Source organism: Zea mays, chromosome 1, assembly GCF_902167145.1.
Source record: "Zea mays cultivar B73 chromosome 1, Zm-B73-REFERENCE-NAM-5.0, whole genome shotgun sequence".
NCBI lineage: Eukaryota > Viridiplantae > Streptophyta > Magnoliopsida > Poales > Poaceae > Zea > Zea mays.
Window position 1 is genome coordinate 177,714,891 of NC_050096.1, and position 71,926 is coordinate 177,786,816.

At 45.7% G+C, this 71,926-nt stretch overlaps 2 protein-coding genes, 1 long non-coding RNA gene and 1 other non-coding gene across 11 annotated transcripts; 1 reads left to right on the forward strand and 3 right to left on the reverse strand.

Annotated features, from left to right (window-relative positions):
* The first annotated feature begins 22,626 nt into the window (after positions 1-22,626).
* On the forward strand, positions 22,627-49,136 carry LOC100193821 (uncharacterized). 8 transcript variants are annotated; one of them, XR_004853056.1, is made up of 7 exons: positions 22,627-22,891; positions 25,047-25,114; positions 26,212-26,498; positions 26,585-26,779; positions 26,872-26,931; positions 27,026-27,165; positions 48,664-49,136. XR_004853056.1 is itself a non-coding variant. In XM_008658828.3 (6 exons), the coding sequence occupies exons 2-6, from the start codon at positions 25,084-25,086 to the stop codon at positions 27,068-27,070; spliced, it is 618 nt and encodes a 205-aa protein (XP_008657050.1). In that variant the 5' UTR covers positions 22,627-22,891; positions 25,047-25,083; the 3' UTR covers positions 27,071-27,311. The 8 variants fall into 8 exon arrangements, 3 of the variants coding, with proteins under 3 accessions (XP_008657050.1, XP_008656915.1, NP_001353968.1); XR_004853058.1 differs by lacking the exon at positions 48,664-49,136 and adding an exon at positions 31,851-32,198; XR_004853062.1 differs by lacking the exon at positions 48,664-49,136 and adding an exon at positions 28,424-30,860.
* A 576-nt stretch (positions 49,137-49,712) lies between these two features.
* On the reverse strand, positions 49,713-51,091 carry LOC100273941 (uncharacterized). Its single transcript, NM_001148332.1, is given in 1 exon segment — positions 49,713-51,091. A coding segment is annotated over 1 exon segment (1,002 nt). The 5' UTR covers positions 51,033-51,091; the 3' UTR covers positions 49,713-50,030.
* A 1,089-nt stretch (positions 51,092-52,180) lies between these two features.
* On the reverse strand, positions 52,181-52,368 carry LOC111590625 (U2 spliceosomal RNA). Its single transcript, XR_004855694.1, has one exon. It is a non-coding gene; the product is annotated as a U2 spliceosomal RNA (small nuclear RNA).
* Positions 52,369-54,400: 2,032 nt separating this feature from the next.
* LOC118476079 (uncharacterized) lies at positions 54,401-57,066 on the reverse strand. Its single transcript, XR_004855396.1, has 2 exons — positions 54,957-57,066; positions 54,401-54,680 (listed from the first exon to the last, which is right to left on the reverse strand). It is a non-coding gene; the product is annotated as an uncharacterized lncRNA (long non-coding RNA).
* Between the last annotated feature and the right edge of the window lie 14,860 nt (positions 57,067-71,926).

Genomic DNA, 71,926 nt, shown 5'->3' on the forward strand with positions numbered 1-71,926 from the left:
GAGAGGTGAACTGTGTTCCTCTGTCTGACACTATCTTCTTTGGCACACCATGAAGACAAACGATCCAAGACATGTACAACTCTGCCAATACTGCACTGCTATAGTTGGTCTTGACAGGTATGAAGTGGGCTGACTTGGTTAACCGGTCCACTACTACCCAGATGGAATCGTAGCCGGCTCGAGTGCGAGGCAATCCGACTATGAAATCCATACCGATTTCATCCCATTTCCACTGAGGGATCTGCAATGGTTGCAACAATCCAGCTGGTCTCTGGTGCTCTGCCTTAATTCTTCGGCAACTATCGCACATAGCCACATGCTCTGCGATTTCCCTCTTCATTCCGTACCACCAGAATTTCTTCTTCAGATCCTGATACATCTTCTCACTACCAGGGTGAATCGAATAAGCTGTCTCATGAGCTTCCTTAAGGATCAACTCCCGAATGGATTGGACATTGGGAACACACAAGCGGTCTTTGAACCATATCACACCTTCTGCATCTTCTCGAAAATCTTTGCCTTTGCCTTCTAGAATCAGTCGCCGGATCTCACTGATCTTCTCATCATTCTTCTGCGCTTCTTTGATTTCGCGCTCCAAGGTAGGTTCCAACTCGACTGTGACTCCTCACGAATTGTTCAGAAATCCGAGACTCAACCTGTCAAACTCCTTGGCCAAGTCATAAGGCATCGGACGAGCGACCATCAGATTGACTTGACTCTTCCTGCTCAAAGCATCTGCCACTACGTTTGCTTTGCCTGGATGGTAATGGATCTCCAACTCATAGTCTTTGATCAGCTCTAATCATCTTCGCTGCCTCATATTCAACTCTGACTGAGTGAATATGTACTTCAGACTCTTGTGGTCTGTGTAAACATCGCATTTCCGTCCATACAGGTAGTGCCTCCATGTCTTCAGTGCGTGAACCACTGCTGCCAACTCTAAGTCATGGATTGGGTAATTCTTCTCATGAACCTTCAACTGTCGGGACGAGTAAGCCACAACTCTTCCCTCTTGCATCAACACACATCCCAAACTTGTGTAACAAGCATCACAATACACCGAAAAGGGCTTGTGCACATCAGGCAAGACTAGGACAGACGCTGTTGTCAACTTCTCTTTCAGCGCTTCAAAGGCCTCTTGACATTTCTGGGTCCACTTGAACTCAACTTTGTTGCCTAGCAACGCTGTCATTGGTTTCACAATCTTCGAAAACCTTTCAATGAATCACCGATAATATCCGACCATTCCAATGAAACTCTTGATTCCTCGAGCATCTGTTGGCGCTTTCCAGTTCAGAATGTCTGCCACTTTCTTCGGATCCACGACCAATCCTTCTTTGTTGATTATGTGACCCAAGAACAGGACTTCATTGATCCAGAATTCACATTTGCTCAACTTTGCATACAACTGGTGCTCTCGCAATCTCCGCAATACCATCCTCAAATGATCTGCATGCTCTTCTTCGCTTTGAGAATAAATCAGAATGTCATCAATGAATACCACCACAAACTTATCGAGATAGTCCATGAATACACTATTCATCAAGTTCATGAAGAACGCTGGCGCATTGGTCAAACCAAAAGACATCACAGTGAACTCATACAAACCATACTTGGTAATGAATGTTGTCTTCGGAATGTCCGAAGGTCGGATCCTGAGCTGATGATAACCTGACCTCAAATCAATCTTGGAGAACACACTGGCTCCTCTCAACTGGTCGAACAGATCTTCTATTCTGGGCAAAGGGTACTTGTTCTTGATCGTGACTTCATTCAAAGCTCGATAATCGATACACATCCTTTTGGTGCCATCTTTCTTTTCCACAAACAAGACAGGAGCGGCCCAAGGCGAGGTGCTTGGCCGAATGTAACCTTTCTCTGACAGCTCATCAATCTGCTCCTTAAGTTCAACCAACTCTGGTCCAGATATTCTGTAAGCTCTCTTAAAGATAGGGGCGGTTCCAGGAAGAAGCTCTATGACAAACTCAACTTTCCGCTCTGGTGGCATACCCGGTAAGTCCCTTGGAAATACATCTGGGAACTCGGACACAACCTTGATACTCTCAATGGGGTCTGCTTCACTGCTATCGACAGCTATCTGATAACAACTTCCTTTCTTTGGCTCAGGCGGGACTAACTCGGTCACCACTTCCTCTCCTAGTGGGGACACCAACTTGATCGTCCTCTTATCACAACTGATAACTGCCTGATACTTATCTAGCCAATTCATCCCTAGGATGACATCTATTCCCTGAGTACCCATTACTATAAGGTTAGCGGGAAACGCTATCCCCCTTATTTCCACACTTACATTCAAACAAATGCTATCGGCTCGAATTCTACCACCGGCTGAGTCAATTTGAATGGGGGTTGACATGGTAGTAATTGGAAGATTATGTACTTCTACTCATGATGCAGTAATGAAAGAATGCGTTGCTCCAGTATCAAATAACACTTCTGCAATATGGGAGTCGACTGGGAACATACCTACTATCATGCTGGGGGTCTCCTGAACTGCTTCAGCCTCCAAGTGGTTCAGTCTTCCATGATTATAACGCGGCTAAGAGCGGTTGCGTGCTCCAGGCTGAGACACGTTCTGCTTTGTTGGGGCATTGGGGCCTAATTGCTGCTGGGCTGCCTTCTTCGGACATTGCATCACCCAGTGGCCTTGCTCTCCACAGTGGAAACATGCTCTGTTTCCAACCTGAGCTGGTGCTGCCTGACTGCTCTGCTGGTTTGCTGGGGCAGGAAGACGAAGTCCATGCTGATTCTGCCTCTGAAACTGACCTCCTGACTGATTGCTCTGACGGTTCTGATACTGGTGCTGAGGATACTGCCTTTGGAACTGCTGATGTTGTTGAGGTGGACGCTGGTTCTGCCTGAACTGCTGAGGTTGATTGCCTGAGAAACGAGGACGGTTGCTGCTTCTAGGCTGGGGTCCACTGATCTTACGCTTACGATCCTCCATCTCCTTACGCTTCCTCTCTGTCATGATTGCTCTATCAATCAGGTGCTAGAATGTCGGGAAGGTGTGATTCATCAGTTGGTACTGAAGAGGGTCGACCAAGCCTCTCAGGAAACGGTACTGTCGCTTGGCGTCAGTGTTGACATCTTTAGGAGCATAGCGAGACAACTGCAGAAACCTGTCCCGGTACTCACTGACAGACAATGGCCCTTGCTTGAGGGCCAGGAACTCCTCCTTCTTCACTGTCATCAGACCTGCAGGAACATGGTACTGACGAAAGCTTCCTCTGAACTCTTCCCAGGTGATGGTGTCGGGGTGGGCATGGGTGGCGAGGTAAGACTCCCACCATGACTGAGCTGCTCCTCTCAACAGACGGGGACCATACAGGACTTTCTCCCTGTCATCGCACTGAGCGGTGTGCAACTCCCGCTCCACAGTGCGCAGCCAGTCTTCAGCATCCATGGGGTCAGAAGAATGAGCAAACGTTGGTGGATGACCTCTCATGAATTCAGTACGCTTGTCTCTGGGCATCTGAGGCATCTGAGGCTGAGGTGGGGCCTGCTGCTGCTGCTGCTGAATGGCGGCCAGAGTCTGATCGATGGCTTGAACTGCCTGAGTCTACATCAGAAACATCTGCTCGATCGACATCGGGGGCGGGGGCGGCAGGTGCTGTTGCTGGGGCACCTCATCCTGCTGAGCGGCTCGCTCCTGCTGAGCGGCTCGCTCCTGCTGAGCACGCCTTCCTCCTTTGCGCCTGTTCTCTGACATCTGCAGAATGCAACCACACATTAGAACTGATCTGGCAAATCTTGCAGCATGAGAAAAGAGTATAGAATCCTTCAACAGCACTGAACAGATGAGCATCTTCACTGATCTCTAACACAGACCACACAGCTTCCCAGATAAAGAGGAAAGTGGAATAAAAGGTTTCCCAGCTATATAACTAACTCCTTTAACATATAACAGGTAAACCAAAATGCAGGGGATACCCACACTCTGGTGACAGTCATTACAAAGATCCAAACCAAACATAGTTCATCATGACAAACATAAATGCACAGGATATAGCAAACTACCCTGTCTAACTAAGACGTAACTAAGAGCGAGACTAACTGAAAGTCGCCTAGAGGGGGGGGGTGAATAGGGCGAAACTGAAATTTACAAATATAAACACAACTACAAGCCGGGGTTAGCGTTAGTAATAAAGAAACGAGTCCACGAGAGAGGGCGCAAAACAAATCCCAAGCGAATAATCAAGTGAGACACGGAGATTTGTTTTACCGAGGTTCGGTTCTTGCAAACCTACTCCCCGTTGAGGAAGCCACAAAGGCCGGGTCTCTTTCAACCCTTCCCTCTCTCACACGATCCACGGATCGAGTGAGCTTTCTCTTCTCAATCACTTGGAACACAAAGTTCCCACAAGGACCACCACAAGATTGGTGTCTCTTGCCTCAAATTACAAGTGAGTTTGATTGCAAAGAAAGGATCAAGAAAGAAGAAAGCAATCCAAGCGCAAGAGCTCGAAAGAACACAAGCAAATCACTCTCTCTAGTCACTATGGCGTTGTGTGGAGTTTGGAGAGGATTTGATCTCTTTGGTGTGTCTAGAATTGAATGCTAGAGCTCTTGTAGTAGTTGGGAAGTGGAAAACTTGGATGCAATGAATGGTGGGGTGGTTGGGGTATTTATAGCCCCAACCACCAAAAGTGGCCGTTGGGAGGCTGTCTGTTCGATGGCGCACCGGACAGTCCGGTGCACACCGGACAGTCCGGTGCCCCCTGCCACGTCATCACTGCCGTTGGATTCTGACCGTTGGAGCTTCTGACTTGTGGGTCCGCCTGGGTGTCCGGTGCACACCGGACCGGTACTGTTTGCTGTCCGGTGTGCCAGTATGGGCGCGCCTGACTTCTGCGCGCGCTGCGCGCGCATTTAATGCGCTGCAGGTAGCCGTTGGCGCGGAGGTAGCCGTTGCTCCGGAGTTGCACCGGACAGTCCGGTGCACACCGGACAGTCCGGTGAATTATAGTGGACTAGCCGTTGGAGTTTCCCGAAGCTGGCGAGTTCCTGAGGCCGACCTCCCTTGGCGCACCGGACACTGTCCGGTGTACACCGGACAGTCCGGTGAATTATAGCGGAGTCGCCCCTGGAAATTCCCGAAGGTGACGAGTTTGAGCTGGAGTCCTCTGGTGCACCGGACACTGTCCGGTGGTGCACCGGACACTGTCCGGTGGTGCACCGGACACTGTCCGGTGTACACCGGACAGTCCGGTGATCCCAGACCAGAGGGCCTTCGGTTCCCACTTTGCTCCTTTGTTGAATCCAAAACATGGTCTTTTTATTGGCTGAGAGTGAACCTTTTACACCTGTATAATCTATACACTCCGGCAAACTTAGTTAGTCTAAATGTTTGTGTTGGGCAATTCAACCACCAAAATTATATAGGGACTAGGTGTAAGCCTAATTCCCTTTCAATCTCCCCCTTTTTGGTGATTGATGCCAACACAAACCAAAGCAAATAGAGAAGTGCATAATTGAACTAGTTTGCATAATGTAAGTGTAAAGGTTGCTTGGAATTGAGCCAATATAAATACTTACACGATATGCATGAATTGCTTCTTTCTTATATAACATTTTGGACCACGTTTGCACCACATGTTTTGTTTTTGCAAACTCTTTTGTAAATCTTTTTCAAAGTTCTTTTGCAAATAGTCAAGGGTAAATGAATAAGATTTTCCTTTTGAAATTTTCAAGATTTGAAATTTTCTCCCCTTATTTCAAATGCTTTTCCTTTGACTAAACAAAACTCCCCCTAAATGAGATCCTCCTCTTAGTGTTCAAGAGGGTTTTGATATATCATTTTTGAAATACTACTTTCTCCCCCTTTTGAGCACAATAGGATATCAATTGAAAAATATTCAACACTTAAGTTTTTGAAATTGGTGGTGGTGCGGTCCTCTTGCTTTGGGCTCATTTCTCCCCCTTTTTGGCATGAATCGCCAAAAACGGAATCATTAGAGCCGTCGAAGTGCTTTCTTCCTCTTTGGTCAAAATAAAAGAGTTAAGATTATACCAAAGACGAAGTCCGGTCCTTTTGCTTTGGGCTCTTAGTTTCTCCCCCAAAGACAAAGTCCTTTTCTTTGATGCTCATGCTTTTCTCCCCCTAGAACGGAGAGTTGCTTGGAGCGACGGCGAAGGATGAGTTACGTAGTGGAAGCCTTTGTCTTCGCCGAAGACTCCAATTCCCTTTCAATACACCTATGACTTGGTTTGAAATAGACTTGAAAACACATTAGTCATAGCATATGAAAGAGATATGATCAAAGGTATATAAATGAGTTATGTGTGCAAGTTAACAAAAGAAATTCCTAGAATCAAGAATATTTAGCTCATGCCTAAGTTTGGTAAAAGTTTGTTCATCAAGTGGCTTGGTAAAGATATCGGCTAATTGATCTTTAGTGTTAATGTAAGAAATCTCGATATCTCCTTTTTGTTGGTGATCCCTTAAAAAGTGATACCGAATGGCTATGTGCTTAGTGCGGCTATGCTCGACGGGATTGTCGGCCATTTTGATTGCACTCTCATTGTCACATAGCAAAGGGACCTTGGTTAATTTGTAACCGTAGTCCCGCAGGGTTTGCCTCATCCAAAGCAATTGCGCGCAACAGTGGCCTGCGGCAATATACTCGGCTTCGGCGGTGGAAAGAGCGACCGAATTTTGCTTCTTTGAAGCCCAAGACACCAAGGATCTTCCCAAGAACTGGCAAGTCCCCGATGTGCTCTTCCTATTGATTTTGCACCCCGCCCAATCGGCATCCGAATAACCAATCAAATCAAATGTGGATCCCCGAGGGTACCAGAGCCCAAACTTAGGAGTATAAGCTAAATATCTCAAGATTCGTTTTACGGCCGTAAGGTGGGATTCCTTAGGGTCGGATTGGAATCTTGCACACATGCAAACGGAAAGCATAATGTCCGGTCGAGATGCACATAAATATAGCAAAGATCCTATCATCGATCGGTATACCTTTTGATCCACGGACTTACCTCCCGTGTCGAGGTCGAGATGCCCATTAGTTCCCATGGGTGTTTTGATGGGCTTGGCATCCTTCATCCCAAATTTGGTTAGAATGTCTTGAGTGTACTTCGTTTGGCTGATGAAGGTGCCCTCTTGGAGTTGTTTGACTTGGAATCCTAGAAAATACTTCAACTCCCCCATCATTGACATCTCGAATTTCTGAGTCATGATCCTACTAAACTCTTCACATGTAGACTCGTTAGTAGACCCAAATATAATATCATCAACATAAATTTGGCATACAAACAAGTCATTTTCAAGAGTTTTAGTAAAGAGTGTAGGATCGGCTTTTCCGACTTTGAATCCATTAGCAATAAGGAAATCTCTAAGGCATTCATACCATGCTCTTGGGGCTTGCTTGAGCCCATAAAGCGCCTTAGAGAGCCTATAAACATGGTTAGGGTACTCACTGTCTTCAAAGCCGGGAGGTTGCTCAACATAGACCTCTTCCTTGCTTGGTCCATTGAGGAAGGCACTTTTCACGTCCATTTGATAAAGCTTAAAGCCATGGTAAGTAGCATAGGCTAATAATATGCGAATTGACTCAAGCCTAGCTACGGGTGCATAGGTTTCACCAAAATCCAAACCTTCGACTTGTGAATACCCCTTGGCCACTAGTCGAGCTTTGTTCCTTGTCACCACACCATGCTCATCTTGCTTGTTGCGGAAGACCCATTTGGTTCCTACAACATTTTGATTAGGACGTGGAACTAAATGCCATACCTCATTCCTAGTGAAGTTGTTGAGCTCCTCTTGCATCGCCACCACCCAATCCGAATCTTGGAGTGCTTCCTCTACCCTGTGTGGCTCAATAGAGGAAACAAACGAGTAATGTTCACAAAAATGTGCAACACGAGATCGAGTAGTTACCCCCTTATGAATGTCGCCGAGGATGGTGTCGACGGGGTGATCTCGTTGGATTGCTTGGTGGACTCTTGGGTGTGGTGGCCTTTGCTTTTGCTCATCCTCCTTTTCTTGAACATTTGCATCTCCCCCTTGATCTATGCCGTCATCTTGAGGTGGCTCATTTGATTGATCTTTTTCTTCATCAACTTGAGTCTCATCCTCATTTTGAGTAGGTGGAGATGCTTGCATGGAGGAGGATGGTTGATCTTGTGCACTTGGAGGCTCTTCGGATTCCTTAGGACACACATCCCCAATGGACATGTTCCTTAGCGTAATGCATGGAGCCTCTTCTTCACCTATCTCATCAAGATCAACTTGCTCTACTTGAGAGCCGTTAGTTTCATCAAACACAACGTCACATGAGACTTCAACTAGTCCAGTGGACTTGTTAAAGACCCTATATGCCCTTGTGTTTGAGTCATAACCAAGTAAAAAGCCTTCTACAGTCTTAGGAGCAAATTTAGATTTTCTACCTCTTTTAACAAGAATAAAGCATTTGCTACCAAAGACTCTAAAATATGAAATGTTGGGCTTTTTACCGGTTAGGAGTTCATAGGATGTCTTCTTGAGGATTCGGTGTAGATACAACCGGTTGATGGCGTAGCAAGCGGTGTTGACCGCCTCCGCCCAAAACCGATCCGAGGTCTTGTACTCATCAAGCATGGTCCTTGCCATGTCCAGTAGAGTTCGATTCTTCCTCTCCACTACACCATTTTGTTGAGGGGTGTAGGGAGAAGAGAACTCATGCTTGATGCCCTCCTCCTCAAGAAAGCCTTCGATTTGAGAGTTCTTGAACTCCGTCCCGTTGTCGCTTCTTATTTTCTTGATCCTTAAGCCGAACTCATTTTGAGCCCGTCTTAAGAATCCCTTTAAGGTCTCTTGGGTTTGAGATTTTTCCTGTAAAAAGAATACCCAAGTGAAGCGAGAATAATCATCCACAATAACTAGACAGTACTTACTCCCACCGATGCTTATGTAAGCGATCGGGCCGAATAGATCCATGTGTAGGAGCTCCAGTGGCCTGTCGGTCGTCATTATGTTTTTATGCGGATGATGAGTGCCAACTTGCTTTCCTGCTTGGCATGCGCTACAAATCCTGTCTTTCTCAAAATGAACATTTGTTAGTCCTAAAATGTGTTCTCCCTTTAGAAGCTTATGAAGATTCTTCATCCCAACATGAGCTAGTCGGCGGTGCCAGAGCCAACCCATGTTAGTCTTAGCAATTAAGCAAGTGTCGAGTTCAGCTCTATCAAAATCTACCAAGTATAGCTGACCCTCTAACACTCCCTTAAATGCTATTGAATCATCACTTCTTCTAAAGACAGTGACACCAATATCAGTAAAAAGACAGTTGTAGCCCATTTGACATAATTGAGAAACAGAAAGCAAATTGTAATCTAGAGAATCTACAAGAAAAACATTGGAAATAGAATGGTCAGGAGATATAGCTATTTTACCAAGACCTTTGACCAAACCTTGATTTCCATCCCCGAATGTGATAGCTCGTTGGGGATCCTGGTTTTTCTCATAGGAAGAGAACATCTTCTTCTCCCCTGTCATGTGGTTTGTGCACCCGCTGTCGAGTATCCAACTTGATCCCCCGGATGCATAAACCTACAAAACAAGTTTAGTTCTTGACTTTAGGTACCCAAATGGTTTTGGGTCCTTTGGCATTAGACACAAGAACTTTGGGTACCCAAACACAAGTCTTTGACCCCTTGTGTTTGCCCCCAACATATTTGGCAACTACCTTGCCGGATTTGTTAGTTAAAACATAAGATGCATCAAAAGTTTTAAATGAAATGTCATGATCATTTGATGCACTAGGAGTTTTCTTTCTAGGCAACTTAGCACGGGTTGGTTGCCTAGAGCTAGATGTCTCACCCTTATACATAAAAGCATGGTTAGGGCCAGAGTGAGACTTCCTAGAGTGAATTCTCCTAATTTTGCTCTCAGGATAACCGGCAGGGTATAAAATGTAACCCTCGTTATCCTGAGGCATGGGAGCCTTGCCCTTAACAAAGTTGGACAATCTCTTAGGTGGGGCACTAAGTTTGACATTGTCTCCCCTTTGGAAGCCAATGCCATCCTTGATGCCCGGGCGTCTCCCATTATAAAGCATGCTACGAGCAAATTTAAATTTCTCATTTTCTAAGTTGTGCTCGGCAATTTTAGCATCTAGTTTTGCTATATGATCATTTTGTTGTTTAATTAAAGCCATATGATCATGAATAGCATTAACATCAATATCTCTACATCTAGTGCAAATAGACACATGCTCAACGATAGATGTAGAGGGTTTGCAAGAATTAAGTTCAACAATCTTAGCATGTAGAATATCATTTTTATCTCTAAGATCGGAAATTGTAACTTTGCAAACATCAAAATCTTTAGCCTTAGCAAGCAAGTTTTCATTTTCATTTCTAAGGCTAGCAAGAGAAATGTTTAATTCTTCAATCCTAGCAAGCAAATCATCATTATTATCTCTAGGATTGGGAATTGAAACATTACAAACATGTGAATCAACCTTAGCATTTAAACTAGCATTTTCATGTCTAAGGTTGTCAATCATCTCACGGCAAGTGCTTAGCTCACTAGATAACTTTTCACATTTCTCAATTTCAAGAGCATAAGCCTTTTTAACCTTAACATGCTTCTTATTTTCCTTAATAAGGAGGTCCTCTTGGGAATCCAAGAGGTCATCCTTTTCATGAATAGCACTAACCAACTCATTTAATTTCTCCTTTTGAGCTATGTTAAGGTTGGCAAAAAGGGAACGCAAATTATCCTCCTCATCACTAGCATTATCATCACTAGAAGATTCATATTTAGTGGAGGAGTTAGATTTAACCTTCTTCCGTTTGCCGTCCTTTGCCATGAGACATTTGTGGCCGACGTTGGGGAAGAGGAGTCCCTTGGTGATGGCGATGTTGGCGGCGTCCTCGTCGTCGGAGGAGTCGCTTGAGCTTTCGTCGGAATCCCACTCCCGACAAACATGGGCATCACCGCCCTTCTTCTTGTAGTACCTCTTCTTTTCCTTTCTTCTCCCCTTCTTGTCGTCGCCTCGGTCACTGTCACTAGATATAGGACATTTAGCAATAAGATGACCGGGCTTACCACACTTGTAGCAAACCTTCTTGGAGCGGGACTTGTAGTCTTTCCCTCTCCTTTGCTTGAGGATTTGGCGGAAGCTCTTGATGACGAGCGCCATTTCCTCATTGTCGAGCTTGGAGGCGTCTATTGGTTGTCTACTTGGTGTAGACTCCTCCTTCTTTTCCCTCGTCGCCTTGAATGCGACCGGTTGAGCTTCGGATGTGGTGGGTTCGTCAAGCTCGTTGATTTTCCTCGAGCCTTCGATCATGCACTCAAAACTTACAAAATGCCCGATTACTTCCTCGGGGGTCATTTTAGTATATCTAGGATTACCACGAATTAATTGAACTTGAGTAGGGTTAAGGAAAATAAGAGATCTTAGAATAACCTTAACCACTTCGTGGTCATCCCACTTTACGCTCCCGAGGTTGCGCACTTGGTTCACCAAGGTCTTGAGCCGGTTGTACATGTGTTGTGGCTCCTCCCCTTTGCGAAGCCGGAACCGACCAAGCTCCCCCTCGATCGTTTCCCGCTTGGTGATCTTGGTGAGCTCATCTCCCTCGTGCGCGGTTTTGAGCACATCCCAAACCTCCTTGGCGCTTTTCAACCCTTGCACTTTGTTATACTCCTCTCTACTTAAAGAGGCGAGGAGTATCGTTGTCGCTTGAGAGTTGAAGTGCTCGATTTGGGCCACCTCATCCTCATCATAATCCTTATCCCCTACGGACGGTACCTGTGCACCAAACTCAACAACATCCCATATACTTTTGTGGAGTGAGGTTAGATGAAATCGCATTAAATCACTCCACCTAGCATAATCTTCACCATCAAAAGTTGGTGGTTTGCCTAATGGGACGGAAAGTAAAGGTGCATGTTTAGAAATGCGAGGGTAGTGTAGGGGGATCTTACTAAACTTCTTACGCTCTTGGTGTTTAGAAGTTACGGAGGGTGCATCGGAGTCGGAGGTTGATGTTGATGAAGTGTCAGTCTCGTAGTAGACCACTTTCCTCATCCTCTTTTGCTTGTCTCCGCTTCGATGCGGCTTGTGGGAAGAAGATTTTTCCTTCTTCTCTTTGTGGTGAGAAGAAGATTTCTTCTCCTTCCCTTTGTTGGAGGAGCTCTTCTTTTTCTCCCTCCGTTTGGTGCGGGACTCTTCCGATGAAGTGCTCCCGTTGCTTGTAGTGGGCTTTTCGCCGGTCTCCATCTCCTTCTTGGCGTGATCTCCCGACATTACTTCGAGCGGTTAGGCTCTAATGAAGCACCGGGCTTTGATACCAATTGAAAGTCGCCTAGAGGGGGGGGTGAATAGGGCGAAACTGAAATTTACAAATATAAACACAACTACAAGCCGGGGTTAGCGTTAGTAATAAAGAAACGAGTCCGCGAGAGAGGGCGCAAAACAAATCCCAAGCGAATAATCAAGTGAGACACGGAGATTTGTTTTACCGAGGTTCGGTTCTTGCAAACCTACTCCCCGTTGAGGAAGCCACAAAGGCCGGGTCTCTTTCAACCCTTCCCTCTCTCACACGATCCACGGATCGAGTGAGCTTTCTCTTCTCAATCACTTGGAACACAAAGTTCCCACAAGGACCACCACAAGATTGGTGTCTCTTGCCTCAAATTACAAGTGAGTTTGATTGCAAAGAAAGGATCAAGAAAGAAGAAAGCAATCCAAGCGCAAGAGCTCGAAAGAACACAAGCAAATCACTCTCTCTAGTCACTATGGCGTTGTGTGGAGTTTGGAGAGGATTTGATCTCTTTGGTGTGTCTAGAATTGAATGCTAGAGCTCTTGTAGTAGTTGGGAAGTGGAAAACTTGGATGCAATGAATGGTGGGGTGGTTGGGGTATTTATAGCCCCAACCACCAAAAGTGGCCGTTGGGAGGCTGTCTGTTCGATGGCGCACCGGACAGTCCGGTGCACACCGGACAGTCCGGTGCCCCCTGCCACGTCATCACTGCCGTTGGATTCTGACCGTTGGAGCTTCTGACTTGTGGGTCCGCCTGGGTGTCCGGTGCACACCGGACCGGTACTGTTTGCTGTCCGGTGTGCCAGTATGGGCGCGCCTGACTTCTGCGCGCGCTGCGCGCGCATTTAATGCGCTGCAGGTAGCCGTTGGCGCGGAGGTAGCCGTTGCTCCGGAGTTGCACCGGACAGTCCGGTGCACACCGGACAGTCCGGTGAATTATAGTGGACTAGCCGTTGGAGTTTCCCGAAGCTGGCGAGTTCCTGAGGCCGACCTCCCTTGGCGCACCGGACACTGTCCGGTGTACACCGGACAGTCCGGTGAATTATAGCGGAGTCGCCCCTGGAAATTCCCGAAGGTGACGAGTTTGAGCTGGAGTCCTCTGGTGCACCGGACACTGTCCGGTGTACACCGGACAGTCCGGTGATCCCAGACCAGAGGGCCTTCGGTTCCCACTTTGCTCCTTTGTTGAATCCAAAACATGGTCTTTTTATTGGCTGAGAGTGAACCTTTTACACCTGTGTAATCTATACACTCGGGCAAACTTAGTTAGTCTAAATGTTTGTGTTGGGCAATTCAACCACCAAAATTATATAGGGACTAGGTGTAAGCCTAATTCCCTTTCACTAACGCTAAGACTGTAGCTTTTACATATATATATTTTGTATTAATTACAAGGCCCAACTCCAACGATCTATGGTTCTAGATTTATCTTGGTCTTGTAGTTGGGGTTGCCATAAGACTGGTGTCCACGCCGAGGTGAGCGGTACGGGTGCTGAGTCCCGACGGGAGCGGGGGAACCATCATCTAGGTGACGACGTTCCGCGCGCTCAGCCCACAGCAGGGCGATCTCAGCACGAGCTCTACTCAGCTCGTCTAATGCATGGTCCAGCTCCGTGTTTAGCACAGCGACTAGGTTGACTGTGCTGCTCAACCTAGGATTGTCCTCACCGACAGGTGAAACAATCACGCCTCCTGTGCTGCCAGATGGACGGCGGGGGTAATACTTCAGGTCAAGACCGTCAGCTACCCCACCGAGAACCGAGCAGTAGTGCGAAAGCGCACGCCGTGCAGCATCTTGCATGGCCGCCTCAGCTGAGTCCTGCTCAGAGATAGAATAGTGCTCTGAGCAGGCCTCTGCACCCTGGAGACTGTTCTTCGGACGGCGCACCAAGCAGGTCGCCTCCCAGCGGTTCGGGTAGACCCCGCGACTATGCTGGTAGACCACACAGCGATACTCGATGGACCAAGTACGCCGGTTAAGTGCTCGGCGTAGCAGGGTGTCGAGCGCATCGTGGAAGTGACACCCGCGAGCAACGTCGCGAGTGATGGGTCGAGCAACCCATCCTTCCGGCTCCTGGTCGGCAGAGAAGTCGGTGTCGTGGCTCGAGCTGTCGTCGCCACCTCCGTCGTCTGGGTCTCCTCCAGCAGTTACTCCAGAGGCTAGGGCGCCCAGTGGTGGTGCAGGGGGTGCCTCCAGGGGAAGCACAGGGGAGCAGCTCCTCATAGACTCTATCTCCTGGTGGAGCGAGAAAGAAGAGCCCTGCTGCTCCTGTCGTCGACGTTCCTGCTCCTCATGCAGGCGGTGGCGCAGTCTCTCCAAGTGGCTGGACTGTCCGGCCACGGGACGGCGAAGCGGACGCTCAGCAAGGCGGGAGGGTAAGAAGGGGATGACGGACTTTCGTGCAGTGTGTCTAAGTCGAGCCATCTACAAAAGACACCGCAAGCAAAAGAGTGAGAACAGAATCAATATGACCAGCAAGTAATGAACCATAAATAAATGAAGGATTAGAATAAAACATAATTTTCAGCAAGGTATAATATATAGTAGAACATAGGTTTGGTCGGTATGACCAACTTTTGAAGGGATATCAAAGTCAAGGCAGGGACAGAGGTCTATAGTCCTTAAAACGACCATTCTATTCTAGGCTAGCGGTCCTACAGTCAGCACGGCTTTGATACCACTTATGTCACACCCGGTTTTAGAAGGCAAACCGAATGCGAACCATGTACGTGCCAGGATCAGTTATTCACGTACACAGCAGTTACATAACATGGACATCATCACACAGTGCTCAAATAGTATTAAAAAGGGAAATAATAGTCGATTACATCATACGTCTGAGACGTCCATATAGTCCTTACAATAAATCAAAGTGCGGAAAAGAAACGTAGATAAACGCGGCCTTCACAGGCAGCCGACTGGGGGTTGCCGCTAACCCACACCTAGAACTCGTCGTAGTCTTGGAACTCCTGAAGGTCTCCTTCCACAGCTTCATCTTCTCCTGAGCAGTGGTTGCAATGCTGACAACCTGGGGATGGGGGGTTTGGTGTGTAGAGCAAGGGTGAGTACACATCAACATACTCAGCAAGTATCCTGTTTGGCTGTAGTGGACTAGCTTTATGTGGGGATAAGTCAAGCAGTTGCTTTTAGTTGGTCAGATTATTATTTACTAATAGAAAGCCAGGTTTTAGCATTAACCCAAGTTATTAGCCCGATGTACCCTTTCCAAACGGAAAGAATACCACTTACCAGCACCATAGTCATAACCAGAACCATCGATCTCATAGCCACCTGTACCATAATGTCTCTGATCAAGTACCACTAATCACTAGAGCTCCCTTGGCCGCTCATAACCGCGAGCACGGCTGATATATCAGTTTTCAAACACTCTGCAGAGGTTATGCACTTTACCCACAAGCCGTGATTCCCTTTCTGTCCGGAGAGAGCTACTCCCCATTAACCACTACCTAGGTGGCCTAGCAGGGCATCACTACGTAGCCTTTACAAAGATTCCCCGGGGTTGTAGCCACCCGTTAGGTTTCCTAAATGCACCGCACTCCTCCCCAAGGGGCGAACCCAAACTTGGCAGAGCGAGCCGCATACACCGAGCCCCATTGACGGCACGACGGCTAAGTGAACTACACCCCGGATCCTCTAATTATTCAGCTAAGGGCATCCCATTCCACCCTCATGGTTGCATTGTTTTCCTGGGCGGTCATCCAAAGAACAGGTCCTTACGGAGAGGCACTCCAGAAACCGCTCGAGCCCCCTTGAAGACCACAAGTACAACATCATAATAAGAGAAGGGAAAACAGCGTATCATAGATAATCTCATCATGTTCATTGATTAGAGTTTGAGCAATAGCATAAAGCTAAACCATAATAATCCAACCCAAATAGGTGAACAAGGACATGGATCACAAAACTAGTCAATCCTTAGGCATAAATGTGTAATGCGGGAGGTGAATTAAAGAATGAATAGGACAGAGATAGGTCAAGGGACACTTGCCTCCACCAACCGACTGCTGCTCAGGGGCTTCTCCTGCGAGTTCCTCGGGCTCTTCAACCAGATCGTTCTCTATGCGATTGCAAGCATACATACATCCATCCATTCAAATTAGGGAACAAACAGTACACCATACAAGAGAACAAATGAAGTAAATATGCATAGAATATCACATACGATAATGAACTTACCATGGTTAGAAAGAAATGGGGAAAGGTCTCGCGAGAGTTAAAGCTTATGCCCGAGACGCACTATGGGTTGATGAATAACTAGACGTCACATGTTCTAATTCCAATTGGTTCTAACAAAAGAACTAGCTACATGCACTAATGTAAACGTGACCACTTTTAGTAGATTATCATTGAATGAGATAGATGATTAGCTATACAAATTAACTAACGTAACCAATTTCCAAATTGAGACTCCTATCTTATTAATATAAACACGTGATTAGCGCACGTAGGACACGGGGGGTAGACGGGGCGTCTGGGGTAGACGGGGACACGACGGGTCGTGCCAAGGCACTGCGCACTACGCGAGCACGCGCGCGAGGCCGCACGCACACGCCACGAACTAGCCGTGCGCACGTCGGGGCTGAGTGCTAGCCGAGCTCAAAGCCGCGCGCTAAAGGCACGCTAGGCCGAGCTCGAGGCCATGCCGGGGCCGTCACGACGCGAGCAAGGCACGGCGGGGCGAGCGGGCAAGCGCGCCGGGGCAAGCGAGCACGGGCGAGCGAGGACGCGGCCGGGCGTGGGGGCGGGCGGAGCTCACCGGAGCGAGGACGGGCGCGAGCCCGGGGCGGCGCGCTGGCCGAGCGGGGCCGAGCGCGGCTCGCCGGGGGTGGCCGGGCACGGGGCGGCGCGGGTCGCCGGGGCGGGGCGGGCTCGCCGGAGCGAGGCCGGGCGAGGGCGGGGAAGGGGCGGGCTCGCCGGAGCGGACCGAGCACGGGGCGGGGCCGAGCTCGCCGGGGACGGGCGCGGCGAGGCGGGGCCGGCCGAGGTCGGGGGGCGGGCTTGCCGGAGCGCCGAGCGGACGGGGCGGGGTGGGGCGCGGGCGGCCAAAGGGCGGTGCGCCGGGGCCGGGCGGGGAACGCCGGGGGCGGCCGAGCCGGGGCAGTCCTATGGGCTCTGATACCACCTGAAGCGTCCCGATCCTTTGGGACTCAAATGTGATACAATTACTAGTCCCAAGAGGCTAGTAAACACATTCCTTACTTCAAATAGTACAGAGTTTAGATAAAAAAAATTATTACAATACCGGGGTACAAGCTCTAGAGAGCCAAATTAAGAAGCGCAGTAGGAAAAATATACTAGCCCAAACCACAGGCAGAACTGGGTGCAGACGCAGCCCTCTCAATCAAGCATAGCGGAAAAGAAGTCTTCGGCTGCTGAAAAACATAAATAAATCTGGGTGAATACACTAGGTATTCCGCAAGCCCACCCCGCTCCCGTAGAGAGAAAGAGACCTATAAGATACATGCTTTATTTGGTGTAGTTGAAGTCACTCATCATTTTCTTAGAGAAAGGCAGTTGCTGTAAGGTTTTTCCCATAGTCTTAAAAGTAACCAAAACTCAACCACCACTAAGCTTCCCGCTCCCGTGGCCTTAGTTTCTTACCCACTTCACCACACTTTTCCCTTTTTATGAACTCATAGAAAAAAAATCTCTAATTGTCATGCCATACCAGACTCGTCCATACCAGTGGACACAGACTATTCGAATAGGTTTTCAACTCTGCGCAGAGGGGTACACTTTACCCACTAGCCCGGTTTTTGCGATCTCACCGTCGCGAGACCCGAATGCCGAATCTCTTTCCTTCCTCGCAGGTCCTAACCTTAACGGTTATCCGGAAGGAGTCAGGCCACCACCATGTCCAAACCGGACAAAACTTTCCCCCTTCTTATCCTCCCGGTGCTCCCCAGCCTTCATAACCCTGAGGTTGGACCGCACGAGTTTGGATTGAGTGACTACCCACACAGTCTCAAGTGTTTGTACTATAAAGGAGTACAGGTAGTGAAAATGACAAGCCGGTCCTTATATAAGGGGACAATCCTTCTGCTCACGCCTAAACCAGCTGAGCCAACACCTTAGGCCCTCCCCTAAACCAGGGAGTCCCTGATCATCCCACTCCCAAGGTGATGAGGGTGAGTACCCTTCATCGCATAACTTTTCAAAAGGAGACTTTATTTGAAGAAACACATTGCCCTTCTTCCCGATCCACATTTCGTATCTAGAAAGTATATGCCAATGCGGGCCATCTCTCACTCACAATGCAATATTCCCCCTGAATTCCCGGCCTAGGCAGTGGTAGAGAGAATAGGTAATTTATGCATCAAGGGAAGGATGGACTTGCCTTCGTCGAAGCTTTCCTGGCACAGAAGATCTACTTCCGGAAGTTCGGGCTCCGGCCCTTCTTCCGGGGCTACGGGTTCCGGATCCGCGGTCCCTGCTTCTTCTATTAAAACAGACAATAAACAATACATCAACAGTGGTCTACTAATTGTAGTGTGTCATTTACCAACATTATTATCACTTAGGACTTTTTAGAAATTATTTGGGTAATTTTTGGTGCATAAAATATTGAAGAAAACTAATTAAATGAGAAAAAGGGTGGAAAAAGAAAAATAAAAAGAGATCTCTTCTTTTGCTGGGCTGGGGGAAGGGTTTTTGGCCCACCCCGGGCGCGAGCGCGCGCGCTTACGGCCCAGCGGCGGCCCACGAGCGAGGGGAGACGGCGCGAGTGCGCGAGGACGACGACGTCGCTGCGGGCCCACTCGTCAGCGAGAGCGGAGGGGGGGAAACGGCGTTGCGGCCAGACGGCGTGGGCGAACCGGCCGAGCGAGGGAGAAGGGCCGGTCGCCGGTGGGCTCGACGGCGGTTTGCCGCCGGTGGCCCGGTTCTCGGTCCAAGGGAGGGTGGTTTAGCACGGGCAGAGGCTGGCGATTCTAAGGGTAGGCTCAATTCGGCCAGAGGGGGTTGGGAGGGGGCTGTCCACGGGGAGGTGGCGGAGTCCCGCGACGGGGATCGCCGCCGATGGGCTCTGGGTGAGGGACTGGGGCTGGGAAGTGGTGCTTTGGGTTCGTGGCCTCGTGAGGGAGCTGCTCGGCTTACTTAATTTCTTGCTGGACCAACAGAGAGGGAGAGGGAGGAGGGGGGAGGAGGACTCACCGGAGAGGGGGAAGACGGCGGCGCTTCGCGAATTACGCTCGGGCGAGGGGAGGAGGAGAGTGGCCATTCCGGTGCAGGGAAGGAGGTGCCCGGGGCAGCCTTTTTATAGGCGCCCGAGGGGAGGGGAGCGACAGAGCTCGGCGGGCGCCGGTGAGGTGCACAGCGCCGGCATTAATGCCGCACAACGCCGCCGATGAGACTCCACGGCGGGGCGGTACCGGGCAAGGACGTTGGTCAAGGGGGGGAGGACGGGGCGGTGCCGAACTCTTCCTGTGCGGCGAGGGGACGGTGATGGAGGGGACGGCGGTGAAGGGACGGCGGTGAAGGGACGGCGGAGCGTCGTACGCGGGGAAGACGACGCGGCTGACCGGTGGATATTCTAGGTGTTGGAAAATAAAATCTAAGTGAGGTGCTTGTGATCAAACAAAGTGTATGCATACGATGAAAGAAAATCTAAGGGAGTTTTTGGAATTAGAGGATGAAAAGAGGGGAGGGGTAGATTAGGGTTTCAAACCTAGGTTAGGATTTTGGGATGTTACACTATCTCAAGAGGTGGCGATGACCTCGTCTGCGTTGGGCCAAACCTCTCGACATGGGGAGGGCCGACCCTAATGGGGATGTCCACCGAGGGCAACCCCTACTTCGTCCTTGATGACACGGAGGAGCGGGAGATGTGGGCGCAGCACCGGGCGATGACTCGGGTAAGGGGGTGTTTCCTTGTGTTAGGGATCCCTTATTTTCCATGGTGTCGTGATGTGACCTTCTTTCTTAGCAGGCGCTTATGGCGAAGTCGATGGCCAAGTCGATCTTCGTTTGTCGTGAACGCGACGTCTGGGCCGTGCTGTAGTGCCATCAGGTCATGCTGCGTCGTGTTAACGAGCAGTTGGTGCGTAAGAGTGCTGAGGCGGCAGACTTGACGGTGGACATACGTCACCGCTAGATTATGTCAAAATCTTCTAGGAGCAGGTTGAAAAGTCATTTGAGTTGATTACTTGAAATCAATTCAAAGCTCGGGTGCTACACCCATTGGGTGCACCACCCAACAGATTCAGGAAAGCCCAGGGAAGAACACTAAACTCAAAAGCGAACAATAATAACATTTGAGTTGATTACTCAAAATCAATTCAAAGCTCAGGGGCTACATCCATTGGGTGCATCTTCGGTGCACCCAACAGACTCAGGAAAGCCCAGGGAAGAATACTAAACTCAAAAGCAAACAATAATGGCCTTTGAGTTGATTACTCAAAATCAATTCAAAGCTCGGAGGCTACACCCATTGGGTGCACCTTCGGTGCACCCAACGGACTCAGGGAAGCCCAGGGAAGAACGCTAAACTTAAAAGCGAACAATAAACTCTTTTGAGTCGATTACTCAAAATCAATTTAAATCTCGGGGGCTACACCCAGGTGCACCCAATGGACTCAGGGAAGCCTAGGGAAGAACGCCAAACCCAAAAGCGCTCAGTAATGACCTTTGATTTGATTACTCAAAATCAATCCAAAGCTCGGGGGCTTGTGGGGATGGATATCCCCCGGGTCCACATGCGTATGGAAACACGTCCGGGGCCACCTAGCAGACACCCTTAGGGTGTCCTACGGTGGGCCGACCGAGAGTAACCAAGCAAAGCAAGCCCATTCTGATACAACAAAGGCCCACGTCCGAGTTAGGCGCCACGAGAGCACGAGTATGTCGGGCGTGACGGTTGTGCCCACCCGACAGGTTGAGCCTCCAGCGATAACTCGGGCGGATGAGCGCAGGAATTTCCCAAGATGTAGGAGGACGGTTCACTACAAACCGGGAGATAGGCGAATGGATTACTTTTGTCATCTGTGCGGGGATAGATATCATTGGTCGTGTATATAAGGCCAAGAGGTACCCCTACCATTTTCATCTCACCTTAGCCCACCATTCTCAAAGTCCACAACTTGTAATCTCATCCCAATACCAAAACCATCACAGGACGTAGGGTGTTACGCCTCTCGCGCGGCCCGAACCTGAACAAGCTTGTGTGTTTCTCCTGTCGTGCCACCGCACGAACCATCGAGTCATGATCGACGACGCCGTCCTGCCCTAAAAGCATCACGAGGGTTACCCCATGGTGTGCGGTCGGGTAACAAACACCGACACGGGTCAGCCCTTTCCTTTTGCGGGTTTGGTCGTCAGAGACGCAGGCGTCCGTTCCGTCTCGCTGGGTTGCTCGGCGGGGACTTGACCATCCGTCCCGCTTCGTTGGGTTGCTCGACAGGTCTTGGTCGTCCGTCCCGTCTCACTGGTTTGTTCGATGGGGGCCTTGGTCGTCCATCCCGCCTTGCTGGTTGCTCGATGAGGTCTCCTTAAGATACTCGGTTCCTTGGTACTCGTCAATTTTCGCATTCGATTTTAATATAGATATCAAATATATGTATGGGAATTCAACTTTCAATATTTTTCTCTAACCAACTATAGATTTGTATTCAACGAAACCGTGGAATATCCAACACTATCTATACTCGTAAAAAAAAAATCGACGAAACCATTTAAAATGTATTATTATCACTAACAACAAATGATTTTAATTTTAAAAACGCTACCAGAAAAAAATATGTACATTATTCAGAATACTACACAATGATAAATTTAATTTAATTTTAAAAGACTAATTATAATCACATTAGATTACCTATGTAATAAATACGTTATATCTATATGCATTAATGTATTTATTTTCATTGCTAAAGAATATATCTTCATTTATTAATCATATATGCTTATAACATATATATATATATACATACAATATAGTTATAATTTACTTGAAATATAAATTTTTATTGACTATAAATTCGTCGATGAAACAAAATTATTATATATTGCGACACTATGTTCCAAGATGGAAACTTAAATTTAAACTATTTATTTTATATTCATATTATTATATTTATATTTGATATTACCTTCGTTCTCGAATATTTGTCGTCGATTTGTTTATTTTTAAACTAAAACATGACAAATAAAAAAGAATAAAAAGAATGGATAAAGTAGTATTTATACTCGTATTCTAGTTAAAATTATTTGTATATGATAATATTTATAATAATATTCAAGTTAGAATATGATAAATAATAACATCCGAATTTCAATTTTATTTCTAAAATTCTTTTGGAAAAATGGAGAAGAAGCCACATCTGGGCAAGTGCGGGGGTCGTAGGGGTTCCCGATCCTTCCTTTCCCACTTCCCCTTTTTTGCCCGCCCGCTACCCAACCGCCGCCGCGGTTCTCGCTGCCAGCGACGGACGGGCCACACCGCGCAGGGGCTCAGCCCCGCCACCCACCTTAACCCCGCCGTCGGGAGGCGTCGTCCCCGGCCCGGCCCGGCCCGGCCCTCGCCCTCTACTGCAACTGGACTGGCGCGTAGACCTGTCCCCGCCACGAGATCGTTCCGCCCTATGTCGGTGAGTTACCCAAGCTTGCTCCGGTGTGCGGGGCTTCCTCACTGCTGCGGCAGTTTGAATTGAGAACCCTAATAACCTCCGGTCACTCAGGCGCGCCCGCTTCGTGGCGCTGCTGCGGTGCTCCCCTACTTAGCGCGCTCGAGTGCTCCACCCGCCTCTAATGTGATTACTGATTAGGCTCGTAGTATCCAGCGTGCAGGCGCAGCCGGGCAGGCTCACTTTATCTGCCTTCGGTGCATCCTGGCTGGCTGCACGGGTGTTCTCTATAATCAGTGCCCCGACTCGATCCCCATGCCCTGCATCCCGGATACACTGGTGTTTCCAGGGGGAGGGGCTGTCTTGGACACACTGCTGTTCCAGGGGTTGTTTCTGGACCAACTGAGTTCATGTGTTGCAACTGAGCTTCTAGCCATGCTTCCTGCCAGTTGCGGATCCAGGATTCATAAAGAGCCTAGGCTAGTCTATGACCAACCAATAACTACGAACAACTGCATATATACAATGACATGCATAAATTTGTTTGACGCCGACAAATATTTTTCTGAATGTATTACCTAATACGTATGCAAACATTTAAAATAAACTATAAAGAGATAACAAAAAAGTGTTCACAAAAATAGAAGATATTAAATGGTTTGCATTCCGAGATGTAACGATAGATAATATATCATAATTCATAATAGGCTGGATTGGTCCTTCAATATGTATGATCTTCTAATTCGGTCTACAATTTGAGGAGGATAGTCACATATTTGTAACAAGGCTTCATGTCCCAATCACTTGATGTCAATATAAAAAAATATTGAACAGTCTAAATCTTCCGGACTAACAAGTAATAACGCTACAATACTATAATTAGTTAATAAGAACAAAAATGCACATTACATAAGTTTAGATTGAGAAATTGAGAAACGATAGCAGTGTTGGGCTGGGAGCGTCACGTAATTTGCATGTCACGTTTGGGCCACGGTCTTTTCCTAGGTCTGGACCGTAAGTCCATGATCAGAAGCAGACCCACGAGGAGACAGATCAACAAGCTGTTGATGTCCACTTGATCCCGTGCAGAAGTGGCATCACTTGATCCACCTATGCACGAACCTACTCGATGTGCAGCACCGGCACAAACCAGAGCCCGGGCACACGCCTGCCCTGCCCAGGAGCTCTATCCGCCTCTGCTTCCTGCCTATTGCCATTGGTTGCGATGCTGGGTTCTGGTCGTAGTAGTTATGATTGCCTGGTATCCTACGTACATTGTCAGAATCATTTTGTATTGGTCAGTGATCCTTTATGTAGGTGTGTTCTCTCTCGAGTGCTCTTTTTTTTTGCCACTTGTGGATTTATGGTGCTTGGCAGTTTCTCCCCTTTATCACTAGTAACTGTACACGAGGTTGGTTGGGTGTGAGTGAGTGGAATCCCACAGACATGTTTGATTTGCTAAAGTCGCAGTACACACACAGACATATCTACAAAACAAACATACATGTTAACTCCCACGCATGATTTGCTAAAATCACAACACTTTACACGTGATAATTGATATGTAATTCCATATTATTTCAAATAAGACAGGCAAAACATGTTCATTACTTTTGATGTTGACACCATATATGGTTATGAATTGTCTTATCGATGTTTGCTTGGCCATGGGATTTAACAGGCCTATGTGGTGTGTAGATCAAGGTTATTAAAACGGTAAAACGTTGAACGCTCATGGGTGAAATTTTGACTCTTAAACGTTTAAACTTTGTTTAAACGTAGTTTTAAACAACACAGGAAAAATACCAATACATCATAATTTCAGACAATAATATGAAGTTAAATACCAAAATAGAGAGGTTAGTGGCTTACCAAAACTTCACCCATGAGCTGGATTGAACTTCAAAAGTAACTAATAGACTGGGCCCAAAAGTAGCTAATGGTCTAAAATGCATAAAAACACTGCGTTTTAGAGTTTAGAACGCCAAAACGCTAAAACGTTGTTTCAACCTCTAATTAGAGTTTTGACGTTTAAACGTAGTTTAAACATCGTTTAAACGTAGTTTTAATAACACTGGTGTAGATATGTAGTAGTGTATATCGTGTTTGTTCATTGCAGAACCAGTTCACTTTACCTTTGCACATTTGTCGTTACATTTTTTTTGTAATCGAACTTCAGGTGAAGATGCTCTTTGCATAGCTCAAGCTGCAATCTGATGGACCCTGATGACAAGAAGTTTGGAAATGGTAGGGTTTGACTAAGACTCACATAAATGAATGAAATGCACCACGGTCCACGGGTCCTTAAACTATTTCTGCATTGTCATCTAAGCCCATGAACTCTGAAATTTATCATCCGGATCCTTCAACTTTTCAAGTGGTTCATTTTATGGTCACTCTAGGTCCAACCATGGACTTGAATTTACACTTCAAACGAATCACTTGAAAAGCCGGAGGACCTAGCTGATTACTTTGAGAGTTCATGGACCCAAATGGGAATATGGGGAAGTTTACCCCCCCCCCCCCCCTGTGGTTCATTTCACTCTAAATATTTATTTGGTGGACAAGCAATTTTCAGAGATGAAATTGTTAAAATGGGTGGTTATCTTTTGTTGGGGTCTTATTTCCTGATCACCAGGTGCATATACAACATGGTATATCATAGTTTGCCTCCAAGTTACCATTATCAGTATTATGCCAATCAAGTAGCACTATCTGAAATTTTGATTGTGTGGCTGGTATTATCAACCAGAATGGTTGGTTAATGGTTAGTGCTGGAAAGGAACAAAAATGAATCTGTTTGATGGAAGCAGGTAAGTATTATTTGTGATCCCTATGTTTCCCAGTTCCCCTTATATGCCAATTATTCAGTATGCAAATCTGAAATGCTAAATCCTAATTCATGTGGGCACAAAGCAACAGAGTTATATTAGTATCACAGCTTGCTTGATTATTAGTTATCGTCATTAGTTTGCAAAAAAATTAGTAATAATTATATGCTTGGAATTTTAAATACAAACTTCTGGTGCTGATTCTTTTGCGGTTTTGCCAGTTGAGGCCAGTATGTCTTGTAGTCAGCTGTTTACTACAGTTCTTTTTACAATGGCAAAATTTTAACTGTTTTATTTACTTATTTACAGTTCACAATGCGTTAGTTGGAACTTGGACGGTTAATATTTTGTGTCATAGTGCACAAAGTTGTTTTATGAGCCGCATTACTGCATCTAATGTCTATTGTATGCTAGAATAAATTTTGTATCATAGATATATCAGTGCACCTATCTTTTCTGAAACCTTATTTGTCTGCTATGTGGTTGATTGATAATACGATCTCTGTATTTCAGGACCAAGGGAGCTCACTGGTGCTGTTGATTTGATCAGCCACTACAAACTGCTGCCACACCATGATTTCTTTTGCAAGAAACCTTTGCCGCTGGCAATATCAGATACACATTATCTTCACAATGTTGTGGGAGACACTGAAATTCGCAAAGGAGAAGGAATGGAGTTAGATCAACTTGTTCATAATGCATATCTGAGGGATAAACCTGCTTATATTCAGCCCTTTGATATGGAAACTCTGGGGCAAGCGTTCCAACTTCGAGAAACAGCTCTTGTGGATTTGCCTTCTGTAAGATCCTTTCTAGTATCTCACTTCTCTTATGACATTGTTAGATTTGCTCATTGTACTGTTTATAACATATACCATATCAACAGACTGAAAAAGGTATACCGACTATTTCGGGTAAACCAAAAAGTGAGTCCAAGGACAAAGAGAAGAAGCATAAAAGGCACAAAGACAAAGACAAGGAACACAAGAAGCACAAACATCGGCATAAGGATCGGAGTAAGGACAAAGATAAAGACAAAGACAAGGATAAGAAAAAAGATAAAAGTGGCCATCATGAAAAGGTTAGTCCATTTTCTGTATGGTCAAAAACTCTGAATAGCTTCATTTTAAACCATATATACCTTTGATGGACAATGCTCACCATTTGTATCAGAAGAGGAAGCATGAGGGAACAGAAGATTCAGTAGATGTGCATAAGCACAAGAAGAGTAAGGTAGCACACTGCTATTATTTTCTTGCTGATACAATAGCTTTCATAGAGAAAATTTGCCTCTTTGTTTTTAACATGGATGGTCAACTTACGGCAGCACAAGAGCTCCAAAACCGATGAGATGGGGAATGGAGTTAGTTAACACTTCCTAGCTCTACCTCCAATCCTTGTAATTTGCTGTTAAAACTTAAAAGGAGACAGACGGTCTCTGCTATCAAAACCCTGTGCAGAATAGTGGTACGCTTCTTTACTTCCCTTTTAGATTCAGTTTGCTTTTCGTGTAACTTTTTTAGATTCTGTTATTCCGTGGTATCTGCCTTGGATAGCTTGTCTTATTTGGGTGTTTTTTGTCTGATGATGCAAATCTTTTAGCTAGAGGTTCATTGTTAACTTGTGTCTTTAGGCATGTTTGGTTGAGCTGTGGCTTTTGAAAAAGCACGTGTGAGCTGTTGGTCATGAAAACGCTGGAGTCTGGCATGTGAAAAAGTCAAAACTGTTTGGTTGAACAGGTGTAGCTTCTGGAGAAACTATTGAGAGGACCCCACATGTCATTCATAGTTCCCCCACTCAACTCTCCCTCTCTCACTAATAAGAGGACTATGCTCGATAGCTTCTTCCTTCCAGTTCGTGCACTGGGAGGGGCGTCGAGGGCCATGCCTGGGGAGGAACTGCCAGCCTACGAGCGTCGGCCTTGCAGCCACGGTCGGCGATGGAGTGCTGCATCTGTGAGGAAGTCAGGATGCACTCGCTCACATGTGGCGGAGGCTCCCCTGCCAAAGGCATGGTCGACCGGTCGGGAGAGGAGAGGACGGGTGCGGAGGGAGGCTTGCACCTATTAAGTTCTCTATGTTGGAGGATAGGGGCGGGGAAAGGAGAGGGCGAGGGGTGGCGTGCGCCCGTCGCTGTCGGTGAGGCCTCCTGGTAGAGGCCATGGACGGGGGAGGTGTGCGCCCGCCGACAAGTCCTTCCAGGTGGAGGTTAGGGGTGGGGCAATTAGAGGAGGGCGGTGGGTGGAGGCGCTGTCCTCCGGCTCTCGCTGGTGAGGCCTCCTAGGCAGAGGTCAGGGGTAGGTGGGGGGAGGATAGGGGCGAGGGGATGTGTTCACACCCATCAGTCGTTGTCGTTGAGCCCTCGGGCTGTGGATGACATGCTGTGGTGGTGGAGGATGTCGAGGACGATGACGTGGTGGAGGCCACACTTTCTTTCTCATGGAGAAAGTAATAGAGAAAAACAAATGAAATGGTACACAACATAACCAGTAGCAGGTGGGTAATTTTCATGAAAAGTTGGAATGAAGACGGGTGAAGTATTAGTTGGAATGAAGACGGGTGAAGTACTAGTCAATAACTTCTTTTGTTTGTGAATTTGGGTGAAAACCAACCCCTGGCTTCTTTGGGAAGCCAAAGCAGGTTGAAAAACCCAACCAATTGGGACCTTAAGCCATTTTAAGAGGCGAAATTCCTATTTTCTAACATTAGTCTCATCTGATTTTCAGCTTCATCTCTACAATATCTAAATATGCAATGGCATTGACAGCTACTCAGATTCTATGTGGGGCTAATTTGGTGACCAGAGAAATGGAGGTGATCCATGGGGTGAATAGCAAGGCCCATGGATCCCCTCCATTTCCCTGGTCACCAAACCAGTAGGGTGTGTTTGGTTTCAGGAATGAGGTGGTCCATCTTCTCATTCACTTTTTTATTTGGTTTGTAGAACCCAACCAATTAGGACCTTAAGCCATTTTAAGAGGCGACATTCCTATGAGCTAACATTAGTCTCATCTGATCTTTAGCTCCATCTCTACAATATCTAAATATGCAATGGCATTGACAGCTACTCAGATTCTATGTGGGGCTGATTTGGTGACCAGGGAAATGGAGGGGATCCATGGGGAGGAATCCCCCTTGCTATTCACCCCATGGACCCCCTCCGTTTCCCTGGTCACCAAACCCGGTAGGCTGTGTTTGGTTTCAGGAATGAGGTGGTCCATCTTCTCATTCCTTTTTTTATTTGGTTTGTGGAATATAATGAGTTGATCCATCGCACCCCATTCCTCACAAGCTAATAATTAGTATATACATGTGGAACGAGTTGATTCCACTGAAATTTATTTTATGAATTCATCATGCATCACCTCATGAACCATAGGGTGACTCCACAAACCAAACTCACCATTAATTGAACTGTTCATTAATTAGTTGCTCGTGCGTTACAACACTTTGTATACATTATATAGATAGTCCTTGCTTAAATGAGATAATTATTCGGTCACCATATAGATTCTCAGAATACACCAAAAAGAGACAACCGGGAACCAGGATAGGCTCAACACATGCACCAGCAGTCGGCGCGCCTCCGACGCCTCACACGGATCTAAACACGCGGCGATACGGTTCTGAGGTCGTATCACACGGATTGGGCTGCGTCTTGTGGTGCACCTAGGATTTCACCCTAGAGATATCGTGCAACAGTGTGGCGAGGAAAGAGGCGGAGACAACGAGCAGCGAGGTATGTGGTGTGGGGTGAGACAAGATGAAGTTTTTTCTCTTATTTTTTTCCACGCTCGCGAGATTAGGGATGGTGATGGTGGAGTTGTTGGACTATAGATGGTCAAATGGGTCGTGCTTGACGGGCTAGCTCGAGACACGAGTCATTTAATAGTGTTGAGGCCCGACACGTGAACCGTGTCATGCCTAGGCCTCCTTGTCGACCCCGCAACAATTTTAATAGTGCATTGAGAGACCCCACTGTTAATAGTGTGTTGAGTTGTCACTGGTATGCCGCGATCTCAACTAAAACCGAGCCATCATGATTTCTTTCTGTAATAGAGCCAGAGAAACAATAATATTAAGGTCCAAAGTGCATTGAATAAACACAACAATGTTGATATCTGGTTTTAAGCCATCAACAAACCTATTCACAATAGCTGACACACTAAACAAAGGATTGTGAGCAAGTATTTGGTGCATAAGTGTGTCAAATTCATCTTGTACTTAGAGACACTGTTCGACTGCCTAACATGAGAAACTGTCGGATACGGTGGTTATGTTGGTCTCTCTCAAATCTAGCATAAACAATGCATAGAATTTAGGACAATGAGTCTGTCTATAAGACCAGGATCCACAGACTGAAGCCAAAAGGCTGTCGAGCCCACAAAATATATGACAACAATTTTCACCCATAACTGATGGGCCACAGAAAAAACTTAAAAGTACGACTCACATTTTGTCTTCCACATTTTTGGATGGTGGCCATCAAATCGAGGGAAACTCAATTGAGGCAAGACAACAACCACATGTGGAGGATAAACTAGTAGAAGTGAATTAGACTGACGCGGTATAAAAGTTAAAGCAAAACCCTGAGGTAGGAACGAGTGAGTACCTGTGATCGGACCTGTGGAGTTAGAGTGGTGACCACTTCAAAACCAGAACTTCGGTGAAACTTGGAAGCGTCCAGATCACTAATCCCATAGCTGTTCGTTGCCCCGCATTTGCGCTGAGTGAGGAATGCGGCACTAATGTTTTGAGGGTTGCGATCGAAAATCTTGAGGGCATCCCGAAAAGGCACCAATTCTTCCACTTTGTCGGCCAACTGTGCCACCTCAACGAGCAGATGGTCCACTGCCACATTCACTTGGGGCTTCCATGCTACCAATTTCCGCGCGACCGCGATATTTTCTTCAAGAGTTTGTTTGATCAATTTGTTCTGACTCTGCGTATTTTGTAACAAAGTGGTGAGATCTGCGATATTACGCTCCATAGCCTCCGATTGTTTTTGACCGCGAGTCTTGAATTGAGGGCGACGACGGTAGTCAGGAAGGTCTGTCGGGATTGGCCTGAATAATCTGCTTTTGTATCTTTGGGCTAGTCAAAGTGCAATTACCTGGAGCGTTGTTAAGAACATACTTGTTGACCTCTTCACTATTTACAGCAAGAAATTTCAAGATTTCAATAAGGCCTCGTTTGTTTCCTTTCATTTCGAGGAATTGGAATCTTACTAATGGAATAGATTATTTTTTTAGAATGTGACATTCCACCACTTTCCAAAGTTATCATATAAGCCTACCTCAAATTCATGGGGTGAGAGATGGAAATGGATTCTATAGATTTACATGCTATTTTTCCGATGTACAACTTATAGCACATTCTTCTACTTGCGCCTCTATTACATAAATGTAGTATATAACTATCTCCCTCATATAATTTAAGATAATATACAAATATATTACATATATAAATATATAAACTTAATTAGTTTTGTCTAAATTATAATTATTAAAATGGAATTCAATTCCAACGAAACAAACGGGCCCTAAAGTTTCCTCTGTTGCTAGACTCTTCATTTTCATCATGTCCATGGAATGACAATCCTTGATGCAAAAGAAACTTGAAACATCAAAGTGAATATGTCAACCTTATCTTATAAAGATTGCGATCATCATCACTCCACTTCTCAATTTTATTATCAATTGCTGCATTAGGATTTATAAAGCCAAGATATTTCTCTTCGGCTATCTTATGTGACATAGAACCCACATGTTTTAGAAGTGCTTCAGACCCTTTATTCCAATTATTCCAACCATCTGAAGTAAATGCAGAAGTCCCTTTGCCCTTATTTGCTTTACTTTTGAATAAGTAGCACATATAGAAAAATGCAGCATCTTTCTTGACACTATATTCAATCCAAGAAATTTTTTGAAACCACACAAAATTAAAATGGCGATCTCTATCTCCAATTTTCCTATTTGGGAATTCATGTGCATATGGTTGAAATGGACCTCTAAGAATATATGCTCTTCGAATTGCATTGTGATCATTAGCATGGTAACTTGCAATAGGTTGTCTTTCACCTGGATCATGTGGGAGACAACTGACATTATAAAGTGTTGGCGGTGGTGTTGGGGGTATGCTTCGTCGCCGAAGGTCCTGTGAGAAGAAACATCTTCGAAAGGCCAAAAACACAATGCCGAAGCTACCAATCAGGGAGCTTCGTAGCGTATCTCCAGATGCACCGACTTAAAGATGAAATGACCAATCGGCCCATGACAACTTGTGTTATGATTGTAACCATTTGTAAAGGGCATGAATGTAATTTCTCACAGGCTGCGTCCTGTGCCTATAAATAGATGAACAGTACCCTCGTACTTTTCACGCTTTTTCACATCTTACTTTTGCCCTTGCCTTCTGTCGCGCTCAAGGTACAACTGTAATTTGATATTGTTTTCATGTATTCGTGATTGTTTAATAATAAACATTTATATTACGTTGTCATATAATTGTTTATGTTGTTTTTTTATAAGCTTCATTCTCTGTTTATACATGCCACGTTTATGAAGGTATGTCCTTCATAACCTTCGTCCAAAGATCGTTATGTTCTAAGGGAAAGACGAAGGACATTAACATTTAACATTTTATGTTGCCTTGTTCTTAATTCATAATTGGCCGAGGAACACTGTTGTGTTTGACATTGTTGACATGTAATACTCCTACAATGCTGAACAAGTTGTGTTTGACATTGTTGACATGTAATACTCCTACAATGCAATAATTGGCCGAGGAACACTCAATGCTTTTGAAGCAATACTTCGCCCAACATATCTATGCATGAAGATACCTTCGGAACAAGGGTCCATTGCTATTATTGGAAGTCAAGAAGCTACCAGAGAAATTATACAGACTCAAAAGCGATCCACAATATAGATGGAGCCGAGGCTTGTGAACAGTACACGTACAGAAGAGAGAAGGCTGCTTCGGCTAATCAGCCGAAGCCCATGCTTCTATGTGAAGAAATAGCAGAGCAGAAGATATTGCTGTGGTCTCAACTATCTGAAGAGCAAGAGAAAACTTTGATAAGATTTTTATTCAACAACAAAGATGTTTTTGCTTGTTCGGCCAATGATCTCTGTGGTGTCAACAGAGACGTCATTGAACATTCACTCAATGTCAATCCATCCTTCAGGCCAAGAAAGCAAAGACTTCGAAAAATATCTGATGATAAAGCCGAAGGTGCTCGGAATGAAGTAAAAAAGCTTTTCAGTGCTGGTGTCATCAGAGAGGTAAAATATCCAGAGTGGCTAGCCAATACTGTTATGGTGAAGAAGACCAATGACAAATGGAGAATGTGTATTGACTTCACAGATCTTAACAAGGCCTGTCCAACGGACGAGTTTCCATTACCAAGAATAGACTCTCTTGTAGATGCAACAGCTTATTCAGAGCTTATGAGTCTGCTGGATTGCTACTCTAGATATCATCAGATATGATGAAGAACGAGGATGAGCCGAAGACTAGCTTTATAACTCCCAGTGGCACCTATTGCTATTTTCGGATGCCTGAGGGGCTCAAGAATGCTGGAGGAAGCTTCAGCAGAATGACAGCCAATGTCCTTCATTCCCAGATAGGCAGAAATGTGCTAACATACGTTGATGATATCATAGTAAAAAGCACGAAGCAAGAAAATCACATTACTGATCTGCAGGAAACATTTGCTAATTTCAGGTAAGCTGGTCTGAAATTAAATCCAGAGAAATGTCAAATGTGTCTTTGGAGTGAAGAAGGGTAAGTTCCTTGGCTGTCTAGTTTCAACGAAGGGGATTGAACCTAACCCAAGCAAGATCGAAGCTATTCTTCGGATGGAGCCACCAAGCACAAATAAAGGGGGCTCAACGGCTGACATGAAGACTGACATCATTGAATAGATTCATATCTAGATCAGCAGAAAGAAACTTGTCATTCTTTGAAATACTAAAGTCAGACGAAGTTTTTCAATGGGGCCCAGCTCAGCAGAAAGCCTTCGAAGAGCTGAAGCAATACTTGATTGATTTAACAACATTAACTCCACCTGCACCAGTGGCTCCATTACTATTGTATGTGGCAGCTTCGAACTCTGTAGTAAGTGCGGCGCTTGTACAGGAGAAGTTTGAAGGACAAATTAAAAAGCAAGCCACAATATATTTTTTCTCCGAAATTCTAAGTTTATCAAAGAAAAACTATACAGAATTGGAGAAGGTGTTGTATGCTGTGTTAATGGCCTACAGGAAGCTTCGACATTATTTTCAAGCATACCATATAATTGTTCCTTCGTCACAGCCTCTGAAGGATATTATGAGAAACAGAGAAGCTATCTTAAGGATTGGAAAGTGGGCTGTGGAGCTTAACGAATTCAGTATTGACTATGTGCACAGATCCTCAATTCAGTCTCAGGCGTTAGCAGACTTCATTGCTGATTGGACGCCAGGGGCTCAGGAAGAAGCAAATAAAGACGCCGAAGCCTGGACAGTGTTCTGCGACGGTTTCTGGGAAACCTTCGGCGCAGGTGCGGCTGCCGTCCTAGTTGCACCTTCCAAAGTCAGAACATGCTATGCAGTAAGGTTTGACTTCAGCTGTACAAATAATATTGCTGAATACGAAGCTTTACTTTTGAGGTTTCGAAAGTTAAAGACAATGGGAATAATAAGGGCAGTCCTTAAAACAGACTCTCAAGTTATTTCTGGTCATATTGACAAGAGTTGCAAGGCAAGAGACCCGAAGTTTGAGAAATATCTGGACACAGTTCGAAGGCTTGAAGCTTCTTTCGAAGGTTTTTCTGTTAAGAATATTCCAAGAGGGGAAAATTAACATGCTGATCTGCTAGCCAAGTCAGCGACACATGGGCTTCCTTTACCTTCGGAAGTATTTTTGAAACAATAAGAGCACATTCGGTTGAACTCCTCGAAAGAGCAGTGCTTACAATATCTCCTGTCCATAGTGAAGATTGAAGGACTGAGATTATATCTTTCCTACAGGGTAACTGTCTCTCGGATGATGAAGTTTATAACAAAAAATTGAAAGCAAGAACAAGACAATATGCTATGATAGAAGGGGAATTATATAAACATGGAGTTTGTTCCCCACTTCTCAAATGTTTATTCAGAACCGAAGGTATAGAACTGATGAAGGAGATAAATGCAGGATTGTGTGGATCCCACATTGGGTCCAGACCTCTTCTGGGAAAGGTTTTTCGACAAGGATTCTATTGGCCGAAGTCAGCTTCGGACGCAGCAGATCTGGTTCAAAAATGCGAAAATTGCCAAAAATATGCAAGAGATCAGAAGCAACCTTCGTCATTGACTCAGCTAATACAACCAACGTGTCCGTTGCAAAGGTGGGGTTTGGATCTGCTAGGTCCACTTCCACCAGCGCAGGGCAACTTGAGATATGTCGTGGTGGCGGTAGAATATTTTTCTAAGTGGATCGAAGCGAAGCCTTTGGCCATAATAACTTCGGCCACAGTTCAAAAATTCTTCTGGCAGAATATAGTTTGTCGCTTCGGTGTGCCGAAGGCTATAACTGTGGACAATGGAACACAGTTTGATGCTGAAACTTTCAAAGATTTCTGCGAATAGATCGACACGAAAATTCATTTTGCTTCAGTTAGGCACCCGGAATCAAACGGACTAGTTGAAAGGGCAAATGATATTATAATGACGGGAATAATGAAGTTAATCTTCAATCAGCCCAGAGGAAAGTGGCCAGATGAGTTGGTTAAAGTGGTGTGGAGCCACAATACAACTATACCAAGGTCAACAGGTTTTACACCATTCAAGTTATTGTTCGGTGACGAAGCTATAACTCCTGAAGAAGCTAAAGCGGGGTCAATAAGAACAGTAGCTTCGGCAGAAGACGAAGCTAATTATTCTGTGACAAAAGATACTATAGAAGGGACCAGACTTCAGGCTGTGGAAAACATCAACAAGTATAAAGTCGAAATAATAAAATGGCGTGATAGAAAAGTTCGGTTGAAAAACATTAAGCCAGGACATCTGGTGCTTCGGAGAGTGGCCAACCCTGACACAATAGGCAAGCTTCAGTTGAAGTGGGAAGGACCCTTTCTGGTAGTATCTTCGTCAAGACCCGGTTCTTACAGATTAAAGGTCTCGGAGGCAATGACATTCCTAGATCTTGGAATGCGGATGAGCTTCGACGGTATTATGTGTAAATTGATGTAATCTTTTTCATTTTTCTATGGCACCCTTTTCCTTTCCAAAGTGAGAGAAAGGTTTTTAATGGGGCCATAGTTTGTAATCTTTCCTTTATTATTCAGCTCTACGAGAGCAAAATCCCTCAAAATATATAAATGTAAAATCTAGGCATGCACCATCGAGTGCAGAGAGAAAAAAAACAGGGAGAAGCTCAAAAGTTGTCCCTAAGGGGATGCAGAGCACGACGAAGCTAAAAAAGCCGTTCCTAAGGGAGCGCAGTGTAAGTTTTCTGTTCAAAAGTCGTTCATAAGGGAATGCAGAGCAAATACCGCCGATATACAAGGCGAAGCGCGAAAAGTCAACGCGAATACCGCCGAAATAGAAGGCGAAGAAGTTTAAAAGACGTCTTAAGGCAATGCAGAACTTACACCGAAAAATAAGCGGTGCAGCCGAAAAATAAACGGCAAAGAGATTTCAGCCATTCCTAAGGGAATGAGGAGTTTTGATGTGGTTTCGTATGTGTGTCTTTGGGCATTCATTTGCACGATACATTACATCATACATTGCATTCATAAACATTCATTTAGACATATGTAGGATCACCATCATCATATCATACAGGTACAGACAGTTGCTTCGGCTCTAATGACAAGGCTTCGTCGAGAGGAAAAAGAAGGCGAAGAACTGGAGCGAAGGTTATCAGTACTCTGTCGAAGAGTATTGGTTTCCCGAAGGTTGAGGCCGATATCAGCCGCTACCGACGACAGCATATCGTCGGTAGTTTATTCTATTCTAATTTAAAGGTAAAAACTTTTCTTCGGCTTTTCATTGTTTTAACGACGAAGGTGTTTTCCGACGAAGGTTGTTTTTGCACAGAGTATGCTTTTAAGTAAGGCTTTAAGGATGCAACAGGACCTTGAAGATAAAAAACATGAGATTATAATTGAAGGTTTAGAGAGCAAAATAAAAGATCATGCAGCTGCTCTTGAAAAAGAAAGATTTCGAACTTCAAACAATAGAGGGTTTACTGGCAGAAGCTGAAGCCAAAATTGCAAGATTGAATAGTGAAGTCAGAAAGCTTCGAACAAGAAAAGCAGAAATTTGATGCGAAGTTTGAGGCTGAAGTCGAAAAGAGTTCAAATTTGCAGAAACCATTGAAAGAGCTTCAAGATAAATGTCTAGACTTCGGCAACCGATGCGTGCAGCGGCTAAAGCAGGTCTTCAACTCGGTTGGAGCCAGTTCTGAGAAATTCGATCCTTCGGTTGAAGACCTGCTAGGGACCTTCGAACACATTGAGGGCGAAGTTGATGCTATTGACGAAGTTATAGCTGGACACGGCGATTTCTGTGCCCTGCTAGCTTCTCGGGGCACAGCTGTCGCCTTCATGAAATCTGGTTGCACGCATGGGAAGATTGTTAATAGACCAAACTTCAGCTTATCACCAGCAGATTTAATTGATATCCCCAGTCTGGCTCGAAGCATAGGAAATAGATTCATAACGCAAATCTGCACGAAGGGTGGGCGAAGCTTAACTGGTGACGAAGCTCGAAGTCACCTCAAGCCGGTAATAAAGTCATACCTGATGCTTACCTTCTACTTGAAACTTGAGTTTACCTTATAACGCTTTATTATGTACAGGATGACGAAGCCGACGAACAATGATTCGAAGCTTGACGGATGGTGATGAAGCTGAAGACACTGCTATGGAAAAACTCTGGAGAAATTCTTGAATTATCCTTGTAAAGAATATTGTAATTTAAGAATCAGATACTACTCTGTAAATTCGTCCATACCTTGTAATATATTTTTACCTTTCCTTTCATGTGCGAATTGCTTTGATGTGTATGAAACTTGCATTTTTTTTGAGCCGAAGGCGAAAAACACCTTCCCTTCTTTTCGTACACAACGAAGCATAAATCTGCCTCTTTTTCCTCTCGACGAAGCCTTGTCATTAGAGCCGAAGCAACTGTCTGTACTTATATGATATGATGATAGTGATCCTACGTATGTCTAAATGAATGTTTATGAATGCAATGTATGATGTAATGTTCCGTGCAAATGAATGCCCAAAGACACACATACGAAGCCACATCAAAACTCCTCATTCCCTTAGGAATGACTGAAATATATTTGCCGTTTATTTTTCGGCTGCACCGCTTATTTTCGGTGTAAGTTCTGCATTCCCTTAGGAACGTCTTTTGAACTTCTTCGCCTTCTATTTCGTCGGTATTCGCGTTGATTTTTCGCGCTTCGCCTTGTATTTCGGCGGTATTTGGCTCTGCATTCACTTAGGAACAACTTTTGAGCAGAAAACTTACACTGCGCTCCCTTAGGAACGCTTTTTTTAGCTTCGTCGTGCTCTGCATCCCCTTAGGGACGACTTTCGAGCTTCTCCCTGTTTTTTTCTCTCTCTGCACTCGATGGTGCATGCCCAGATTTTATATTTACATATTTTGGGGGATTTTACTCTCGTAAAGCTGAATAATAAAGGAAAGATCACAAACTATGGCTCAATTAAAAACCTTTCTCCCCCTTTGGAAAGGAAAATGGTGCCATAGAAAAATGAAAAAGATAACATTTTTACACATAATACCGTCGAAGCTCATCCGCATTTCAAGATTTAGGAATGTCATTGCCATTCATGTCCTTTAATCTGTAAGAACCGGGTCTTGACGAAGATACTACCAGAAAGGGTCCTTCCCACTTCAACTGAAGCTTGCCTATTGTGTCAGGGTTGGCCACTCTCCGAAGCACCAGATGTCCTGGCTTAATGTTTTTCAACCAAACTTTTCTATCACGCCATTTTATTGTTTCGGCTTGATACTTGTTGATGTTTTCCACAGCCTGAAGTCTTGTGGCTCCACACCAATTTAACCAACTCATCTGGCCATTTTTCTCTGGGCTGATTGAAGATTAACTTCATTATTGCCGTCATTATAATACCATTTGCCCTTTCAACTAGTCCGTTTGATTCCGGGTGCCTGACTGATGCAAAATGAATTTTCGTGCCGATCTGTTCGCAGAAATCTTTGAAAGTTTTAGCATCAAACTGTGTTCCATTGTCCACAGTTATAGCCTTCGGCACGCCGAAGCGACAAACTATATTCTGCCAGAAGAATTTTTGGACTGTGGCCGAAGTTATTGTGGCCAAAGGCTTCGCTTCGATCCACTTAGAAAAATATTCTACCGCCACCACGACATATCTCAAGTTGCCCTGCGCTGGTGGAAGTGGACCTAGCAGATCCAAACCCCATCTTTGCAACGACCACGTTGGTTGTATTAGCTGAGTCAATGACGAAGGTTGCTTCTGATCTCTTGCACATTTTTGGCAATTTTCGCATTTTTAAACCAGATCTGCTGCGTCCGAAGCTGCCTTCGGCCAATAGAATTATTGTCGGAAAACCTTTCCCAGAAGAGGTCTGGACCCAATGTGGGATCCACACAATCCTGCATTTATCTTCTTCATCAGTTCTATACCTTCGGTTCTGCATAAGCACTTGAGAAGTGAGGGAACAAACTCCATGTTTATATAATTCCCCTTCTATCATAACATGTGGTCTTGTTCTTGCTTACATTCTTTTGTTATAAACTTCATCATCCGAGAGACAGTTACCCTGCAGGAAAGATATAATCTCAGTCCTCCAATCTTCACTATGGACATAAGATATTGTAAGCATTGCCCTTTCGAGGAGTTCATCCGAAAGTGCTCTTATTGTTTCAAAAAATACTTCCGAAGGTAAAGGAAGCCCCTGTGCCGCTGACTTGGCTAGCAGATCAGCATGTTCATTTTTCCCTCTTGGAATATTCTTAACAGAAAAACCTTCGAAAGAAGCTTCAAGCCTTCGAACTGTGGCTAGATATTTCTCAAGCTTCGGGTCTCTTGCCTTGCAACTCTTGTCAATATGATCAGAAATAACTTGAGAGTCTGTTTTAAGGACTGCCCTTATTATTCCCATTGCCTTTAACTTTCGAAGCCCCAAAAGTAAAGCTTCGTATTCAGCAATATTATTTGTACAGTTGAAGTCAAGCTTTACTGCATAACATGTTCTGACTTGGGAAGGTGCAAATAGGACGGCAGCCGCACCTGCGCCGAAGGTTCCCAGGAACCGTCGCAGAACACTGTCCAGGCTTCGGCGTCTTTATTTTCTTCTTCTTCCTGAGCCCCTGGCGTCCAATCAGCAATGAAGTCTGCTAACGCCTGAGACTGAATTGAGGATCTGTGCACATAGTTAATACTGAATTCGTTAAGCTCCGCAGCCCACTTTCCAATCCTTCCAGTAGCTTCTCTGTTTCTCATAATATCCTTTAGAGGCTGTGACGAAGGAACAATTATATGGTATGCTTGAAAATAATGTCGAAGGTTCCTGGAGGCTATTAACACAGCATACAACACCTTCTCCAATTCTGTATAGTTTTTCTTTGATAAACTTAGAACTTCGGAGACAAAATATACTGTGGCTTGCTTTTTAATTTGTCCTTTAAACTTCTCCTGTACAAGCGCCGCACTTGCTACAGAGTTCGAAGCTGCCACATACAATAGTAATGGAGCCCCTGGTGCAGGTGGAGTTAATGTTGTTAGATCAATCAAGTATTGCTTCAGCTCTTCGAAGGCTTTCTGCTGAGCTGTGCCCCATTGAAAAACTTCGGCTGACTTTAGTATTTCAAAGAATGGCAAGTTTATTTCTGCTGATCTAGATATGAATCTATTCAATGATGCCAGTCTTCTTGTCAGCCGTTGAGCCCCCTTCTTTGTGCTTGGTGGCTCCATCCGAAGGATAGTTTCGATCTTGTTTGGGTTAGCTTCAATCCCCTTCGTTGAAACTAGACAGCCAAGGAACTTACCATTCTTCACTCCAAAAACACATTTCTCTGGATTTAATTTCAGACCAGCTTGTCTGAAATTAGCAAATGTTTCCTGCAGATCAGTAATGTGATTTTTTTGCTTCGTGCTTTTTACTATGATATCATCAACGTATGTTAGCACATTTCTGCCTATCTGGGAATGAAGGACCTTGGCTGTCATTCTGCTGAAGCTTTCTCCAGCATTCTTGAGCCCCTCAGGCATCCGAAGATAGCAATAGGTGCCACTGGAAGTTATGAAGCTAGTTTTCGGCTCATCTTCCTTTATCCATATCTGATGATATCCAGAGTAGCAATCCAGCAGACTCATAAGCTCTGAAGAAGCTGCTGCATCTACAATAGAGTCTATTCTTGGTAATGGAAACTCGTCCTTTGGACATGCCTTGTTAAGATCTGTGAAGTCAATACACATTCTCCATTTGCCATTGGCCTTCTTCACCATAACAGTATTGGCTAGCCACTTTGGATATTTTACCTCTTTGATGACATCAGCACTGAGAAGCCTTTTTACTTCATTCTGAGCACCTTCGGCTTTATCATCAGACATTTTCCGAAGTCTTTGCTTTCTTAGCCTGAAGGATGGATCGGTCGTCTCTGTTGACACCACAGAGATCATTGGCCGATCAAGCAAAAACGTCTTTGTTGTTGAATGAAAACCTTATCAAAGTTTTCTCCTGCTCTTCAGATAGTTGAGACCCCAACAATACCTTCTGCTATGCTATGTCTTCACATAGAAGCATGAGCTTCGGTTGATCAGCCGAAGCAGCCTTCTCTCTTCTGTACTTGTACTGTTCATAAGCCTCGACTCCATCTATATTGTGGATCACTTTTGAGTCTGTCCAATTTCCTTCGGCCTTTCTGGCAGCTTCTTGATTTCCATGAATAGCAATGAGCCCTTGTTTCGAAGGTATCTTCATGCATAGATATGCTAGGTGAAGTATTGCTTCAAAAACATTGAGTGTTCCTCTGCCAATTATTGCATTGTAGGGGTATTCCATGTCAACAATGTCAAACACAACCTGTTCAGTCCTTGTATTGTGGACGAAGCCGAAGGTCACTGGCATTGTGATTTTGCCTAGTGCTACAATTTGCCTTCCTCCGAAGCCACAAAGAGGGTGTGTAGCATCATGGATCTTATCTTCTGACTCTTGCATCTTTCTGAAGGCCTTAGCAAATATGATATCCGCTGCACTGCCTGTATCAACCAGAACATTATGAACCAGAAATCCCTTGATGACACAAGATATGACCATATCATCATTGTGAGGGTAATCTTTGAGCTGAAGGTCCTCCTGGGAGAAAGTGATTGGGATGTGGGACCATTTTGTCTTGATGAAGGGTCCCTGCACCCCAACATGCTGTACCCTTCTCTGAGACTGCTTCTTCTGCTTCTTGTTGGCCGGTTCTGAGCATGAACCGCCTGTTATTGGGAGCACCAGTTTCGTAGCCGAAGCAACTTTAGCTTGATTGTTGAACGAAGCTATCGGCTCAAAAGTGGAAGTGAGTTCACCGGAGGTGGGCGCCAATGTTGGGGACTTATTCTTAAATGCTATGAATTAAGAACAAGGCAACATAAAATGTTAAATGTTAATGTCCTTCGTCCTTCGAAGCATTATTTCCCTTAGGACATAACGGTCTTTGGACGAACGTTATGAAGGACATACCTTCATAAACGTGGCATGTATAAACAGAGAATGAAGCTTATAAAAAAACAACATAAATAATTATATGACAACGTAATATAAATGTTTATTATTAAACAATCACGAATACATGAAAACAATATCAAATTACAGTTGTACCTTGAGCGCGACAGAAGGCAAGGGCAAAAGTAAGATGTGAAAAAGCGTGAAAAGTACGGGGTACTGTTCATCTATTTATAGGCACAAGACGCAGCCTGTGAGAAATTACATTCATGCCCTTTACAAATGGTTACAATCATAACACAGGTTGTCATGGGCCGATTGATCATTTCATCTTAAAGTCGGTGCATCTAGAGATACGCTACGAAGCTCCCTGATTGGTAGCTTCGGCATTGTGTTTTTGGCATTCCGAAGGTGTTTCTTCTCACAGGACCTTCGGCGACGAAGAATACCCTGTGAGAAGAAACACTTTCGGAAGGCCAAAAACACAATGCCGAAGCTACCAATCAGGGAGCTTCGTAGCGTATCTCCAGATGCACCGACTTAAAGATGAAATGACCAATCGACCTATGACAACCTGTGTTATGATTGCAACCATTTGTAAAGGGCATGAATGTAATTTCTCACAGGCTACGTCCTGTGCCTATAAATAGATGAACAGTAACCCCGTACTGTTCACGCTTTTTCACATCTTACTTTTGCCCTTGCCTTCTGTCGCGCTCAAGGTACAACTGTAATTTGATATTGTTTTCATGTATTCATGATTGTTTAATAATAAACATTTATATTACGTTGTCATATAATTGTTTATGTTGTTTTTTTATAAGCTTCATTCTCTGTTTGTACATACCACGTTTATGAAGGTATGTCCTTCATAACCTTCGTCCAAAGATCGTTATGTCCTAAGGGAAATAATGTTTCGAAGGACGAAGGACATTAACATTTAACATTTTGTGTTGCCTTGTTCTTAATTCATAGCATTTAAAAACAAGTCCCCAACAGGTGGCGGTGCAGATGGCATTGGATTCACAATTTATTCATTTATCCTCTCTTCCTCTTGTTCTTGAGGTGTCGACGCTTGAGTAACATCCGGAGATAAAGAATAAGCAATAAACTTCTGTTTCTTTGCAGCATGATTGCGAAAAAGAGAGGCAACTCTGTTTACAAATCGTCCGACTAATCGCGATTAATCGCGATTAGTCGGGCTGGTCGCCGGTAAGTGGCCGACTAGGGGGACGGCGCGATTTGTTTTTCTGGTCGTCCAAGTCGTCGATTAGGCGTCCAAATCGTCCGATTAGCCATCTCTGGTCGACCAGTGCGCGGCGGGCTAGATGTGCTATTGGGCTCCACCGTTTTTTGGGCCCAGTAGCCGCATAAATCTGTTGGCGCCCCTAAACCCTAAAGCCTCCCCTGTGCCTGCGCCCCTCTCCTATACTTTCTGTCCTCTGCCGGCGGCGGCTGCTCCAGCCTCCAGGGCTCTCCACCGTCCACCAGCGCCGGCGTGCAGCTCATCCTTGAAGGTTGTCCCTGCCCCTTGCTCATCTACAAGGCACAAGATGAGCTCGTCATCCCTGCTCCCCTCCTTCCCCCTTGTCTGCAGTCTGCAGTTTTGCATTCTGCGTAGCAGTACCCATTTATTTGGATGCTGCTGCTGCTTTTTGCTTGGATGCTCTATTGTTTCACTTATGCTGCATTCACTAGGTAGCAGACTAGCAGGTACTCTATTGTTTCGCTTATGCTGCATTCACTGGTTTCACTTATATGTAGCTCATTCACTGGTTTCACTTATGCTGCATTGCTGCTAGCCTGCTACTGTTATATTTCAGTAATTCAGTTCCAAACTTCCAATTTAATTTCAGTTCAGTATGGCTTATATGCCTAGAAATACATATATACATATATATATGGCTTATATGCCTAGGAATATACATAGGACGACTAGGGACGACCAGAGGCCGACCAGAACCGATTAGTCGACCTAATCGTCGCCCTAATCGCGATTAGGTGCCTGGTCGGTCCTGTTGGTCGACTAGCTGGTCGCCCGACTTGAAATCAGTGAGAGGCAATATCTCCCTACTTCTTTATATTTTATTCACTACAAAAATAATGGTAGTGAATCAACAATTAATAAGACAAAAATCAACAACAATATATATAGACACACACATTGCGTTAGACAAAATTCAACAAAAAAATGGAACCACCAGTTTCGTAAACTGAAGCGCAAACGGTATAACCCAGCGGTTCCTGTTACCGTCTAGTACTCGGGCGATAGAGGATCCGTCGGAGCGGCCGCCGGAGACGAACAGGAAGCCAGGTCGCCAGCCGCTAGGAACAGCCGCACAGGCACAGGAACGATCGTCTTGTGGCCGGCTGGCCGCGCAGGAAGCCAGCCGCCAGGAACAATCGTCTTGTTGTGGCCTTGTGGTTGTGGGAACTGGGAAGCCGAACGATCGAAGAGAAGTTGGAACGGCCGTCGGGCATCAGCCGAACGGGATGGCCGGGTGGGGTCCCCGGTGGGCCTGGCTTAGGGTGTGCCAGGGCCCACCCGGACCCCCCTGTGGGTCCGCCCCTGCCTGGAGAAGGTCAGGTACTGGAGGGCACCGGTCAGGCTCCGGTAGGACGTCGCGTCGGTAATCGGGGGCCCATCGTCCTCAGAGTGCTTCGCCTGAGTGTCAACAGGCGTGGAGCAGGGCTTGTAGTCAGACATGCCAGCCTGCTCCAGGGTGTCGATGGTGTACTGGCGCTGGTGGAGGAAGAGACCCCGAGGCCAGCGCTCGGCGGTGATGCCGAGGAAGTGGTGAAGCGACCCTAGGTCCTTCATCGTGAACTCCCGCTGAAGGGCGACAATCGTACGCTGTAGGAGGTCGGCGGTGGATGTTGTGAGCACATTGTCGTCGACGTAGAGCAGGAGGGAGACAGTGTCACCGCACCGGTAGATGAACAGGGAGGTATCCGACTTGGCCTCGACGAAACCGATGGAGGCCATGTTCGAGGTGAAGCGACTATACCACGCCCGCGGCGCCTGCTTGAGGCCGTATAGGGAGCGGTTCAGTCGACAGACCAGATCCGGACGAGCAGCGTCGACGAAGCCGTTGGGCTGGCTGCAGTAGACAGTTTTCGTCAGAGTGCCGTTGAGGAAGGCATTCTTAACGTCGAGCTGATGTATCGTCCAATCTCGAGAGAGGGCGAGGGAGAGGACGGCGCGAACGATGGTGAACTTGATGACGGGGTTGAAGGTCTCGTCGTAGTCCACTGCGGGGTGCTGGGTGAAGCCCCGAAGGACCCAACAATCCTTGTAGCGATCGAGGGACCCGTCCGAGGTCAGCTTGTGGCGAAAGAGCCACTTTTCGGTGACCACGTTGGTGCTTGGTGGACACGACACCAGGTCCCAGGTGTGGTTGGCCAGCAGGGCGCATACTCCTCCATAGCCCGACGCAAGTGTGGGTTGGCGAGGGCTGTGCGAACGGAGGAGGGGACCAGGGAGAAGTCCGGAGGAGTGGCAGTCATGTCAGCGACCATAATCAGTCGGTCGACGGGGCGAAGAACGCCGACGACGCGACGAGTCACCATCGGGTGGATGTGTCCGGGGTCGCGGTGAATGGCGACCGAGTGGTACACATGCGGCTTAGTGCGGGCCGTCGGTACTTCGGGGGGCAGGGGCGGGCATGGTCGGCTCATGGCGGCGATGGGCGATGACGGGGTCGGCGAAAAAAGATACGCTCGTCGACGGGACTAGGTTAGTGGGCGCCGAGGGAGTGGCGCGCCCACGATGGTAAACGAAGGCGGGGTTGGCAAAGCGGCCCGTGGCCGTCGACGGGGTCACGAATGGCGTAGGTGTGGTCGTCGGGGTCGAGCGGGGCGAAGGTCTGGTCGACGGTTCCGCACGTGGCGTAGGCGGGGTCGACGGGGACGCACGTGGCACAGGTAGGGTCAACAGGGCCGCACACGTGGGAAGAGGCGCGAGCGGAGGCGTGGTGGCCACGTGTGGTGCGAGCAACAGCGCAAGGCAGGGCGCCTGGGGTGTAGGGGGAACCAGATCTGACTCAAGGAGGGAGACGAGATCGGTGGGTGGGGAGGAGCCAACAAGGGGAGGCACATCTTCGTCGAAAACGACATGACGAGAGATGAATATGCGGTGGGTGACGAGGTCAAGACAGCGATACCCCTTGTGGTCAGGGGAGTAACTGAGGAAGTGACAACGAGTAGATAGCTTATAGGGAGCGGTGGCGGAAGTGTTGGGATAGCAGGCATAACCGAACACGCGAAGGTGGTCGTAGGAGGGGGCTATGTCATACAGGGCAAAGTGGGGAGCCCGACCGTTCTGGGTAGAGGTGTAGGGGCACGAGAGTAGCAACTGGATGCCATGAGTGAGGAAGGAGCAAGAGGCGTTGTTGTCGAACTCGCGACCATTATCACACTGGAGGGCACGGACTGGGCGACATGATTGGTTGGAGACCCAAGCAAAGAAGTGGGTGACGGTGGTGAATGTGATGGACTTCAGCCGAAGTGGACAAGTCCAAAGGAAATGGGAGAAATCGTCTAGAATGACCAGGTAGTATTTGTAACTAGAGAGGCTGTGGACAGAGGAAGTCCAGAGATCATTGACAAGATCATAGGCTTGAGCAGCCTGGGACGTGGAAGTGGAAAAAGGAAGACAAGAGTGACGATCGAGTTGATAAGCATGATAGCGGCGCTCAGAGGAGGCCCAAGTATAGGCGATATCTGAGCAGCTGGAAAGCTGCGTCATCACGTCAGGTCCAGGTTGCCCGAGACAACGATGCCAGACGGTGGAGGTAGCAAGAACTAGGGGGGAGGCTTTGCTGGTGGGGGAAGTGGATGGCAAGTGAAGAGAGTAGAGGGGGCCGAAGGTGTCACAGGCACAACTAGCGAGCACGACATGGTGAGCCCCTAGGGATCGAACTCCATAGAACAATGGTTGTCACTAGTGAAGCGATGAACCAAGAGAAGGGAATGAGTCAGACCGGGAGCAACAAGGACGTCGTTAAGGTAGAATGGTCCCGGAAGAACCGATGCACCTACTGAGGTGACCGGGAGGGTGGAATCGTTGCCCACAACGATGGAGGGAGGATGTGAGGGGTGTGGTGGATGAGGGTGGAATAATGAGCTAGTGGTGGGAGTGGTGTGGAAGGAGGCTCCGGAGTCGACCACCCAGTCGGTGGGAGAGGGTGGTGAGGCCACGAGGTGCGCGGAGAGGGCTAGGGGAGGTGCTCCGACAGGGCCACTAGGAGGGGAGGGGGACAACGAAGACTCGATTGCCAGGGAGGCGATCACAACACAGAGGAAGACAGTAGGTCCGAGTACAGTAGGTCCGGGTACGTGATGGCCGACCTGGGGGTGGAGCTCGACGCAGTCACGGAGAACAGGGTTCATGGCCTGATCAAAGGACAGGAAAATACCCCGAACAAGGTGGCCGTCGTGAAGGACACGCACAACGACAACACCGGAATTGGGCGGAGCCGGAGGCACCAAGGGTGGTGGGATACCGTAGGAATTGCCTGGAGCGGCGACGTATGGTGGAAGAGTAGCAGGAAAGGGGAAAGGGGGTCAGGAGATCGGGAGCCGCAGGGGAGCCGCAAGGGCTACTTGCGGGGGAAGCGGAGGAGCGACCATGGAAGTGGAGCCGAGGGCGCGGGTGCGCGGGTGAGGGACGCTGGCTGCGTGACTAGCGATGAGTCGTGGCGTAGAGGAGACCGGCGAACGGACAACGGCAAGGGACGCCCTAGGGCCAGCGAAGCGCGCGCGCCTCCAGGTGGAGGGGACGGGCGGCGTGGAGATCTCGCCGGGTTGTGGAGGGGAGAGGGCAGGGGCGGTGGCTGTGGGAGGAGGGAGGGAGGTGAGAGAAACCAAGCTATGGTTCCAAGTTGGAGAATGAAATCCTAACCCTAACTGGGTTGGTGTGTGTGTATATATATATACACTGAGTAATTGGGTCAAGTCCATCACACTGAGGTAAAGTAATTACATAGGAACAGTCCCGAAACCCTAACATTACTCTAACAGTTTGTAGCGACATAATATTGGTGAACTCATGAGCATGTCATATATCATAGTGTGATTTTCTCTGGACCATAGCACAGCAAATTGATACGGAGCATAGTGTAATGTTTCTGAAAATACTGGTGTACCATAAGCAAACATGTCAAACTCAATCAAGTCTTAACAATCGGCACTTTTACAAAATACAGTCAATACTAAATCAGTGCGTTCCGAATCCTATGCTGATTTTTATGTTTGTTTGTATGGTGCAGGGTATCATGAATGGGAGCTCTTATTTTTGCAGAGTCCATTGTGAAGAGAATTGAATTTGTTAATATAGGTCTAATCCTTCCAACTGTGCAAATCAACTGTGTTCCTCCCTGAAGCATTGGTTGTAGGGTGCGCTTGAAAGGATGTGCAATGAGATTGTTTCGATGTAGCGTGCATGAGTACCCTGAGTAGCTGTGGATGGTTATACAGTTTGTGGTCTAGGGATGTGCAGTGAGGGCAGGGAATTGGGAATAATTTCGTGCCCCCATCGACCTTGATTTGTAGGGTAGGATGATTTACTGTTTAACCACTAGCAAATGTTAGTAGCCAGTTCCATGTTCATTTACTCCACGGCAACTGTGCTTTCGTGTGCCAATAACCGGAGTTGATCCACATGTAATGAATTGGTGTCAAATTGACGATCCTGTGTTTCAAAGTATGGTTATTGGATCGTGTTGCCAGCTTTTGCGTGATTTGTCACACGTATAATCACTATAGCTGACTTGCTGGTACAAATAGCAATGGGTAAAAATAGGGTGGGTATATGCCTGGTAACTAAGACCATGTTCGGTAGTTGAGTGTTGGAGATAGTCTAACATTAACCTGAAAAATAATTTGTCCTGTAAATGAGTCAATATATTAATAAGGAAGGAGAAAAGAAATAAGTGATATTTGACTTTAACTTAAGCTTTATTACAAGTACTATTAATAATGTTAGGAGACGCAAGTTATGTTGATTTTAAGCTGAATTTAAAACTCATGGATTTGTAGGTATAGGTAGTGCAAGAATAAATTTATGTACATACACATTGGTTTTTTTTGAAGCTATTAATAAACATATGGATAAAGAAAATAGTTGAAACCTATGCAGCAAAATCTCATCAGGTCTAGAGTGGTTACCCATCGCAAATCTCTACTTGCTGGTAAGCTGACTTGCACTAGATATATAGCCAGAAGGTTGCAAATTAAGAAGCTTCTCGCTTAGCTGTTTAGTGTGTACAACAAGTCCACCAGCTAGTCAGTCAAGCAGGGCCTTTTGCTGTTTAACCGTGTTGGCAAGTGTGCATTATATTATTGCTGTCTCAGCATCATCTGTTTACTTCGTTTGTCAGTTTCCACCAGCTACTCGACTTCTTCATCGCAGATATAAAGTCATAAACAAACGTGCCACAGATCTTACAAAAAAAAGTTCCGATTATTGTTGTCATCAAACTTCAAAAGACTCGATCAAAACAGATTTTCAACTCACACGAGACACGAACAATTCAACCACACCGAAGAACGCATACGATCCAGTAGTGGATGTAAACGTACGTAACAGTAGCTCAACACACGAACCGAACAAAGCCACACCACGAACATCTGTCTGTCAGATCATATTATCCAGCTCGGCCTCAGGGACAGGGACGAGATGGTCGGCCGGCACCGGCGCCCGCGCCTGCGGCGGCGCCGGCGCCGGGTCTAGGAGGCGCAGGTACTGCTTGATGCTGTGGAAGCGCAATGGCTCGAGCAAGGTAAGGAACGGCAGGGGGAAGCGCCCTGACCCGCCTGAGCTAAGCAGGCGAACGTTGGTGCCGGCGTCCGCGTACCCGAAGAAAGTCGGCGGCAGCGTGGGCACGACGTCGCGGTCGACGATGACGCGCTGCACGGACACGTGGCGCTGCCCGGCCACGAGCTCGTCGCAGAACGCCTGGTTGCCGACGCGGGGGGCCGCGAACGTCACGGCTCTGACGGCGGCCACCACCCCGAGCGCCGCCGCGGGGGCGGCGGCGTCCCACGCGGCCAGCAGGGCCAGCGCGCCGCCGAGGCTGTGCCCGGTGGCCGTGACGCGGATCTTCTCGCCGGGGTGCCTGCTCCTCACGTACGTCACCAGCCGGGTCAGCTCGGCCAGCACCTGGGTGCGCGCGCTGGTCCGCATGGCGCAGGCCTCGCAGCTGGACGTGTACAGGCTCTCGAAGCCCCTCTCCACCCGCACTGTCCCGGCCTGCTGCTCGCCGTGGATCGGAACGAGGACCGCCTGCAGGTCCTTGAGCAGCTCGTCCAGCGCCGACGTGCCGCGCCACACGACCGCGATGTCGCGGTACCCGACGCGGTCGCGCTCGGCGTCGGTCGCGAGGGCCACGTATCCGATCCAGTGCTGCTCGTGCTGGCAACCGTCGTCGTCGTTTCCCTCGTTCACGCCGTCGCCGGCCAAGATGTTGACGGTGGCGTAGATGAACGAGGTGGCCACGTAGCCGCTGCCGCCGAGGCCGACGGCGGGCAGCATGTCGGCCAGGGAGTAGCGGCAGGTGCCATTGTGGTCGTCGTAGGCGGCGTAGGCGGCCTGCGCGAGCTTGCAGTAGTTGAAGACCTGGCCTTCGTCTGCGGCCATGGTGTGTGGCTTCGTCTACACACTCTACACTAGCTAGCTAGGGCAACAACTTCCTCTTGTTCTATTGGCGCGTTATCACCATGATACACCTAAACACGTATTTATAGCCGCTTGGCCCTTGCAACTGTATGTATATTGTCGCAGCGACACAGCCCATGACTAGCTACATGGTTGAGATTCATTATATTATATACTCGTAAAAATGGCCGTATGTTGCTACAATTTTCATTTATGTTTAATTATAGAGTATAAAGTACAAAGACATGTATTCTGTTAGTTAGGTGGGTGTGAACGTGAGTTTAGAGCCAATGAACAATGGTTTAAATCTCTATTTATGTAGTATAATTTTAATTATTTTATCATTTAAATGTGTGGGAGCACAACGATGGTAGAAGCCGTGTAACCGTAAAAATAATTGGTGCTTTATACAGTAGAAGATATATGCTATGAAAATTCTCAACCTCATCCAATTCAAAATGTGCGTGTAGGCATTAGACAAACAATTAAAACTGTACTAACCACTAACCCACATATATAAGTAGTAAATGAGATGACACATGCATACACACATTTTGTTCGGATGAAGCCTTTGATATGGTCGTACAAAAAATATGAAACATCCACTTGTTGGCAACACGATGACTAAATGTGCTAATAATGTGCATGGCAGATGGACCTTAGCTTGACTAATACAAAAGCGCGTGACGTACTGCACGCGCGGTGACAAAAATTCATACCCCGGATGTAATTTCCCCCCTACTTTGCATATGGTGTAAGAGCTTCTTGATAGATTGTTTTTGCAGAATTCATATCCTTTCACCCACCACCCTCGTACGGCCATGTTCGGTTATTCTCATCATAGATTGGATATGAGATTAAAAAACTGAGAAAGATTTTGATTTGTTAATTAGGGATTTAAACACACACTCGATGCTTTCCAATCTGCACATGGATTGATATGTATTTATAGCCTCTTGGCCCTTGGTACTGTAGTATGTATATCGCAGCCCAGTGCAAGCTCCATCGACGAGATACTTTATATATATCCGATGGAAATTCTCAACTGGTTCCAGTTTAAAATGTGTGTAGGCATTAGACAAACACTTAAGACTGTAACCCACTAATTAACTCTCACTAGTCTAATACATTGCGACGGTACCCAACCAGATATTGATTGGACGAGCAAGCGGCACTTGAGAGTTTAATGGACCATCCACATAAAAATACCCATAATAAATGAATTTAATGTCAAAGTGAACATATTGTTTATATACCAGATATTGAACTGGTGAAACAAATATTACACTTGATCTCAGCCAAAAGACCGAAAAAATGAGTTGAAAAGAAGCCCCTATATTCGAATTAAATTATAGCCAATGTTTTGGCTTAGGACTTGGAGCGAGAAGATGGTGTAGATCTGATGCCCTGACCAAAATCATCATTGAGATTTCATAGGTAACATATGTAAATTCATTTATGGTAAAGGCTTAACAATTTTCTCCAAGTTTAGCAAGACATAGAAAAAAGCACAAGTACGCCAACAAGATCATTCCTAAAATACCAAATACAACAAGTCTATCCTCTACCGCTTAACATGATTACTGAAATACATACTTGCTCTTGCCTTTAGAGTATCATATCAAACAATAAAAACATTTTCCACTTTTACAGAGCCTTGTACTCATTTCCAATTGCATAGTTGGTTTCACTTAAAATTCAATGTGAAATGAATTCGTCATGAACAAAACATTTTCATAATTATGCTCTAGCAATGTTCCACAGTTAAATGGCTAGAAATTTGTATAAGACCTCGCCACATTTGGTGATATGTGGAATGCACGAACTACACCCTATGTTGAAGGAGCGAAGTGGAGCTCGCACCAGAGCGGAAGACGAGTGAGCTAGGAGACGGGCTCCCGGTCCCTAGGGGCGACGAGGAGGTTTAGAGTTGGCTGGACTCGATGCAACTTTTATCACCTAGTGAGCATCCTTATCCAGAGGCGAGCGCCCTAATCCTCCTCGCCGGCGGCGGTGCAACAACAGAAGAAGCGGGCGGAGGTTGTTGCGAAATGGACGTGGTTTGTTGCTAGAGCGACAGCTGCAAGAACGCTGATGTGCAAACAAATATGATAGGATGGGATATGATCTGGGACTGCAGGTTGATTTTGAAGAAATACAAGAGGTTCTTTGTAAAAAAATGACGCGGGACGACCGTTGAAATTGATGCTTTAATATAGTAGAGATAAGTATTATGGCACGACACATTCATGTAAACATTTTGTTCCGACGAAACCTTTGATATGGTCATACATAAAATACTATGCAACATCCACTTGGGAATACGATGACTGTGTGGCAAATCGACCTTGACTAATACAAAACACGTTAGGTAATGCACGTTCAAGGTGACAAAATTGATACCCGGCTCTTCCGACAAATGTAATTTTTCTCGACAGTAATTTATATGACGAGGGCCCTCCCGAGATCTAAGAACTAAAAGTAATTACATAGGAGACATAAAATTTAGACTAATTTGGACTCTTGATGCGAGATAACACAATACCTCCAGTATACGAGGTTGAGAGGCTACAATTAAGACTATAACTACTCCTAAGGCTAATGTGTTTGTTAAATAAGATAAAACTGGATTTTAGTTCGATTTTTTTTTTTTCAATTAGACGTACCCCTTTATATATACCGGGTGTCTAAACCTGTTCCTAGACGGAACCAACAAAATACCGCAAGATATTATGATAACCCCACAAGAGATCAGGACTCTAACCAAAATTAATCTGTTCGTGGACCGTCCATGCTAACTAGGGTTTAAAATTTCGTTTTTACTATTCAAAATTTTGTTTTTGACCAAAATTTAACTTTTGTATTTTTTTAATTTGGAATTGAAATATATTATTTTGACCGAAATTTCAGTTTCGTGTAATACTGAAAATGAGAAAATGACCAAAATCCGATGAATCTCGAGCTAGATTTCTAACCCTAGGGCTAGCACGCTGGACCGTTCGGTGCGCAGACCGTCTAGACCATATAGTCGGATCGTCTATCCGTCGAGATGCTAGATTTGGTGCTCTAACACTTCGATTCATGTGTTTTATAAAAAACATCTTCCACATTTTCATGTCTTTCACCTATATTTATTAAAAAACTTATATATTTAGTCCAGATTATATGCACGAAGCTAGGTGATCTTGTGTATCTAGTATGGTCTTTCACTTTTTAACCATGTTGGCCGTTATTAGTTAGGTTTTTCTTATGGCAAGTGTGCATTATACTCTCGGTGTCTCGCATCATCTGTTTAGTTTGTTTATCTACTAGTAACTGATGTGCGCCCCGCGTGCATAGAAAACATTTGTAATATAAGTAGCAACTATATTTTCAGATATACTATTCATATATATGTTGTAGATTGTATATGTACATTGTATATACAAACTAATATAATATGCTGAGGCGGAAGGAGCGCTTTAATTGCTAAATGCTAACCTTCTAGATCAAGATGCTGATGTCACATTGGGAGCCTGCGTAGTTCGAGATGTTGAGAATGCTAGTCGCGATAGCCATCTTGGTGTTTATGTGAACAAAACCAGAGCACAACATCTAGCACCCTGTGGCCTGGTACGCATTATTCTATTTCTGCAAAATAGATAACAACAAAGCGATGCAACAGTCATTGAGTTGACGCTTCAATGGTAGAATGTGGACTAATCAAGTATTGAAATGCATAACTTGTGAGATTTATAGTCAAGTATGTGAACAACCTAGTGGTGTTGTGGTCAAGGCCAAACTGATGCACCAAATATGACATAAATGTTAGACAGCCAAGTTCTAGACGACTGTGAAAATGGTCATCATTTGCTTGACATAAGTATCTATGAGCAGGCTGAACTCATAAACTCAGCTTTACAATACCTATCAACCAGCCTCTATACTGTTGACATCCTCCTTAAATGAACCCCCAAATATCCAGAGCTAGGACAAGCCAAATTTGTTAGCCTGCTGAATCTTGTGCTCCCAAACATTAATGCTGGATTTTGCACCATATTATTTATCGCCCTCGGCATACGCTATGGCATGCTGCATCAAGCAATGGCAATAGTTTAGTAATCACAACATATCAATGTAGCTACCGAGCTCTTCAATTTCAGCAAAACAAACCATGTGGACATACTTGGTGACCATCCTCACAAAACATGTTAAAACAAACAAACACTAGGTTCGGAGCAGTATGTCACTTCCTGCCATACCGCTTAATGGAGCTGCTCGGAGCAAGTCATCCTTCTTATTTCTTATGATTGGGATTGTACCCTTCGGACACGTGCTATTTAGATGCCACATCTAGAGCATTGGCTTCTCACCGGCGCTGTTTGAGCTTACACTGATTTTGACATCATCGTATAGACCTTTAAGGTGGTAGGTGGCCTAAACTGAAAAGATTAGAGGTTTGGTGAGAGTTAAAATGGTGGGTGCACACATAAACCAATGATAAGCTTGTTTTGATTCCTGAAGAAGAGTTGAGGACTGATTGGCTCATCTGTATTGTGTGGTTCTTGAGGAGAGAATGATTAAAGTTTAAAGGCTGGCTAGTAGGAGATACACCCATAGTCGATGATGTCTTCATCTGGGGCTCTAGAGAGTAAGAGACTTCTGCTAGTGTCAAATGGAAAAAGGAACAGTTCTCGCCGAAAACAATACTCATGTGAACTTCTTTTGATTTTTTTATGTCTACTTCATTCAAAAGGAAACTTCAGGATTGCAAATCTTGATAAGAAATGTAGGAGAAAAAAATCAAACATGCAACATTAAGCTAACATTGTGGAACTCAACACCTTGTTTGCGCCCATAAATTTGCTGAAACTGCACCTCGGAACAAAAATTTTCAGAAAGGCAAGGCTTTGCCCCTTTTCACTCGGAGAGTATCAGTTTGCAAGAGGCAACCTGTACCCAAGCAAGACCCATTCATCTTTTCTATTTTTACTATAGTTTGCTTGAATTTGCAATATCTACCTTCAAAAGGAGATAACTTTTGAGATAATTCTCTAAAGCGATAGCAAAAAAAAAAGCAGCGAGGACATGCCCAAAGAATTAGATAAATGGACTACTACTTAGTTCGTAATACAGTAGCTATGGACCCAACATTGTTTCATATTTTCATCTAAGGGACATAAAGCTAGAAATACAAAACTGAGTGCATTGCTAAAGAATATAAGGAAGCAAGGAGTATCAGTTTGGAAATAATACTTTTCTTTTGGGGGCTGCAACCTATACATAAGAGTTTAGCATTCTTTCAAAATAATCAATCAATATACGAAATTGAAAAGGTAATAATGAGATCTGTGATATTTATTTTGAGGTAGAATGGGAATAATGAAAAGCAATGTGTGCATGTACCGAAATACATATGCATCGATAGCAGCGGAGTTTCAAATGAATGATCTTAAGGAAAGCATGTGTGGTATCTTTAGATATTGGAAAAAGCTTATTGAAGCCCCTTCATACAGATGAAAAAGAAAATTTGTACATGCTAAAAAAGCTAACATTGCAATTCCCCTCTTCTATTTGGTATTCAGCTAAGCCATAAGTGCTCAATCTGCCAGTCAAATGTTCTGAGGTAAATAAACCTATCAGGAAAACAAAGGATAAAAGCAAGAGTGCCATGAAAACCTTACCTTTCTAATAATGATCCATGATCAATTGTCGCATTATTAAAATCTAGAATTTTTCCATTAACACACGGCGTGTGCTACCATGAAAAACATCACATGGGCCTCTTCATTGCTAGTTGATAGAGTTGTCAGCCACCTTTATATGTTTGGAATATCACTGATGGTGAGGTCCCTTAATTTTAGAAATGCTGCTAGCAGCAAGAACTTCTCCAACAGCCTTGGCGTTTTTTGTGTACATGTTTATGCAGGTGGGTGGGTTAAGGGGCTGAGAAGCTTGTGCAATTTGGAGAGTGTAAAGTCCAGTTTCATCTATATTAAAATGGTTTATAGTGCACTATGTGTTCTTTGATTCTGACAATGTGAAGTCATTGGAGGCTTGGATCATCATATTGCTACTATAAAAATGATGGTTGAAAAGTAAGTGTATTGACTACCTTTTTCTCTTTTTACAGAGACACATCTGTTGGGACTATGCTTTGTCGCCGAAGGTCTTGTAGGGAGAAACAGTTTCGGCTGAAGCTGACCGCATGTGATGACCGAAGGTTCCTCAGTATGAAGCTTCGGAATTACAAACCGACTTAAGAGTAGAATGACCTTGTAGTCCATAAATGTTTGAGTCGCTGTTGTAATTCCTTATAAGGGACATAATTGTAATTCCTCACAGGCTGTGTCCCGTGCCTATAAATAGTGAACAGTATTCCTTTACTGTTCACGCATTCCGATGATAGTGATCACACCATTCGGGAATCAATCTTTTGCCAAGGTATAATTGTATCCAGTGCTTAAATGTGTTAAATCGATATAATATGAAAGTAATGTTGTTCGTTTATAATTTATTCACCTTTGACGCTTCGTATTTTATATTACTTTATTCAATCTATTAGGATTCAATTACGAAGATTAACCTTCGTAGTCATATTGTCTTTAACCTTCGTCCAAGGCTCATTAATCCTTAAGGGAATAATGCTTCGTTGGACGAAGGGCATTAACATTTAACATTTTATGTTGCCTTGTTCTTAATTCATAGCATTTGAGAACAAGTCCCCAACATTGGCGCCCACCTCCGGTGAACTCATTTCCACTTTCCTGAGACAATGGCTTCGTTCAAGAACCAAGCTGGAGCTGCTTCGGCTCTGAACCTGATTCTCCCGATAACAGGCGGTTCATGCTCAGAGCCGGCTAACAAGAAACAGAAGGAGGCACAGAGAAGAGTACAACATGTTGGAGTGCAGGGACCCTTCATCAAGTCAAGATGGTCCCACATTCCAATCACCTTCTCCCAAGAGGATCTTCAGCTCAAGGATTTTCCTCATAACGATGCTATGGTTATTTCTTGCGTTATCAAAGGGTTTCTGGTCCACAATGTCTTGGTTGATACAGGCAGTGCAGCTGATATTATATTTGCTAAGGCCTTCAGACAAATGCAAGAGCCAGAAGATAAGATTCATGATGCTACACACCCTCTCTGTGGCTTCGGAGGAAGACAGATTGTAGCACTGGGCAAGATCACCATGCGAGTGACCTTCGGATTCATCAACAACACCAGAACTGAGCAAGTTGTGTTTGACATTGTTGACATGGAATACCCTTACAATGCAATTATTGGTCGTGGCACCCTCAATGCTTTCGAAGCAATTCTTCATCCTGCTTACCTTTGCATGAAGATACCTTCGGATCAAGGACCCATTGCTATTCATGGAAGTCAGGAAGCTGCCAGAAGGGCCGAGGGAAACTGGACTGACTCAAAAGCAATCCATAATATAGATGGAGCTGAAGCTTGTGAACAGTACAAATTCAGAAGGGAGAAAGCAGCTTCAGCAGATCAGCCGAAGCCCATGCTCTTATGCGAGGACGTAGCGGAGCAGAAGGTGCTGTTGGGCTCCCAATTATCCGAAGAACAGGAGAAAACCTTGATAAGGTTTTTGTTCAACAACAAAGATGTTTTTGCATGGTCAGCCAATGATCTTTGCGGAGTTAACAGGGATGTTATTGAACACTCGCTCAATGTTGACCCATCCTTCAGACCTAGAAAGCAGAGGCTTCGGAAAATGTCTGAAGACAAGGCCAAAGGAGCTCGGAATGAAGTCAAAAGACTCCTCAGTGCAGGAGTTATCAGAGAAGTAAAGTACCCAGAATGGCTAGCTAACACTGTTATGGTAAAAAAGGCCAATGGCAAATGGCGAATGTGTATCGATTTTACGGATCTCAACAAGGCCTGTCCGAAGGACGAATTCCCATTGCCAAGGATAGACTCCTTAGTTGATGCAGCAGCTTCGTCAGAGCTTATGAGTCTTCTAGATTGTTATTCAGGCTGTCATCAAATTTGGATGAAGAAGGAGGATGAGCCGAAGACCAGTTTCATAACCCCTAGTGGAACATATTGTTACCTTCGGATGCCTGAGGGGCTCAAGAACGCTGGAGGAAGTTTCAGCAGAATGACTGCGAAGGTTCTTCAGTCTCAGATAGGTAGAAATGTGCTAACTTATGTTGATGATATCATTGTAAAAAGCACGAAACAAGAAAATCACATTGCTGATTTGCAGGAGACCTTCGCCAGTTTTGGAAAAGCTGGTCTAAAGCTGAATCCAGAAAAATGTGTCTTCGGAGTAAAGAAGGGGAAATTTCTTGGATGCTTGGTTTCAACAAAGGGAATTGAAGCTAATCCAAGTAAAATCGAAGCTATACTTCGAATGGAGCCACCAAATACAAAAAAGGGGGCCCAAAGACTGACAGGGAGGCTGGCATCTCTCAATAGATTCATATCCAGATCAGCAGAGAGAAATTTACCATTCTTCGAAGTGCTGAAATCAGCCGAAGTCTTTTCATGGGGACCAAGCCAACAAAAAGCCTTCGACGAACTAAAGCAATATTTGATAGATTTAACAACATTAACTCCACCAACACCAGGGGCTCCTTTGTTATTATATGTGGCAGCTTCGCACTCAGCGGTAAGTGCAGCACTTGTTCAGGAGAAGCTTGATGGCCAAGTCAAGAAGCAGGTCCCAGTATATTTTGTATCTGAGGTTCTTAGTTTATCGAAGAAAAACTATACAGAATTGGAGAAGGTGTTATATGCTGTTTTGATGGCATCCAGGAAGCTTCGGCATTACTTTCAAGCATACAATATTGTTATTCCTTCTTCGCAACCGTTGAAGGATATTATGAGAAATAGAGAAGCTACTGGACGGATTGGAAAATGGGCTGCAGAGCTCAATGAATTTTGCATTGATTATGTGCATAGATCTTCGATCCAGTCTCAAGCGTTGGCAGATTTCATTGCTGACTGGACGCCAGGGGCTCAGGATGAAGAAACGAATAAAGATGCCGAAGTATGGACAGTGTTTTGCGATGGGTCTTGGGGAACCTTCGGAGCAGGAGCAGCCGCTGTGTTGGTCTCACCATCCAAAGTTAAAACTTGTTATGCGGCAAGACTCGATTTTAGTTGTACAAACAATATTACTGAGTACGAAGCCCTGCTTTTGGGCCTTCGGAAGTTAAAAGCAATGGGAATCAGAAGGGCCATTCTTAAAACTGATTCCCAGGTTGTTTCGGGTCATATCGACAAGAGTTGTAAGGCTAAAGATCCGAAGCTTGAAAAATATCTAGACACGGTCCGAAGGATTGAAGCTTCCTTCGAAGGATTTTCTGTCAAAAATATCCCTCGAGGACAAAATGAGCATGCTGATTTGCTAGCTAAGTCAGCAGCACAGGGGCTGCCCTTACCTTCGGATGTGTTCTTCGAAACAATAAAAGCACCTTCAGTGGAACTTCTTGAAAGAGCAGTCCTCAATATATCTCCTGTTTATAGTGAAGACTGGAGAACTGAGATCATCTCTTACCTTCAGGGTAACTTCCTTTCAGATGACGAAACTTATAACAGGAGGATAGAGGCAAGAGCTCATCCATATGTCATGATAGAAGGGGAGTTGTACAAGCATGGAGTTTGTGCTCCATTACTCAAGTGTTTATCTAGAGCCGAAGGCATAGAATTAATGAAAGAAATACATGCAGGCCTGTGTGGATCTCACATTGGATCTAGGCCGTTACTTGGAAAAGTTTTCCGTCAAGGGTTTTATTGGCCGAAGGCAGCTTCGGATGCAGCGGAATTAGTTCAAAAGTGCGAAGGTTGTCAGAAATGTGCAAGAGATAAAAAACAACCTTCGTCTCTAACTCAGCTGATACAACCCATCTGGCCATTGCAAAGGTGGGGCCTTGACTTGTTAGGTCCGTTACCACCGGCCCAAGGAAACTTAAGATATGTTGTAGTGGCTGTGGAATATTTTTCTAAATGGATTGAGGCAAAGCCTTTAGCCACAATAACTTCGGCCACCATTCAAAAGTTTTTCTGGCAGAATATTGTTTGTCGTTTCGGAGTACCAAAGACCATCACTGTAGATAATGGAACACAGTTCGACTCCGAAGCTTTCAGAGAATTCTGTGATCAAATTGGCACGAAGATCCATTTTGCATCAGTCAAGCATCCGGAGTCAAATGGACTTGTTGAAAGAGCCAATGGCATCATAATGACAGGAATAATGAAGTTAATCTTCAATCAACCCAGGGGAAAGTGGCCAGATCAATTAATCAAAGTGGTATGGAGCCACAACACAACAACATCAAGGTCAACAGGCTTTACTCCATTCAAATTATTGTTTGGTGACGAAGCAATAACTCCGGAGGAAGCTAAAACTGGATCAATAAGAGTAGTAGCTTCGGCAAAATCAGATTCTGAAGCTGATCATTCTGTGGAAAAAGATGCTATAGAAGGGATCAAGCTTCAAGCTGTGGAGAACATCAATAAATATCAAGCCGAAACAATCAAATGGCGTGATAGAAAGGTTCGGCTAAAGAATATTGAGCCAGGACATTTGGTGCTTCAGAGAGTGGCTAACCCAGATACAGTGGGCAAGTTGCAGTTGAAATGGGAGGGACCTTTTTTGGTAGTATCTTCGGCAAGACCCGGTTCATACAGATTGAAGGATATGGACGGCAACGACATTCCTAGATCTTGGAATGCGGATGAGCTTCAGCGATATTATGTATAACTTGATGTAACTTTTTATATTTTTTATTTTTTCTTTCATGGCACCCTTTTCCTTTCTGAAGGGGGAGAAAGGTTTTTAATGGGGCCATCACATGTAATTTCCTTTTTTAGTTCTATAAGAGCAAAATCCCCCAAAGATGTAAATGTAAAAACTGAGAACGCACCATCGAGTGCCGAAAAGAAACAGGGAAGAAGCTCGAAAGCCGTCCCTAAGGGGATGCGGAGCACGACGAAGCTACTAAAGAAGTCACTCCAAAGGGGGCGCAGTGTAAGTTTTCTTCTCAAAAGTCGTTCCAAAGGGAATGCAGAGCTTACAGCGAAAAGTCAACGCTGATACCGCCGAAAGTAAAAGGTGAAGAAGCTCCTAAGGGAGGCTTACAGCGAAAAGTCAACGCTGATCCCGCTGAAGTAAAAGGCGAAGAAGCTCCTAAGGGAGGCTTACAGCGAAAAGTCAGCGCTGATATGTGATTGTTTCTAAGGAAACATCGGTTGTGATTATGGCTTCGGATATGTGTTTGGACATTCATTTGCACACTACATTACATCATAACATTTGCATTCATAAACATTCATCCAGGCATATGTAGGATAACCATCATCATAGCATAAGTGGTTGCTTCGGCAAAAAAGGAAAAAAACTGTCTTTTGTACTTCGTCGTGTACGAAAAGAAGAGCTTCGGCAAAAAAGAAAAGCTGTTTATTATGCTTCGCTGTGTACGAAAAGAAGGGAAGGTGTTTTTTTCGCCTTCGGCTCAAAAAGACAATTTCGTCCACAACAAAGCACCTCATACATTAATGGAAGGGTAAGAGCATATTACAAGGTATGAACAAAATTCATTAAGAACCGTTTAGCCATATTTACAAAAGTTATTTCAAAAGTTTCTTGAGTTTTTCTACAGTCTACTCCTACTGATCTTCATGGGGCCTCAGCTTTGGCATCATACTCTTTAAGCATCGGTCTCGGCTTCGTCATCCTACATGAATTAAGTTGTTGTGAGTCAAAACCAAGTTTGAAGGAAAAGGTAAGCACAAGGTATGATCTCTTACTGGTTCAAGATGACTCCGAGCTTCGTCTCCAGCCTTTTCTCGCCCGCCTTTTGTCCATATCATCTTCACAAATCTATTAGAAATGCTTCGGGCGAGGTCAGGAATATCATCTAAAATTGATGGCGATAGAGTGAAATTGGGCCTATTAACAATTTTTCCATGGTCGCAGCCAGCCTTCAGAAAAGCTGCAGCAGTGCCCCGAGAAGCTACCCAGGCACAGAAGTCACCGTGCCCGGCTATAACTTCGTCAAGCTCATCAATTTCACCCTCAATATGTTCGAAGGTCTTTTGTAAATCTTCAGTTGACGGGGTGAATTTCTCACTGCTAGCCCCAACTGAGTGGAATATCTTTCTCAGTCGTTGAATACATTTATTGCTAAACTCCAAACATCTGTCTTGAAGGCTTGCCAATAATTTTTTCAAATCTGAAATTTGTTGGACTTCGGCTTCAAGTTTCGCATTAAGTTCTTGCTTTTCTTGATCAAACTATTCAGATTGGCAGAGAAGCTTCGTATTCAATTCTGTTATTTTAGCTTCGGCTTCTGCCAATAAGCCTTCAGTTGCCTGAAGCTCGAAGTTCTTCTTTTCAATAGTAGCTGATTGCTCTTTTATTTTGCTCTCTAAATTTTCAATTATAACCTCGTGTTTTTTGTCTTCCAGATCCTGCTGCATTTTCAAAGCCTTACTCAACAGCATACTCTGCACATAAACAACCTTCGTTAGAAATGTCTTCATTATTAAAAACAATAAAAGTCAAGGGAAAAGTAGTTCACCTTGAAATTGGAATAAAATAAGCTACCAACGATATGTTGTCGTCGGTAGCGACTAATATCCGTTTCCAGCTTCAGAAAACCGATACTCTTTGATAGAGTACCGATAATCTTAGCTCCAGTTTGATCCCGGATACAGCCTAATTTTTCATCGTCAATACCCCCGAAGAGGAGTGCTCCTGGTTTATATCCGCAAGATTTGGCATATTCTTCAAGCTCTTCTATTTCGGTTTTTGACAATTCTTGTCCAACTAAATTTTGAAACATGAAGGTTTCGTCCTCCGAAGTATCGTCAGCTATTTCCTTTCCTTTCCCAGACACTGCGGCCATGGTCTCTTCGGCGACAGTAGTAGCTTCTTCTGCGGCCATGTCTAGCAGTATTTTGTCGATATGTTCGATTGTGGTTTCCAAGTTCAAATCTTCGGGTGAGGTAGCTTCGGTAGCCGCGATTGCCGAAGGTGCGACCTCAACATTTGATATTTCCTCAGCCGCTGGTGTCTTCTGAGCTGAAGCTCTCGGTGGTGTCTTGTCAATGACTTCGGTCACTGCGATGATTCTTTGTCTCTTTGTTTTAGTTGTTTTCTTCGTTTTTCCGGGCTCCTTTTCCTTCTGAAAAAGCTTTGTCAGTTGAGGCCCTAATGGACTTAGCTTCACAGGCAGGGATTCAGTCATTACCTTCAAAATCTCTTCCATGTCAGTGGCAGAGTGTGATGCGGGAGTCTCTTCTTCGTTGGATACTTTTCGCTTTGGAGATGATACTTTTCTCTTCTTCGGAATATTCTTCTCTTTTGGTAGTTCTTTCTCATCTTCATTTAAAGCTTCGGCTACCCTTTTCCTTTTCCGGCCTTCGACACCTTTATTCAGTTGTTCGTAGTCAGGGTATTCAAAACCCAAGGCGTCCAGCACTCGATTCAGTCTTCGCTTTGGACGGGTACCGAAGGCCGCGGTCATCAACTGATCTTCTTTTTTGGAGTAATTACCGAGTATTTCATTGCACATTATTTCAATTGTGCCCAGCCACTCTTGGCAAGGTGTTTTAAAGTATTTCTTAAACTTGTAATAGTAAGGTAACCGCACAAGTTCCCCTTCTTTCTTCTCCCCCTCTAGCTTCGGCATTTCCCATTCTTTTAAAGTAGGAAAAACCCTGAAGGCCAAGAACTCTTGAACCAGGTCTCTTGTGCCGATATGCTCTGAAATAATTTTGAACTCAGCTAGTGCAGCCCAAGTGGGACCTTCTAACGACATTTGGCATCGCGGTCTTGTTTCTCCGAAGATCAATTCAAGAGGGCTTTGTACCAGCTTCTCTTTGTCTTCGTCAACCTTCACATAAAACCATTCCGACTTCCAGCCTGCCGGCCATTTGCTTCGGTAGCTGATTACAGGAAACTTTGTGGTTTTCCGATAAGCAAAATTATAGCAACCAAAGTTATCATGCAATCCATCTTTTCTAGCCTTCGTCTGGTAGTGCAGCTCATGAACTCGACAAAAGCTGTCGGCAAACGGCTCCACCGCTTGGCTTCGGAGGGCCCAGATATAAACACTAAGCCTAATGATAGCGTTAGGAGTCAGCTGATGAAGGTAGATCCCAAACTTCTTCAATACATCTGCAATAATCCCATGGAGGGGGAATCTCAACCTCGCCTTTAGAAAGCTCTTGAAAATGACTATTTCATCCTTCTCCGGCTTCGGGGTAGTTTCTTCCCCCCCGAAGCGAAGTAGCTTCTTCTGACTCTCATTGAAATAACCCGACTTCACCATCTTGGAGAGATCAGCCTTAGAGACAGTCGACTTTCCGAAGTCCAAGTGGCTGGGCTTACTTGGCATGGCAATATGATAATCATCTTCGGAATCAGTTTCCTCAATGTCTCCTTCTTCCGCTTCGGCAGTTACCTGTTCTGTTTCAACAGTGGGGATTTCTTCCGAGATTACCAGTCCGGATCGTTGCATCGCTTCGGAGATGGGAACAGTCTTCGATCCTTCAGCTTCGCCTCCCTCACGCTCAACCCTAGCGGTAGAACGCACTCTAGCCATTTAATTCTGGATTTTTTGGGAACTAAATACTTTTCTTCCGAAGCGTTTTTCTTCTGACGAAGTAGGCTTCGGGCTGGAGCTTCGTTTGATTTCGAGAGTCAAGCTTCGGCTATGGTTAAAAATTTTGGCAGCAAAACAGTGCAAATAGCAATGAATGCTGTGGTAACTTCACACCTACCCGTCTGTTTATATAGTGATGCAGGTAAGAAGGTGAACCGCTAGGATTTTTACACCAGGCGAACAGCTGCTTGTACCCGCTGCGCGGTGGACCGCAGAGACCAAATAGTAACTCTGCAAGGTGGGACCGCTACGCGCTCGGAAACTGAATCGTTTCTCGACAACGAGCTCAGGGAAGGTGTTTTTTGGACCTTCGGCTTCCCGAAGCCTAAGATACTTTTTTCACGGATCAAGCTCGTTACGAAAAACGATCTAGCACCGCGAAGGGGCTACTGTTGGGACTATGCTTCGTCGCTGAAGGTCTTGTAGGGAGAAACAATTTCGGCTGAAGCTGACCGCATGTGATGACCGAAGGTTCCTCAGTATGAAGCTTCAGAATTACAAACCGACTTAAGAGTACCTTATAGTCCATAAATGTTTGAGTCGCTGTTGTAATTCCTTATAAGGGACATAATTGTAATTCCTCACAGGCTGTATCCCGTGCCTATAAATAGTGAACAGTATTCCTTTACTGTTCACGCATTCCGATGATAGTGATCACACCATTCGGGAATCAATCTTTTGCCAAGGTATAATTGTATCCAGTGCTTAAATGTGTTAAATCGATATAATATGAAAGTAATGTTGTTCGTTTATAATTTATTCACCTTTGACGCTTCGTATTTTATATTACTTTATTCAATCTATTAGGATTCAATTACGAAGATTAACCTTCGTAGTCATATTGTATTTAACCTTCGTCCAAGGCTCATTAATCCTTAAGGGAATAATGCTTCGTTGGACGAAGGGCATTAACATTTAACATTTTATGTTGCCTTGTTCTTAATTCATAGCATTTGAGAACAAGTCTCCAACAACATCTATGGATTGAAGGGAAGGAACATTGACGTTAAGAACAAATCTGAATTCATAATCCTAATGAAGTAGACAGAGATGAAGACCAATGAGCCCATAGTCAACACAGGACGCACATGCGCATAAAAAAATGTATTTTGTCTACACTATAACTGAGAAGGAATAAAATGGATCAGCACCACTATATCAGTCCAGTTTGTTGTGGAAGACAATAAAAAGCAATATGACCCATTAAACTGCAAAGGGTGCCAAAAAGATATCCACCCATTGACAGAAATACTGAGTATGCATGCATGCTCCGATATCTATTGTTACTACCATATATATTTCCAGATCACATAGATACTTTTCAGCAATAGCTAACAATTAGAAATTCCACACTCATACGTGATATTATAAGCTTCCTTGGGATGCCGTTTGTTGTCGGATGGTATAACATGCAAAGCACGGCTAGCAAAGGAAGTAAGAGATGCACATTAGATATGTAGAGTACATATTTATAATAAGAAGTATGTAAGATGGCTCAAGATAAAACCTGAGAAAGGTAAGCTAAGGTAACCCAGACTCCCAGCTCTAGTCCTAAGTAGCATACACGGCAATCCCCAAAGGCACGCACTGTGAATTTTTTACAGGCTGCAACAATGAACCACACCATGCCAAAGCTTTGTTCTCTTTCAAAATCGGAATATCACTTACTGGCATAATAATAAAAATGGATCAAAAGTGAATGACATAAGGCTCAGTTGCACTGCTACTTTTTTTAATACCTATTGACAATGGCAGAATCATGTAGAGTAGAGTTTGAGACCGAGCAGTTGAACGCATAGTACGAACTGTAGCGTCCGGGAGAGAAATTAAGAACAAAGAAAGTATTTGCACACCATAGATGACTGTGAGGCATTGAGGATGATGATATTTCGTGTCTTCTTGGAAGCGAATAGGATCCACCACCACAACGGTCGGCAGCGCACCGACTTCTTCGGCTGATCGCTCTCTGTCCTCAATCCTGGTTTCCTCCTCGCCACAAGCATCGAGCCCACCGAGCTATGTGCACCAGACATCATTAGCATAATTTTGTAGCCAAACGTAAAGCACTGGTCGATTAGCAAGACTAAGCAAAAGGGCATAAACCACATGAGGAAATAGGCGTGAGAAGCCTCTCATATTTTTTTCTTTACAACGAACCAGAAAGAAAGTATTCAACATACCAATGAAGATAGGTAAGATAACTTGTGTAAATAAGCAAGAAAAATTATATAATGTGCAACCACTGAATTATTCTAGGAACACATAACTATTCTTAACATATAAAACTTACAAAAGAAACATATAGTATAGCATGGGAAAAGTGTTGTGTCTTTTCACGTTGACTAAATGATATTATGTCCTCAATGTGTGCTGCTGCTAAATTTGGAGAATCAAATATTCGATAGTACTTTGTAGCGGTGAAGAGGCATGGAATGATGTAGTAGCACAATCTGTAACTCGCAAGTTAATTCAATGAGCGTGACGGCTCTTAACATAAGACAATAGTAGAATATTTCTTAGTATATGTAAGCAGTGAAGAATGTGACAGTGAGTTTGCGATATGTCACACCCGGTTTTAGAAGGCAAACCGAATGCGAACCATGTACGTGCCAGGATCAGTTATTCACGTACACAGCAGTTACATAACATGGACATCATCACACAGTGCTCAAAATAGTATTAAAAGGGAAATAATAGTCGATTACATCATACGTCTGAGACGTCCATATAGTTCATACAATAAATCAAAGTGCGGAAAAGAAACGTAGATAACTGCGGCCTTCACAGGCAGCCGACTGGGGGTTGCCGCTAACCCACACCTAGAACTCGTCATAGTCTTGGAACTCCTGAGGGTCTCCTTCCACAGCTTCATCTTCGCCTGAGCAGTGGTTGCAATGCTGACAACCTGGGGATGGGGGGGGGGGTTTGGTGTGTAGAGCAAGGGTGAGTACACATCAACATACTCAGCAAGTATCCTGTTTGGCTATAGTGGACTAGCTTTATTTGGGGATAAGTCAAGCAGTTGCTTTTAGTTGGTCAGATTATTATTTACTAGTAGAGAAAGCCAAGTTTTAGCATTAACCCAAGTTATTAGCCCAATGTACGCTTTCCAAACGGAAAGAATACCACTTACCAGCACCATAGTCATAACCAGAATCATCGATCTCATAACCACCCGTACCACAATGTCTCTGATCAAGTACCACTAATCACTGGAGCTCCCTTGGCCGCTCATAACCGCGAGCACGGCTGATATATCAGTTTCATATCACTCTGCAGAGGTTGTGCACTTTACCCACAAGCCGTGATTCCCATTCTGCCCGGAGATCATGACTCTCCATTGATCACTACCAAGGTGACCCAGCAGGGCATCACTACGTAGCCTTTACAAAGATTCCCCGGGGCTGTAGCCACCCGTTAGGTTTCCTAAATGCACCGCACTCCTCCCCAAGGGGCGAACCCAAACTTGGCAGAGCGAGCCGCATACACCGAGCCCCATTGACGGCACGACGGCTAAGTGAACTACACCCCGGATCCTCTAATTATTCAGCTAAGGGCACCCCATTCCACCCTCATGGTTGCACTGTTTTCCCAGGCGGTCATCCATAGAACAGGTCCTTACGGAGAGGCACTCGAGAAACCGCTCGAGCCCCCTTGATGACCACAAGTACAACATCATAATAAGAGAAGGGAAAATAGCGTATCATAGATAATCTCATCATGTTCATTGATTAGAGTTTGAGCAATAGCATAAAGCTAAACAATAATAATAATAATCCAACCCAGATAGGTAAACAAGGACATGGATAACAAAAGCTAGTCAATCCTTAAGTATAAATGTGTAATGCGGGGGGGGGGGGGGTGAATTAAAGAATGAATAGGACAGAGATAGGTCAAGGGACACTTGCCTCCACCAACCGACTGCTGCTCAGGGGCTTCTCCTGCGAGTTCCTCGGGCTCTTCAACCGGATCGTTCTCTATGCGAGCGCAAACATACATACATCCACATATTCAATACAAAAGAACAGTACACCATACAATAGAAAGCAATAAGTAAACAGACGTTCACGCGGGTTCGCGAGTACGGTTAAGAGAGAAAGAGGAAAAGACAGTCGAGGAATGATCACGTTACATGACTATAAATTAACCACTCGCTTAATGGAAGGAAATTTAATGTAGACACTATGTTCAGCGTAAAGTAAAGTCATGTTTCATGTCTAATTATTATAAGTAGGTGGAGATAAATAAAAAGAATGGTCGCGCGGCGAGACGCGCGACAAAGCACTCAAAAACAAATTAAAAGCTAGCGACTCGTCGCGCGACCGGGCACGCAACGAGACACTTCGCCTTAGTTATGATGAGACGTTAAGCGTCGCGCGACGAAACGCACGACGGCATACGTCGACTAAACTGAGTCCAAAGTGGAACGTCGCGTGAATACACACGCGGCGTTACACCTTAAACAACCTGAAATAAAAATGGATCGTCGCGCGACGAAGCGCACGACGCAACACACAGATAGAACCTGAAATTAGACAAACCGTCGCGTGGCGAAGCGCGCGACGCAGCACGTTAACTAACGAATAAACACCGCGAGCGCGGGCGAGCGGGGACACGGTCGAGCGAGGCCGGGACAGGGGGGCAGGGCGACCGGGCCGGGGCCGGGGCGGTTGAACCGGCCAGGGGCAGTTGAACCGGCCGGGGGCGGGGGACGGGCGGTTGAACCGGCCCAGGGGCGGTTGAACCGGCCAGGGGCCGCGCCGGGGGCCGGACCGCGCCAGGGCCACGCCGGGGGCGCGCCGGGGCCGCACCGCCGCGCACGGGGCGAGCAGGGGCCGCCGGGGCCGCGCCGGGGGCGAGCGCCGCCGCGGGGAGGCCGGGGCAGGGGCGGGGTCGGGCGCCGCGGGGGAAGCAGGGCGGGGCCGAGCGCCGCCGCGAGGGGAGGCCGGGCGGGCCGCGCCGCCGCGCGCAGGGGCCGGGCGGGGGGCGGGGGCCGCGCCACGGGGGAGCAGGGCGGGGCCGGGGCGCCGCCGCGCAGGCAGGGGGCGGAGCCGCGCCACCGCGGGCCGGGGTGGGGGCCGCGGGCGCCGCCGCGAGGGGAAGGGGCGGGGTCGGGCGCCGCCGCGCCGGGCTGGGGCCGAGCGCCGCCGGGGAGGCCGGGGCGGGGCTGGGCGCCGCCGCGCGCAGGGGGAAAGGCGGGGCGCGCGCGGGCAGGGGGAGAGAGGGAGCGCGCGCGGGGGAGAGAAGAGGAGGGAGAGGGAGAGAGAGGGGAAGGGGAGGGGAGGGGAGCTCACCTCGAGGTCCAAAATCCGGTGATCGCTGTCTCCAAACCCTAGGGCACCACGGGGAGAGAGAGGTGGAAGAGGGAGAGGGAAGTTGTTGCGCGGGAGATCAAAATGAGAGAGAGAGAGGAGAGGTGGGGGCGCATGAGGGGGGGGGGGGGTTGGGCACCAGGGGCGCGCAGGCCGGGGCGGGCCGGGCCGGCTGAGCTGGGCTGGACTAAGCTGGGCTGGGCCGAGCTACTTCGCGGATCAAAAACCCACGACGCGCGCGGACCACTGAACGGAATTAAAACGCGAATCAAAATCCGGAACGGAACGAGACGAACACTCAACATCAGACAAAGAGATGTGCTTCAGCATGATGCAACACCCATGACACTTAGGTTTTGGTTTATACATGACACGAACACCTGTCGCTATACTGGTTTGAAATTGGGAAGAAGGAGCAAACGGGGAAAGAGAAAAGAGAGTAACGCCCGAATTTGGTGAGAGAAAAGAAGAAAAAATTCTACCCCCAAATTTAGGGCGTTACAAACCTATCCCCCTTAAAAGAATCTCGCCCTCGAGATTCAGGGTTGGCTAGCAAAGAGCTCAGGGTATTTCGCCATCAGATCATCTTCACGCTCCCAGGTTGCTTCTTCCTCAGAGTGGTGATTCCATCTGACTTTGCACATTCTGATGGTCTTCCTTCGGGTGACTCGGTCTGCAACCTCAAGGATTTGAACTGGCTTCTCAACGTAGGTCAAGTCCTCCTGGACTTCAAGACCTTCCACTGGCAACTGCTCTTCTGGCACACGCAAGCACTTCTTCAACTGAGACACATGAAAGACATTGTGCACAGCAGACAAATTCTCTGGCAAACTGAGCTGATAGGCCACTTCTCCACGTCTCGCAAGAATTTGATACGGACCAACGTAGCGGGGTGCTAGCTTGCCTTTCACTCCGAACCTTCTGACTCCTCTGATCGGTGACACTTTCAGAT

Bases quoted from the DNA above. Each gene is read 5' to 3' on its own strand.
- LOC100193821 (NM_001367039.1), top strand. From the start codon at position 25,084: ATGGACCCTGATGACAAGAAGTTTGGAAATG. The intron at 26,499-26,584 runs GTAAGATCCTTT...CCATATCAACAG, and splicing joins CTCTTGTGGATTTGCCTTCT to ACTGAAAAAGGTATACCGAC. The intron at 26,932-48,663 runs GTAGCACACTGC...TGTATGGTGCAG, and splicing joins ATAAGCACAAGAAGAGTAAG to GGTATCATGAATGGGAGCTC.